Source organism: Capra hircus, unplaced genomic scaffold (genome assembly GCF_001704415.2).
Source record: "Capra hircus breed San Clemente unplaced genomic scaffold, ASM170441v1, whole genome shotgun sequence".
Lineage (NCBI taxonomy): Eukaryota > Metazoa > Chordata > Mammalia > Artiodactyla > Bovidae > Capra > Capra hircus.
In genome coordinates this window covers 69-70,352 of record NW_017189534.1, presented here as the reverse complement: position 1 = coordinate 70,352, position 70,284 = coordinate 69, and the positions used below count along the sequence as shown (strand labels likewise).

Here is a 70,284-nt window from a genome sequence, read left to right as displayed (position 1 = left end):
AGATGCTGATACAGAAGGATGTGAGCTCACTGCCTCCGTGGAAGCACCAAGATCACAGCCACCTGCTGAACAGCCATTGACGAAGATCACTGAACCCGCCAAAAAAGACACCCCACAGCCAAAGACAACACAGCCACCAGCGGCAGGAGGCTCGCAATTAGGACGAAATTCACAAGCTCTGCCCTGGCCACCCCACTGCAAGTACGTCGACTTGTGTGGCTGTCTCAGACAACCCGCATTTGTCACCTTTGGTGTTTTTAATTCTTTGTCTATTTCTGATTTCACCATTTACTTGTATTCTAAATATAATCAATATATTGGCTTTGTTGTTTTCTTCCTTCTACTCAGTTCAAGATAAATGTACTCAATTTTTCCAGCCTCTTCTGGTTGAAATTGCGTCATTGATTCTGATTTTTCTCTTTCGAACATAAGCACGTGGCACAGAAATGTCCCTCTAAAGCTACTTTAACTTCATCCTGTACTTGTTGAAATGGTGCATTTCATTTCTATTCACTTCACTTTGTTTCCTAATTTTCCTGTGATTTCTCCTTTGACCCAGTGGATTATTCAGAAAGTCAGACACCTCACGCAGACGTGACAATGACTGAGATTTTTTTCTTTCTTTTGAAACTGGAAGCGTGGACTGCAGCTGTTCAGACCATGCCACCCACGGGAGACCCACGGGCGGGATCCCGGGGGGGTGAGTGTGGCTGCTGTGGGCCATTAAAGACCCTGGGGGCCTATAATCAGAGTCCAAGGCTGTCAGAGTGCCTACCTCCCAGGACAGCCACCCTGCTTGTCCCACGGCTGAGGTGGGGCACGTGGAGCAGGAGTTAAACTGTCGGCACGACACCTGCCACCACATCCCCTGGCCTCACTTGGGTGCTGCCGCCCCAGGAGGACCTGGAGAGATCGCCTCTGCTGTGACACACACACGTGTACACAGGCAAGGACCTGGAGGGACGGCCTCTGCTGTCACACAGACATGTACACATGGGCAAGGACTGGGAGGGACCACCCGTGTTGTCTCACACACACGTACACAGGCGAGGACCGGGAGGGACCGCCCGTGTTGTCTCACACACATGTACACAGGCGAGGACTGGGACGGACAGCCTCTGCTGTAACACACAGACATGTACAGACATGTACACAGGCTAGGACCAGGAGGGACCACCCCTGTTGTCTCACACACATGTACACAGACGAGAACCGGGAGGGACTGCCCGTGTTGTCTCACACACATGTACACAGACGAGGACCGGGAGGGACCGCCCGTGTTGTCACGCACACACATGTACACATGGGCAAGGACTGGGAGGGACCGCCCGTGTTGTCCCACACACATGTACACACAGTGGTGGGTGTTGCATTGTGTGACATGCAGTGTGTCGTGCGTGATGAAACGCCTCACTCTCACTCGAGACTCGGGAACCGTGATACCGGCTCTCACCCAAGTCATCATTTCCTGGTCTAAACAAGTTGAAAACTTGCGACAAAACTGTTCTCTCGACCGTGCTCTCACTCCCTCGGCCCCTCCGTACACCGTGGAGGGGAAGCCGCCAGCCTCCCGTGGAGGAGGGGTACATGGGGCTTTCTCTGCGCACCTACCCGTCCCTGGGTACACATCCAGGGTCTGAACGGTCTGGGGGCAGGAACACCAGACCCCAGCTGCAGGTGGGAGGAATAAGGCCGAAGGACGCAGGGGGCATGCTCACACCACGTGCACACACACACACGCAGCTCCCGGAGCCCATACCAGCTCCAGTCCATACCACCCCCCCCTCCTCCCAGCCCAGCGAGCCAGCCACGCGGGTGATGCGGGGCCCTGAGGGTCCAGACGAGCTCTCCTCTCCACAGCCTCCCAGGGGCCAGACCAGGTCAGCCCTCGAGGCCTGGCCCCTTGGCAAGCAGCTGCAGCTCTGCACCCCAGCGCCTGGCAGTCCAGGCCGTCAGCCCGTGGAAGCGTCTGTGGGGTGAGGGAAGGACCTAGGTGCACTTTAGAAATTTTCCATTGTTTTCTCCCATTTGGACTTTTGCTCTGAGTCTAATAGTAGCATGAACACAAGTACGCTCATGCACACACACACTCACAGTTCAATCAAGAGCCAGGGGGTCTAATCCATCAAGGCGCCTGCCTCAGCCTTGCTCTGGTGCCCTGAAGGCAGAGCCTGGAGCAGCCACTGGGCTGGGGGCCCCTTGGGCTTCCTGACTGCCTTTACTTCATGGTCTGACACCATGACCTGAGACCAAGGGAGCCCCCCACCTTCTAGACCAGGAATGTGGCCAGGGGACTGAGAGCCCCTCCAGAGAGCGCCCCTCGGCCTCTGTGTCTGGTGTGGGGCTGTTTTTCTCATCCCACTGCAGAGTCTGTAGCTGCCTTGGGGCTGAGGGCCACAGGCTTGGTTCTCATTTCAGGCCCGGAGCCCCTGAAGGAACCAGCTCCTCTCCAGAGAAATATGCATCCAGTCTGGAAATCCAGACACTGCACACGCAGTACTCAGCTTCACTGGAGGAAACAAGCTCACGTCCCCAAGGGGGGCCAAGTGGGAAGTCTGCAGATTCTGGGCGTGGGGGCTGGGCACCGCTCTCACGGGAGGCCCTGGAAGAGTCACCTCTCCTCGGAGACAAGCTGAGAATCTCATTAACCAAAATAGCTTCCAACGTCACAAGAAAATTTACAGCATTCCAGGGACAAGTAACATGTTACTCCTTCAGTTCATGGTGTTCTTTTGAGCAGAAAAGTAATAAAAACCTAAAATAAACAGCATCTTGTTAACGTCTGTGGTGTTCCCTCTCTGCTTGCATGTAACAGTCGTCAGCATAAACTCTGAAAATAGCATGAATGCATTTTTTGAAGTACACATCTGTGGCTTCAGCACTCACTTGGGAATGTTTCCACGAGCCGTGTTTTCCTCCAAACATCCCTCGGTGTAAGTGGCTTTCTGCAGCATGACTTCAAGACGAATTTCTGTGCCTCACTCTGAGCTTCAACCAAAATATTTGCTTCTGCCATTAAACCAAGCACTGGGTGAGAAAAAGCTAGCTAATCACAGCGTCTTACACGGCGGCCAGGGTCCTACCCCATGCCCAGGTACAGACATGGGGCTGACTATCCGCTTGGCAGGGTGGAGGCTGAATGTCCCATCCACCTGCTAGAGTCAGAGGCCGTGGGACATGCCTGCCTCAGACCCACTCTGGAGTCAGCAGCTCCCCAGACTGGGCAGCCTGTGCCCCCTGTCCCCCACCACGGGCAAATGCGGCTGTCCTGAGACACAGAGTGGCCTGTGCATGACTCCAGACGTTCCCAGATGAAGCCAGCTGGCCTGGTCAAGGCATGGCCCTCACGAGGGACCCATTAGAAGAGAGGCTGCCCGGCCCCCAGGCCAAGAGCCTAATGCGGCCACTGCTGCCGGGGGCCGCCGTGCTCCCGAGTAGGATGCCTGCCACCGCCGATGGGCCCCCACCTCCAAAGCCTGGGGTTTTCTGAGAGACCTGCATTCTGGACACCAAAGCCCGGGGACCTGGGGCCTCCCTTGGCTCAGGGTCCAGGGGAGGTGGGGCTAGACAGGCTCTGAGGGCTCCCAGCACACTCACGGGGCCTCCACTGCCACCCCAGCACAGGGCCTCAGTGCGGGCAGCAGATCGGAGCTGAGACTGTGAGGCCAGTGGCAAGAGGTCACTGAACGCCCTCTGTCTGTCCACACGCAGTCACAGCACCCATGGCAGGGTGGCGCGGACAGGCACCGCATGGTGCAAGGTCAGCGTCCTGGGAGCCAGGGCCCGGCCTAGCTGCCCTCCCGGCAGAGGCAGGGTGTGCCCAGTCCACAGCCACCCCGTGGTCTGTGACCAGACGGGGCGCAGGAACAGCTGGGCCCGGCTCCCTGCCCCAAGCCCACAAGAGCGCCATGGTTTCCCCTCCTGCATAACCGGGCTGCAAGCAGGTCCAGGTGCCCAGGAGAGGAGCACACAGCAGCCCACTCCAGTGTTCTTGCCTGAGAATCCCGTGGACAGAGGAGCCTGGCGGGCTGGAGTCCAAAGGGGGTCAGAGTCGGACATGACAGAGCAACTTAACACACACACGCAGGATGCCCGTGGCCTCCAGGCAACCAGGTCTTAGCTCCCACAGTGCTCCCTAGAGGGGTGGGAGGTGAGGGAGGACTCACCTGGGGCACCTGGGCTGCTCCCGCCTGACACTCCGCTCACAGAAGGGGCCCCTTTTCCAGTCCCCTCACCCTCCTTCCGGGGCTCGTCAGCTTCTGCTGGGAGTCAGGACCTGGACAGAAGCTACGTGTGTTCACTTGTGTGTGCATCCATGCCAAGCCACTCAGTCGTGTCCAGCTCTTGGCCACTCCATGGACTGCAGCACGCCAGGCTCCCCTGTCCTTCACCATCTGGAGTTTATCCTGTCCATTGAGTTGGTGATGCCATCCAACCAGCCCTTCTCCCCCTGCCTTCTTCACTTGTACTTTTGCTTAAACACAAACAAACAAAAGCGAAAATATCCCAGCTCACCTCAGCCCCAGGGAAGCCAGTTTGCACATGAGGAGAATCTACATGGCCCCAAACCCAGGTCAGTCCCCTAGAATAATCCAGGGACCAGGTCTGAGATTACCCGACTCTCAGTTGAGAGCTGAGCAAACAGGGGAGGCACTGGGTCTGAATCACAGCCCAGGTGGGCGGGGGGCGGGGGTGCTGCCCTGCTCTCGCCTCACACTCACACGAAATCACACGGTCACAACCGCACACTCAGTCTACAGGAGATAAAATCAATCCACCAAGCCATCAAGGAAGGTTACACGTGAACAAGACACCCCGTCCGTGTTTGTGTCGTCCAAGGCTTCTGCCCATTTTGCCATCCAAGCTGCAGAATCTCCGTTGATCATAACATTTCTTTCCCATCTGTAGTGTCTGTAGTGATGTCTGTCTCTCTGATACTCTTTCCTCTTTCCTCTCTGTCAGTTCAGTTCGGTTCAGTTGCTCAGTCGTGTCCGACTCTTTGCGAACCCATGGACTGCCTCCCTGTCCATCACCAACACCCGGAGCTTGCTCAAACTCATGTCCACTGAGTCGGTGATGCCATCCAACCATTTCATCCTCGGTCGTCCCCTTCTCCTCCCGCCTCCAATCTTTCCCAGCATCAGGGTCTTTCCCAATGCGTCAGCTCTTCGCATCAGTTGGCCAAAGTATTGGAGCTTCAGCTCCAGCATCAGTCCTTACAATGAATATTCAGGACTGATTTCCTTTAGGATTGACTGGTTTCATCTCCTTGCAGTCCAAGGGACTCTCAAGAGTCTTCTCCAACACCACAGTTCAAATGCATCAATTCTTCGGCACTCAGCTTTCTTTATGGACCAACTTTCACATCCCTACATGACCCCTGGGAAAATCATAGCCTTGACTAGATGGACTTTTGTTGACAAAGTATTTATCAACTGCATTGATCTCAAAGAACCTAATTTTCATTAATTTTTCTCCATTCTTTTGTATTTTCTACTTCATTGATTTTCCCCTTTGGTCTTTGTTATTCCTTTTTTCTGCTTACTTTGTATTTAATCTGTTTCTTCTCTTTCTAAGGTGGAAGCCAAGGTCATTGATTTGAGAGTCTCCTTAGATCCAGACTGGTGTTTAGTACTGTAACCCCCTAAGCCCTGCATTAGTGGCGTTCCACAGACTTCGATGTGCTGGTTTTCAGCTTTGCTTAGCTTGAAATACTTCCTAATTTTCTTATGATCTTTCCTTGGACCCACGTGTTGTTATAAACATGTTATTGGTCTCCAAGTAATTTTGGAATTTTTCCAATAAGTTTGTGACATTGATTTCTAATTTAGTTCCATCATAGGCATAGAACATACTTTGTGGATTTGATCCTTTTTCTGCTTATTTTGACTTGTTTTAAGAATCAAGAGAGAATCTGTCTTTGTAAATGTCACGCGTGCACTTGGAAATGAGTTTTCTGCTGTTGATAGGTTAGCATTCAGTGAGTGTCAATGGTCTCTATGGTAGAGTCTGATGTCGACAGAGCAAGTCCAGGTTCCGTTTGGTTAGTGTCAGCCCAGTGTGTCTTTCCCTGTGTTTTGCTTTTCACCCACTCGTGTCTTCATTCATAGTTCCTCATAAGCTGCTGATTCTTTATCCAGTATGATCCTGGCCAGTGACAGTGGGAAACATGTTCAGGCCAGGTGAGTCCCAGGTGGGTGAGTCCCAGGAGGGTGAGTCCCAGGTGGGTGAGTCCCAGGTGGGTGAGTCCCAGGAGGGTGAGTCCCAGGTGGGTGAGTCCCAGGAGGGTGAGTCCCAGGAGGGTGAGTCCCAGGTGGGTGAGTCCCAGGTGGGTGAGTCTCAGGCTAGGAGGGTCTGAAGTGGGTGAGCCTCAGGCCAAGTGAGTCTCAGAGTTGTTTGCACTCATCCTTCTGACACTACTTTCTTCACCTGCACATGTCAATCAACATTCCACTGGAGACTCCAGAGGAACCAGGTGTCTGAGCATCTCAGCCCCCCAGGTGAGCATTAGTGCCCCCTCCTCCAGGGCCTGCAGCCTCTTGGGGGGCAAAGAGAGGTGCTGTGCCAACTGTAGGTCTCACCTCATTTGCTCTCCATCTCCCAGAGGCCCCTGCCCTTCATTACTTGGTGTCCAGTGTATAAAACCAGCTTCATACTTTTCCCTTATTTGTGGTTGTTTTCAGTGTGAGAGTGAACTGGTTGCTTTTACTCCATCTTGGAAGGAACTGCAAGGCCTAAAATGTCCTTCACTCTTTCCCTAAGTCAGGACACAGCCAATGCAGGAGGCAGTCTGGGGGGTCTTCATGCACTTGAAGGGCTCGTGGGACGTGCTGGCCAATTCAGGTGGTCAGGATGGCCGGGCCAGGGGTCAGCTGGTGCTAATGGCTGTGCTTGCCCACGACTGGACACCAGCCGGTCAGCTCCCAGGGCTGCCTGTGTCTCCCCCACAGGAAAAACAATGGCGAGGGTGAACCCCACTTACATGAGAGAGTGGGGGCCGGGCAGGGTCAGCCTCTGACTTTCTCATGTTCCTTTAAAGTAAAACCAGGCTCTGAGGCTCATCAGCCAGTGGCACCCCTGAGCAGGGGCTGACCCCACCCGCCTCCCAGGGGGGCGCAGGGCAGACAGACCCCAGACCCAGCCTCCTGCTGGTCCTCTCCAGCGCCCACGAGGCAGCAGAGGCTCCAAGTCCCCTCAGATCAGAAGATGCTCCAACAGTACAGGACCCACTGGTCTCCCCTGAGGAGCAGGGCCAGCCCTTCTGGTCCAAAGAAAACAACTGTCTTGAGCCTGGCCCCGCGCTTGAATCTGTGCTCCTGTAACTAACCTGTCAGCCCCTCCCCACCACTAAAGGCCGCACCAACCTTAGACAAGTGCACGTTCATGGCCAGCTTGCTGGGCACCCAAGGACAGGCACGAGCTGCCCAGTGATAAAAGAGAGGAGCTGACAGGTGGCAGCCATTCACAGTGGTGGCCAGGCTGTGAAGGACTTAGCGGTGAACAGGCTGTGTGCTCAGAGGAAGCAGAGGGGTCTGGGCCAGGATGGGACCAGGAGGCCGGCCGGGCACTCAGGGCAGGGACATTGTGCCTAGGGATGGCCCCTGCACGGGGCCATGGGCCCCGCCTTACCAGATTGAAAGGGTGACGCCCGACCAAAACAGGACACACTGATTGTTAACTATGAGCCCTGAGTTCAGCATAAGGGCCAATAGCCAGACCCACATGGGTTCAGAACCAAGATCCAGCAGCCTTCCCATCTCCCCTGTCCCTTTAAATGAGGCAGACCATGTAGGTATTTACCACATGGTAACCATCGGGTGGATGGAAGACAGCAACCAACATCTCACAATTTACCCCAAAGTTCCTGATGCTCCCCTCTCAGCTGCTTGGTTTCAGCCTTACTTCCTGCCACGGCTGCACCGAGACCCCGGCTCTCCTTCCCTGGTGGTGTCTGCTGAGGTCTCTCCTGGGGCGTCTGGCCCCAAAACATCCTCATCCCCACAAGACCAAGTCCATCTGAAGGACTCTACCAAAAGCTAAAATAGCCGGGAGGCAAGAGAAGAGCTGGGGACACATCCTTGCAGGCCCATAAAGAGGGGCTGAAGCCTGAAATCACCCAAACAGCCACCAAAGCCACGTGAATTCTGAAGCAGGAGCTCGTCAAACACTGTGTGGGCTGTAGCGTGTCTAAGAGCTTGGAGCAGCTTGGGAGGATGTGCTCTGTCATGTGGGGGCAGAAAGGGGCAAAATGGTAGATTTTTGCTCAGCGAGACAGGATGAAGAAGAGAGACCAGAGCAGAAGGAGGAAACACAGGTCACCTGCCAAGGTCACACTTCACGGCGTCTTCCAAGGCATTTATGGTGCATTCCGAAGTGCCGGATTTTCCAAAGTGCCGGATTCTGCTCTACAATTCCCGCCTCTTAGGCAAGTTTTATCCAGGAAAGTGACACGTATGCCTGTCTAAGCAATTTTGTGACCAAAAATTTACAATGAAAAGGGACTCACCCCTCCTCCATCTCTGAGGTCCACACCCAGAGGTAACTGCCATCCACAGGGTCTGCAGGGTCATCCCGGGCCAGGAAGAACACAGCTGACTGCACGCCAGGGAGAGCACTGCTATCGCCTGGGGGCTCACCCAGTGAAGCCTGTGCCGTGGGAGGCCGCCCCCCACCCCCTACTCCTCCTCCGAGTCAACACTCACGAGTCTCCTTTTCTCTCATCAGGAGGGACATTCTGGAAGGGAGATGCGCGTCTTGTGTGTGTGAGTCCTGGGGGGGGCGGGGGGGCAGCGCAGGCAGAGCTAAACACCCAGAGCCAGATCTCAGGATAACACCCATGATCAGCTGGTTGAAGTTTCAATCTCTTTTTGGGCAAAATCCCGATCCCTTAGAAACGCATGTGACAAGCTCTGGAAGCCCACCTGTTCCAGTCCCCACGTCACAAACCTGATAAAATCAAACCTTAAATTTGCTTCAGCCATCCCAGCAGGGCAGAGGCCTGGGGCTCAGAGGCAAAAGCGCTGCTGGAAATCACAGCAGAAAACCACTCCCACAAGCCAGATCAGTCTGGTCCCAACACAGCTCAGCCTCAAAGGAAACTCAAAGGAGAAGAGGCTGAAAAGGAGCAAATGGGGGTGCTGAGCTGCTTGGGGCGACACGAGCTGCAGGCTCAGGGGTCCAGGTGGAGGAAGGGGGGAAGGAAGTTGGGAGGTGGCCCCGTCTGCAAGCCTGCAGGAAGTGGGGAGTAGCTGACTGATGTGCCTCTAGTGAACACGTGGAGCAGAGCCGTAGTGGCACTCAAGCAGGAGCTTTGCTGTCACTGACAAGTTCATCTGAGTAGACGGGGGCTGGACGTCCACCTGGATGAGTGCCCCACTTCCTGCTCAGCTTCCTGACCTTGGTGATATATCCCCAACCCGGCACCGAACAGCAGCACCCAGCACCTGGGCAGTCCTCCCAGCTGTCACCCCCCTTACTCACTCCAGGACGGCCTGAGAAGGGGCCTCTAGCCTGGAGTAGGCAGCATTCCCCATAAACACACCCAGCTGAGAACTGCTAAGACAGGTGGGTCAGGAAGGAACCGGCGTTATGGGTCTCAGAGCAGTGAACAGGAGAGGAAAGTCTCCTTGGAGAGACGTCTTCACCCTTCAGCCCAGAATCTGGGGTGCGCCACTCAGCTGACTGCCCCACGAGCAGGATGTATCCACTCGTAAAATGAACAAGCTATTAGAAACAGTGAATAGCGCTAATGATAACGAGAGAGACTTGAATGATGATTTGTGTATCTGAAATCATAATATCCAGGCAGACACAATAAGACATAAAGAATCCAGACACACCGGTGATTGAATTCAACATCAGAATTTAGTTTCAGCAGAACATCATCCGTGCCTTTAAATTAGGGCTGTTAGTTTGAAATGGGTTGATTTTGAGGGTCTGACCAGCACTGGTTTCCGTCGTTCAGCAGAAAGGAGGTGGTGGGAGCGCCTGTTCCCATCTAGTCTGTCTGTAGTCAATGTTCAGTCAGTTCATTTGCTCAGTCGTGTCCGACTCTTTGTGACCCCATGGACCGCAGCAGCCCAGGCCTCCCTGTCCATCACCAACTCCCGGAGCTTACTCAAACTCGTGTCCACTGAGTCGATGATGCCATCCAACCACCTCATCCTCCGTTGTCCCCGTCTCCTCCCACCTTCAATCATTCCCAGCATCAGGGTCTTTTCAAATGAGTCAGTTCTTCACATCAGGTGGCCGAAGCATTGGAGCTTCAGCTTCAACATCAGTCCTTCCAGTGAATATTTAGGACTGATTTCCTTTAGGATGGACTGGTTGGATCTCCTTGCAGTCCAAGGGACTCTCAAGAGTCTTCTCCAACATCACAGTTCAAAAGCATCCATTCTTCGGTGCTCAGCTTTCTATATAGTCTAAACCTCACATCCATGAATGACTGCTGGGAAAACCGTAGCCTTGACTAGACGGACCTTTGTTGGCAAAGCAATGTCTCTGCTTTTCAATATGCTGTCTAGGTTGGTCCTCACTTTCCTCCCAAGGAGCAAGCGTCCTGTAATTTCATGGCTGCAGCCACCACCTGCAGTGCTTTTGGAGCCCAGCACTCAGTGCAGCGGCGCAATAATGGGCCTGTCGACCCTCCCCAGTTGCAGAGGCTGCCCATGCGCCGCTCGGGGCCCTGGTCCTTGGGAGCTGCAGTAGTGAAAGCACCACAGACCAAGTCCAAGGTCGAGGTGCCAGCCCACTTCCTGGTTGAGGATCATCAACTCCCATCGGTTCCTCACATGGGGGAGGGAGGGAGTCCCTGGGAGGGGTCTCTGCTATGGGGCACTGATCCCAATATGAGGCTCCTCCAAAGACCCCACCTCCTCCTGGAGGCCCCACCTCCTGACACTGTTGCCCCTGGGGTAAGGATTCCAACACAGGAATGTGGGGGCCACAGACATCTGGACCGTGGACTCAGCTTCAGGCCTGATGACAATCTTGCTGGCAGGACCCTGAGCCTGAAAAGTGGGAGAGCTCCCTTTTCACAGAGGCCATCTGGAGCAGGGGGCTGGATGGTGGCCAACCCCTAACCGCCCAGGCAGGTGGTTCTACCACAGAAGGAAGGGACCTAGACTGACTCCAGCCCCCCAGGATGGGCTGCCCCGCCTGTCCACCTCTGCCCAGGTGAACCCAGAAGCCCATGATTCCTCACAAGAGCCCCTTGCCCATGAGTGCTCTGCCTTTGTGAAAGCCTGTACTGGCGTGGGGGGGTCAGTTACAGTCTCCATCCTCAAACTGTGACCCCAGCAGCAGCACCCCCAGAGCCTCAGAAATGCACACCCTCAGGCCCAAATCAGATCCACATTGTAAGGAGGCTCATGAAAACCTTGATGAGTGAGGGCCCTCTGGTCCTACAAGCCCTTCTAGTCCTGAAAGCCTGTGACGAGGGACCCCCTTCAACTGTACACCTGTGTCTGTGTCTGTTTTCAGGACCACTGAATACAAATCAGGGAGAGAGGGTAGCATTTTGTCACTTAGCTAACACAGCTTCTAAACTGGTGTGGTCACTGTGGAAACAGTATAGAGGTTCCTCAAAAAACTAAAAGTAGAGCTGCCATATGGCCCAGCAATGCCACTCCTGGGCATATACCCGGACAAACCGTAATTCAAAAAGACACACGTGCCCCAGTATTCACTGCAGGACTATTTACAACAGCCAGGACATGGATGTCAAGGCTGTGCATTGCCACCCTGCTTATTTAACTTATATGCAGAGTACATCATGCGAAATGCCAGGCTGCATTAAGCCCAGGCTGGAATCAAGACTGCCGGGAGAAATATATGTAACCTCAGATACGAAGATGACACCACTCTTGTGGCAGAAAGTGAAGAGGAACTAAAAAGCCTCTTGATGAAAGTGAAAGAGGAGAGTGAAAAAACTGGCTTAAAACTCAGCATTCAGAAAACTAAGATCATGGCATCCGGTCCCATCACTTCGTGGCAAACAGATGGTGAAGCAATGGAAACAGTGAGAGACTTTATTTTCTTGGGCTCCAAAATGACTGCAGATGGTGACTGCAGCCATGAAATTAAAAGACGCTTGCTCCTTGGAAGAAAAGCTATGACAAACCTAGACAGTGCATTGAAAAGTAGAGACATTACTTTCCAACAAAGGTCCATATAATCAAATCTATGGTTTTTCCAGTAGTCATGGATGGATGTGAGAGTTGGACCACAAAGAAGGCTGAGCATTGAAGAACTGATGCTTTTGAACTGTGGTGTTGGAGAAGACTCTTGAGAGTCCCTTGAACTGCAAGAAGATCCAACCAGTCCATTCTGAAGATCAGCCCTGAATATTCATTGGAAGGACTGATGCTGAAGCTGAAACTCCAATATTTTGGCTAACTGATGCAAAGGATTGACTCATTGGAAAAGACCCTGATGCTGAGAAAGTTTGAGGACAGGAAGAGAAGGAGATGACAGAGGATGAGATGTTTGGATGCCATCATCAACTCCATGGACATGAGTCTGAGCAGGCTCTGGGAGCTGGTGTTGGACAGGGAGGCCTGGTGTGCTGCAGTCCATGGTGTTACAGAGAGTCGGACACAACTGATCGACTGGACTGAACTGAACTGAACTGTGTGGAATCTAAAATATGACCCAAATGAACTGGTCTGTGAAACAGAATGGAACGTTGGACACAAAGAGCAGACTAGCGGTTGCCTGTGGAGATGGTGGGGAGGGCTGCAGTGGGAGTTCAGAGACAGTAGATGCAACTATGTACATAGTGAATGGACTGGCAACAAGGTCCTACCGTATAGCATGCGGAATGATATTCAACATCCTGTGATTAAACCATAATGGAAAAGAATATGAAAAAGAATGTTCATATAGATCATGAGTCACTGCTGTACAGCAGAAATTAATACAACATTGTAAATCGACTATACTTCAATAAAGTACATTTTTTAAAATGAAATTTCAGCTGAGAAACAAAACCAGTGCAGCTCCGGGTGGCTGGTGATGAACACGGCCATGTGTGCACCCCCAGGGCCCGCCCCCAGGTGTGCACCCGCCCCCAGGTGTGCACCCCAGGCCCCGCCCCCAGGCGTGCATCAGCCCGCCCCAGGTGTGCACCCAGGCCCCGCCCCACCCCACCCCCAGTTAGCCGGCTCCGGGGGAGCCATGCAGCTTCAGCAGCTGGCTCACCTGCTTTAACACATGAAATGCAGATCCACGGTGAAGCGGTTCCCGGCTTCCTTCCTGTTCACTTATGAGCCCTGCGAGCTGGCAGGAAAGCACCTGCCTCCCCAGTTTGCAACCGTAAGTCACCCCAGTGACCCCCAACCATCAGGACGTTTGCTGGACATCACCAGCATCCAGCAAGCTGAGGCACGGGCAGGCCCTCTCCTAGGACCTGGAGCAGTGGTACCCTGTGGTCTGGGCTCTGCCCGCCCTCAAATAGCAACCCAGGTGAGTGGAGACCCGGCTCCCTGGGGGCACTCAGCAGGTAAGCTCTGCCCCCAGCCCCTCTCCCCTCAGCCTATGACCCAGGCCCTCCTTTTGCCTTCAGCTTGTAGACTAGGCTGGGATGCTGAGGTCCCTGCCCCAGGGTCAGACCGTCGGGGTCCTTGCTCCAGCGTGGACAGCAGCTACTCAGGGAGGCTGGCTTGGGACAGGGTGGTTGTAGTCCAGTCATCTCTGGAGAAGCTGAACCCAGGCCCTCAGCACCTGCAGTGGACCCACAAACTCAGAGGGCCCCGCGCCTGCCCACCCTCTCATAAGTGTGGGTTGTGGCCAGCTTAGAAAAAGGACTCCCGTCTGAACACAATCCTGCCTCAAGTTTGATTCAGCCTGGGGAGTTGGGGTTTCCCAGCCTTTTATCACGTAACGCCTTTTAATGAAGTGGAATGGAAAATCACAAAACCAGTAGACTTCGAAAGCGAAATAATAAGAATAAAGACAGTAATCTCATTCAATTTCCAGGGGAACTGGGTTTGGTCATTAGAGTGTGTGAAAGTCCCTGTGTGTGAGCCATCTGTCTGTCTGTCTGTCTGTCTGCCTCTCTCTCTTTCTGTTTCTCTGTCCCTCTCTCTCTTTCCTGTGAACTCAGAAGCCCTCACCTTGTCCATTGATACTGGGCTCAGGTTTCCGTTCATCCACTCACCTCTTGGATCCGCTCCCATGGATGTTTTCTGTTGTTTTCTAACAGGTTTATTGGGATACTGTTGACATAAGTAGCCCACGTTTAAAGTGTGCAGCTTGTTAGCTTTTGACACACATGCACCAGGAAACTTCACAACTAAGACGGTGAGCATCCCATCCCTCTCGACACCCCTGCCCTCCCGCCACCCCCACCACCGCCACCATCGCCAAGGAGGTTTAGGGTGAGCTGCTGGCTCAGGGGTAGGCCGTGGCTGCCAGGACCCAGGAGGAAGCAGAGCCTTAGCGACCGGTACTGAGTCTTGTTAAAAACTCAGGTGAGGATGTGGCCTTAGGACAGACGTGTTTTACGATATGGCCAAGTCCCTGCTCCACCACGAATTCCTTGTCATCCTGGCCAGGAGCAGACAGGTCTTACCAGCATTTGCAGGTTGAAATGATCTCATCTTACAAAGATATATTTGGGGTCTAGCTTGGAATTACAAGAAGAAAAAAAGCAATCACCCAGAGAATTTAAGCAGCAGGTAGGACTTTGTTTTTTGAATTTCACTTTTTTAAGAAGGGATGGGATTTTTCCACTCCAGGTTTTGGGGAAAGATAGACAGAAGGGGACTTGGAACCCTGTCCATCCCCAGGACGGGTTTCCTGCCACATTCCTGCTGTGGGTTCTGCCTCTGGGCCAAGGGTCTGGATGCCAAAGGACCATGCAGAACACTCCGGCTTCCTTTGTGCACGAGTCTGCACTGTACCCCAGTGGATGGCAACCATGACGTCCACAGGTGACGCTGCTGTGGCTCAGCCACAAATGCGTGGGGTCACAGTGACCCTCAGGGACAGGGGGAAGCTGCTCCAAAGTGCTCAGGTCCGCCCTCGCCAGCAAGTCCTGAGTCCAGGGCTCCCTCCCACCCTGGATTAGACGGTTCTTGCTTCAGATTTCCAAAGGCACCATGGGGAATCTGTCAGGAAAACAGGCGATTAGGATCGCATCTCTCTTTGCAACCTTGCTTAACAGAGGAAGCCTCCCCTTCCACGGAGGCTCCTTCCATGGCTAATACTGACTGTCAAACAGCAGGCTCCAGAAACGCAGCGGAGGAGGTCTCTGAAGAGCAGCCTGCGCCCTTCAGAACAGGCAGACCCAGCACCTGTCAGAGGACGGGCCAGTTTCGGGTGGAAAATGAGAAGGAGGAGGAGGAGGAGATGCCTGCTTGCCCAGGATGCAGACACTGTTCTGCGTGTCCGCAACGCTTCCACCAACACCTGGAAAAGCTCACTTTGTTTACATTAATTCAAACCACAGGACATGGCTGATCTCAGCCATTTTCTACCTTCAAACAGGGTCATTTCAAAACAGAAACCATGCACAGGTCTGGGGGGCCCCCTCCTCCTCCGCCGCCGCCCCCAGACCCTGGCTTTGGAGAAGTGTCCATTCAGGTTCTCTGCCCATTTTTTGTGGGTTGTTCGGTATTTGTGATGTTGCACTTGCCTGAGCTACTTGTGTGCCTTGGAGACTAATCCCTTTTCAGTCGCATCATTTGCAAATATTTTCTTCCATCCTGCTATTTTCATTCTGTTTATGGTTTCCTTTGCTGTGCAGAAGCTTTTAAGTATAATTGGTCCCATTTATTTGTTTTTGTTTTTATTTTCATTACTCTGGAAGGTGGATCCAAAGAGAATGAAATAATGCCATTTGCAGCAACATCAGTGGACCTAGAGGTTATCATCTTAAATGAAGGAAGTCAAATAGAGAAAGACAAATTTGGTATCACTTATATGTGGAATCTTTTAAAATGATGCAAATGAATTTATTTACAAAACAGCAACAGACTCACAGACATAGAAAACAAACATGTTTATCAAAGGGGCGAGCTGGGAGGAGGGAGGATAAATTAGAAATTGTGGATTAGCAGATACCCTCTGCTGGTTACAGCCCACCGCAGAGCACAGGGAACCTACGCACTGTTCCGATATGACCTGCACGGGGAAGAGATCTGAGAAAGGACGGGCACATGCGTGTGGGTCATATACGACTGGGCCACTTTGCTCTACAGCAGAAACTACACTATCATAACTATAAATCAGCTACTTTCCAATATGAAGTAAAAGTGTTTAAAAACAGAAAAATGCTACTTACGCCTGGCTGCTTCACTAAGAGCTAATCCTGTACTGTTTGGAGACCTTCGCTCACACATCTTAGGATAACGGAGGTTTGATGACAGCTGTTTCTTTTAAACCTCAGCCTCCAGGGGTCCCAGGAGCAGGCCACCGGAGGAGACAGCGGTGCTAACGGGATCCCAGCAGGAGCCAGCGCGGGCACACTCCCCGCTGCCCTCGGGACCCATCTCGTCTCCAGACGGAAGGCGTCTCACCGGACGGAAGGCAGCTCGTCTTTCCCAGCGCTGAGCGAGCGCCAGGCCCCAGGCGGTATAAAAGGGAGGGGCAGACTCAGCCCGGGCGCTGGGGACACGGGAGGACGTCCGCCCGCAGGAGCAGCCTGAGCAGCCGGGGAGGACCACAGAGTAAGCCCCGGGTGATGCGGGTGAGCCCGCCGTGGGTACACGTGGGAGCCGGGCCACACAAACGCCTTCTGGGGGTCTCTTTACCTTCACCTGCAGCCCTTCCCACTCAGAATTCCGGAGGCCGTCCCCAGCCTCCCCGTCCCTGCTTCCCGCCCCAGGGCCGGCTGCGGTAGCCCTTCCCACTCAGAATTCCGGAGGCCGTCCCCGGCCTTCCCATCCCTGCTTCCCACCCCAGGGCCGGCTGCAGTGGGTCTGTGTCCACCACCCGCTGCTTTCTGGTGGCCTCTTCTGTCTGTCTGTCTGTCTGTCTGTCTGCTTGTGTTCCTGCTCTGTGAGGACCTGGAGGGCTGCCCTGGGCTTCTCTGGGGTGAGAGCTCTGAGACCCTGTGTCTCTGGGAAGCCCCAGAGAGAGGAGCAGCTGAGCTCCCCTTAAAATGCCAGGTTCCCCCCGGGTCTGAATGAGCCCAGCACCCACCCCGGTCCTCCCGGAGGAGAGGCCTTCCATGGAGTGGATGCCCCCCAAGCAGTCAGCATCCCCATGCCCTCCCATGCCGTCAGCCCGTTTTTGCCATTTAATCACCGGCTGCCCTAACTCTAGAGGACTCGGCCCTTGGGGACAAACTGCTCATCTCTAAGCCTCTTTGGTCTACAGGGCACCCCCACAAAGTGGTCACCCTCCCACCCCCTCAGATCCTGCCCCTACGGCCCTCACAGGCTGGCCTTGCCCCTGTCTCCCGAGCTGGAGGTCACAACGGCAGCAATAGCCTCGTGACGTCACAAGGAGCACTTGGAAGATGCTCCTGGTCCCTGTCCTTGGCTGCCTGGGCCTGGTTCCGGAAGCTTCCGGAGCCCCCAGCAGGGTGGTGCATCTTAGAAGAGCTGGGCAAAGGCTCACACCGTAAACTTCCAGGGTGGAGGGCTGTCCCAGGACGAGAGGCGGCCCCCTTGCTTGCCCCCTGAGCCCCACGACAGCCAGTGTTCCCAGGGCAGCACAGAGCTCGGGCAGCGCAGAGCTCGGGCAGCTGCACACCGGACGTGCCTGCGTCCAGAGACCAAGGGCCTTCACAGTGGAAGGCGGCCTCCTCCCGCAGCCTCCTGGAGCCCAGGCCAGCCTCCACGGGGAGCGGTTCCTCCACCAAGCCCACTCCCTCTGAACTCAGGTCAGTAGGCCGGCAAGAGGAAAAGGCCAGGCTGATGAAGTGGCCCTGAGTCCAGGCAGGCTGGGGCTCTGCTTCCCCTGGACATGAACGTGCAGAGTCAGTGCCACAGAGGCCCGGGGCCTCGCTCGTGTGCTCCGGGGACAGAGGCCCAGGGCCACGCTCCTGTGTGCCAGGGACAGAGGCCCGGGGCCACGCTCCGGGCCACGCTCCTGTGTGCCGGGGACAGAGGCCCGGGGGCCACGCTCCTGTGTGCCGGGGACAGAGGCCGCGGGGCCACGCTCGCTGTGTGCCGGGGACAGAGGCCCGGGGCCACGCTCCTGTGTGCCGGGGACAGAGGCCCGGGGCCACGCTCCTGTGTGCCGGGGACAGAGGCCCCGGGGGCCCACGCTCCTGTGTGCCGGGGACAGAGGCCCGGGGCCTCGCTCGTGTGTGCCGGGGACAGAGGCCCGGGGCCTCGCTCCTGTGTGCCGGGGACAGAGGGCCCGGGGGCCCGCTCCGTGTGTGCCGGGGACAGAGGCCCGGGGCCACGCTCCTGTGTGCCGGGGACAGAGGCCCGGGGCCACGCTCCTGTGTGCCGGGGACAGAGGCCCGGGGCCACGCTCCTGTGTGCCGGGGACAGAGGCCCGGGGCCACGCTCCTGTGTGCCGGGGACAGAGGCCCGGGGCCACGCTCCTGTGTGCCGGGGACAGAGGCCGGGGCCGCTCGGGGGGGCAGGGGGGGCCACGCTCCTGTGTGCCGGGGACAGAGGCCCGGGGCCACGCTCCTGTGTGCCGGGGACAGAGGCCCGGGGCCTCGCTCCTGTGTGCCGGGGACAGAGGCCCGGGGCCTCGCTCGTGTGCTCCGGGGACAGAGGCCCGGGGCCTCGCTCGTGTGTGCCAGGGAGAAAGGCCCAGGGCCACGCTCCTGTGTGCCAGGGACAGAGGCCCGGGGCCACGCTCCTGTGTGCCGGGGACAGAGGCCCGGGGCCTTGCTCGTGTGTGCCGGGGACAGAGGCCCGGGGCCACGCTCCTGTGTGCCGGGGACAGAGGCCCGGGGCCTCGCTCGTGTGTGCCAGGGAGAAAGGCCCGGGGCCACGCTCCTGTGTGCCGGGGAGAGAGGCCCGGGGCCACGCTCGTGTGCGCCGGGGACAGAGGCCCGGGGCCTCGCTCGTGTGCGCCGGGGACAGAGGCCCGGGGCCTCGCTCGTGCGCGCCGGGGACAGAGGCCCAGGGCCATGCTCGTGCTCACCGGGGACAGAGGCCCGGGGCCTCGCTTGCGCATGCAGCTGGGCTGTGATCAGGAGAGACTGAGGCCCCAGGGCGGTGGCGGGCAGGCTGGCCGTGGGCTATGCTCTCCTCGGGGTCCTCACCATTCGCAGAGGGGATATCGACCCATTTCTTTTTTGCAGGGTCTTCTTAGTATCAGGGTGAGGCTGACCTCATCATATTACGAATTGAGAAGCGTTCCTGTCTCTTCGGTCTTTTGGACTAAGTTTGAGACATGTAGGTGCCGACCCTTCTTTGATGTTTTGCAGAATCTATCTGTAAAGCATCTGGCCCTGGACTTTCATTTGTCAGCAGGCTTTGCGGTTGGTTGGTCTGTTGTCACTACTGATTCCGTTTCATTACCGGTAATCAGCCTGATCTACTTCTTCCTGAGTCAGTCCTGGGAGACTGTATGTCACTGATCCTGTGAGTTCACCCATTTCTTCTGAGCTGTCCATTTTATTGGTGCATAGCTGTTCACAGTAATCTCCTCTGATCACTTGTATCTCTAGGGTGTCAGTTGTAACTTCTCCTTTCTCATTTTTGATTTTATTTATTTGAGTCCTCCTCTTTTTCTTGATGAATCTGGATAAAGGTTTATCAATTTTGTTTATCATTTCAAAAACCAACTCATCGCTTCACTGATTCTTTTTCTGTCTTCTGGGCGGTCTCTTCTCATTGATTTCCACTCTCTGATTGTTCCGAGTTCTTTCCTTCCAGTAATCCTGGGCTCTCTTCGCTCTTCTTTCTCTAGTCCTGTAAGCATGAGGCTACGCTGGCTGTTCGAGGCTGTTCTTGTTTCCTGAGCCAGACTTGTGTCGCTGTGACCACATCGATTGTGCGCTGCTGCGCTTCCATTTTTATTTGTCTCCAGACATTGCTTTTATTTCCTTCCCATGTCTTCTGTGATACATTGGTTGTTTTGGACCATATTGTTCAGACTTTATATGTTTGTTGATTTTGCAGTATTTTTTAATTGATTTCTAGCCTCATAATGTTGTATTCAGAAAAGATTTTGATATGATTTCAATCTTCTTAAAATTATTGATACTTCTTTTGGAGAATGCTCCATATGCACTTGAAAACAATGTGTATTCTGCTGCTTTTGGATAAAATATATACGTATGCATCTGTAAATGTATGTGTAAGTGATGATTTTCCCAGTAGTCCTGTGTGGATGTGAGAGTTGAACCATAAAGAAGGCTGAGCACCGAAGAATTGATGCTTTTGAACTGTGGTGTTGGAGAAGACTCTTGAGAGTCCCTTGGACTGCAAGGAGATCCAACCAGTCCATTCTGAAGGAGATCAGCCCTGGGTGTTCATTGGAAGGACTGATGCTGAGGCTGAAACTCCAATACTTTGACCACCTGATGTGAAGAGCTGACTCATTAGAAAAGACACTGATGCTGGGAAAGATTGAGGGCAGGAGGAGAAGGGGACGACAGGGGATGAGACAGTTGGAGGGCATCACCGACTCAGCTGGACATGTGTTTGAGCAGGCTCTGAGTGATAGCGAGGGACAGGGAAGCCTGGTGTGCTGCAGTCCATGAGGTCAGACATGACTGAGCGACTGGACAACAACATGCGTGCATGCATCTGTGAAGTCCGTCTGCTTTAACGGGTAGTTTGAGGCCAGTGCCTCCTCACTGATTTTCTGTCTAGACGATCCATCCCTCTGGCATGTTAGGTGTTCAGGTCTTCACTATCACTGTGTCACTGTCGATCAGTTTCTCCCTTCCTGGTTAATATGCACTTTGTGTATTTAGGTGCTTGTATGTTGGGTGCATGGAGAAGGCAGTGGCCCCCAGCTCCAGTTCTCTTGCCTGGAAAATCCCATGGACGGAGGAGCCTGGAGCAGCAGCAGCACCACGCTGGGTGCAAACATACTCACAGTTGTTATGACTTCTTCCTGGACTGGCCCCTTCATCGTGCAATATAGTTTTTTATGCTGCTGCTGCTGCTGCTGCTGCTGCTGCTGCTGTTGCTGCTAAGTCGCTTCAGTCGTGTCCGACTCTGTGCGACCCCATAGACGGCAGCCCACCAGGCTCTGCCGTCCCTGGGATTCTCCAGGTAAGAATATTGGAGTGGGTTGCCATTTCCTTCTCCAATGCATGGAAGTGAAAAGTGAAAGTGAAGTCGCTCCGACTCCTAGCGACCCCGTGGGCCACAGCCCCCCAGGCTCCTCCATCCGTGGGATTCTCCAGGCGAGAGACTGGAGTGGGCGCCACTGCCTTCTCCGTGTCTTGCTGCAGTTTTTGTTCTAAGGTCTATTTTGTCTGATATTAGCAGATTTCCTCTCATTTCTGTCTGCACGGCATACCTTTCCCCATCCCCTCCGCTTCAGTCTGCGTGTGTCTTTACAGTGCAAGCGAGCACCTGGCAGGCAGCACACATGGGTCTTACTCTTCCACCCGTTCAGCTGCTCTATGTCTGGAGCACTTAGTTCATTGACATTTACAGTGATTATTGACAGGTGTGTGCTTGTTGCCGTTTTGTTAGTTGCTTTCCATAGCTTTCACAGTTCTTCTTGCTTCTTCTCCTTTTGCTTCCTTCCCTTGTGACCTCATGACTGTTTAATGTCATGTTTGAATCCCTTTCTCTTCTTTGTGTGTCTGTTACAGGCTTCTGATTTGTGGTTATCATGAGGTTCATAGATAACAACTTGTAGAAATACGTGATTACTTAATTTGATGGCCTCAAGTTCAAACGCATTCTAACAACCCTACGTTATTACCCCACACACGTTCAGTTTGCTGATGTCACATTTTACACCTTAACCACTTATTGTGGACATAGATGATTTTAATGCTTTTGTCTTTAAACCTCCTGCTAGGCTTACAAGCAGCTGCTCTATGACTTTTGCTCGATGTTTGCCTTTACCAGTGAGATTCTTTTTCTTTCATAGTTTTTATGGAGAAGTCCCTCTAACATTTCTTGTAAGGCCAGTTTAGCGGTGCTGAAATCTTTTGGCTTTTGTTCGTCTGTAAAGCTTTTTCTCTCCCCTTCAAATCTGAGCGATGGCCTTGCCGGTTAGAGCAGTCTTGGTTGTAGGCTCCCTTTCATCACTTAGTATATATAGCACCACTTCTTTCTGGCGAAGTTTCTGCTGAAAGGTCAGCTAATGGTCTTATGGGCATTTCCTTGTAAGTGACTAGCTGGTTCCCTCCTGCAGCTTCTAAGATTCCACCTTTATCTCTAGTCTGGCCACTCTAACTGTGGTGCCGGCCTCTGTGAGTCTGGCCGCTCTAACTGTGGTGTGCTGGTGCCTCTGTGAGTTGTCTTTGTTTAGGGCTCTCTGTGCTTCCTGGACCTGGCTGTTCTTTTCCTTTCCCAAGTCAGCGAAGTTTTCAGCAACTGTTTCTTCAAAGGAGTCATCTGCTCTTTTTCCCATCTTTTCTCATTCTGGGACCTTTGTATGTGATGTTGTTATAGAAGTCTCTTAAACTGGCCTCATTTTTCACTCTTTTTTTCCTTTCTCTGTTCAGCTCCGATGATTTCACCGCTCCACCTTCCAGATCAGAGACCCCTTCCTCTGCACAATCTAATCTACTGTTGATTCCTTCTGGTGTTGGTGGTTTTCTTCAGGAACTGTTTTCTTCAGCTCTGTTTGGTTCCTCTTTACATTATCTCTCTGCTGAAAATCTCACTGTGTTTATCCTTCTTCTGCGTCCATGAGCATCTTTTTGAGCGTAGCCGTGAATGCCTTAGTAGGTAGACGGCTGACCCTTACTCTTAGTTCTTTCCCTAAGGGCCTCTGCATCCTGCTTTTGCCCAGCTCTGTGTCGTCTCTATGTGTTGGGCTATTTGGTTACTCTTCCCAGTCTTGGATGAGAGGCCTTAGGTGAGAGATGTCCTTGGGGCCATCGGCATGCCCCTCTCCAGTCCCCAGAGCTCCATGCTGCAGGAGGGCCCCTCTGTGGGCCGCATGGACCCTTCTGTCATGGGGGGGCTGACTGCGGAAGACCCCCTGAAGGGCAGGGCAGGCCTCCTGAGCAGTGAGCCATATGGCCCCAGCAGGGAGTGTGACAGCGGCCGGCCCACTGACAGCCAGGGCCAGCCCCCCACGTGCTGACCTGGGGGCACCCAGGATGGACCAAGAGCAGCCGCATGTGGGGCCGGGGGGAGCCCCCAGGGCTGGCACTGGCCCCTGGTGGCTGGGGCTGGACCCTGGACTTGCTGTGGGCAGAGCTAGGTCCCTAGGCGCGTGGTGCCCAGCCAGTGGTGGGCGGGAGAGGACGGGTGCTGACAGCTCATGCTGGCTAAGCCGCTGGCATCAGAGGCCAGGAGGAGGGCTCCAACGTGGTGCCGGCCAGCGCTGGTGCCCACTTGGCAGCACAAGCCTCCCACGGGGGCTGCTGCCAGCACCTGTGCCCCAGGGCTGTCCGCGGGGCCCCGCCTCCCCAGAGGTGCCCCAGGATCAGCAGGGGGTCTGACCCCAGCTCCTGCAGACTGCCACCCCACCCCAGGTCTCCCCAGCCTGGACAAGCAGAGTCTGTTCCCGCAGCCCCCCGGCTCTCTTGAAAGGAAGCCAGACATTCTGGGAGCTTGTCTTCCTGCTGCAGGAGCCCCAAGCTGAGCAGCTCGACGTGGGGCTCAGACCAACCTGCTCTTTGGGGGAAACTCTGCGACTGTGAAATCCGTCCCACTGGTGAGTCGCCAGCCGCAGGGTGGGGGTCTCCATACACTGTGTCCCCACCGCTGCTGCCTGTCTGGCTGTGGGTCCCTGTTATGTCTTTAGTCCTGGGGCCCCCTTTCTGCTAGTTTTCTGGCCGTTCTCGTCGATGTCGCTCTGAGTGTCTGTAGGAGGACGTGAGCTCAGGGTCCTCCTTCTCCACCATCTGGACCCCCAGCACTGCTGGCTTCGGAGCTGTTACTGCCCCCTCCCACGGAGCTCACACGTGCGCAGCCTCCAGCCTCCTGCTGGGACACGGGGGCCCCAGGGTGCTGCCAGGTGGTCAGGAGGGGTGGGGTCCTCACAGTGCCGACCTGGCGGCAGGGCAGGGCTCACCCCTGGGGGCTCAGAAGGGGGGTGAGTGAGGCCGCATGGAGCCCGTGAGTGAGCAGGGGTCTCCCCTGGGGGCTCGGAAGGGGCCGCCCCCAGGCCCAGGGGGGTGAGTGAGGCCGCACGGTGCCCGTGAGTGAGCAGGGGTCTCCCCTGGGGGCTCGGAAGGGGCCGCCCCCAGGCCCAGGGGGGTGAGTGAGGCCTCATGGAGCCCGTGAGTGAGGCGGGGTCTCCCCTGGGGGCTCGGAAGGGGCTGCCCCCAGGCCCAGGGGGGTGAGTGAGGCCACACGGAGTCTGTGAGTGAGGAGGGGTCTCCCCTGGGGCCCAGGGCATCCTGCAGCTTCATCATCACAGTGGAGCCTGGCCCGGGCTGGGCTGCTCTTGCCCCCCAAATCTAGCCTGTCCCCCACCCTGTCCCCAGCGGGTCGGGACGGCCGCCCTCCCGGCCCTCGACCCTGCCGGCTCCACCCCCTGCCCTTCTCGCTTGCAAATGTCTCCCCGCTCCTCCATCACACCCCAGCAGGTGCAGGCTTGGGCTCGGGGCACTGGGGTTAGTCACACGACCTGGCAAACCCCGATCCAGCAAGCCAGCAGCTCCAGAGACTTAAAGCTGTTTCTAATGGTTCTGCTGCCAGCCCGCAGCTTCTCCTTTAGTTTTCATAAGCCCCCTGTGCCTGAGCACGGAGGGCTGGTCTCCCGAGTGCTCTTGGACCCCAAAGCAGGCAGCGGGCCATTTCCCTCTCTTCTGGTTCCCGCGCCAGCACCCCCTGCCCCTGCCCTGTGCCCTGGTCCCCAAATCACAGGGAGCGCAGCCCCTGCCTGCTTCCACACGAAGGTCTGCTGGCCTTGAGCCAGCCTCCCCTGGCTCCCGCCATGCACCACGCGGACCTGGGCTGGCCTTCCTCCAGGGCTCGTGGCCTTCAGATTCCCAGCTCCAGCTGCAGCGGCTCACAGCTGTGCCCACAGCCAGCCCTGTGTCCTGAGGGTCAGCCAGTGTCCAGGCCCCAGAGGTGGCTCCCCGGCGCTCACACCCACACACACACATGCAGCGTGCAACACACACAGGAGCTCCTTTGGCACCTCAGGCCGCCCGGGCACGGTGCTGAAACCCGACCCTGTACTCTGAGGCCGCTGGGGGCTCAGCGAGGCTCTTCTGCACAGGGGCTCTGCTAGTCTCTACGCCCATGGCCTCAGTCCCACACGTGGCCCGGCCCTTGGCCTCGAGGAGCTGAGAACTTACACAGCTCTGCTGAGCTGACCCCTCGCCCAGACACAGAAGCATGATCTGCCAGCCCGTAGGACCAGATGCACATCCTGTACCCACAGCTTCTAATAAAGGTCCCAGACTGTGCATCTCACCATCTTTTCACCAAACACAGATGCAGACTTTCTCTAAGCAAAGTCGCCTCTCCATCCTTTCAGACAAGAGCATCTGGCATGTGGGTCTGAGCCTGGGGTGAGGGTTTCCTTCTGGCCCCTCGAGAAACCCCATGACAAACAGCAGCAGGTTCAGCGGGGTCAGGGTCCTACTCGGGGGTGGATTCTCCCAGCCACGCCAACCACAGGAACCATACAACCCACACCACAAATGCCCGCTCAGGAAAAACACCTGTGCTTGAGACTGAATTCTTAGAGTCAAGTCTAACCAGCTTAGGGGGTTTGAAAGCCCAAACGTGCCCTAAGAGTTGAGCTGTAGAGGCAGGCCACACTGGGCCCCTTCTTCGTGCCATGGTCAGAAGCCGTGTGGATGGAGGAGCAGAGAGCCATCGCTGGGTGGGTGGGCTTCATCCACTGCTGCCCCCGACCTGCTCCTCCTCTACTGGGAGGAAGCCTGGTTGGTCCTGCAGTTCCCACGGCCGGAGGTTTAAACAACAGCCAGTTCCAGATGAAAAGCCTCGCTTTCTGTCCCCCGAATCTTACCTTGATCTCAGTTCCTAATTATGCCAGGGATGCCTTTGGAATGACCTTACCTGGTCTCAGGGGTCCATGGGGGGGTCTGGAATCTCCCATGAGGCTTCTTTGGACCAGTGTCCACCTTGCATCCTGAAATGAGGGGCCTTGATAGGAAACACGTGATGCAGCAAGGCCAGCAGATGAGGCTGTGACTACATTGGACAGTCTGCCCCTCACAGTCCCCAGAGGAGGGTGGCAGGGCAGGGGGAGCGTGGTTTCTGTGGGAAGGCCCGGGGGAGGCAGGCAGAGGGTGGGCAGGCCTGTGGGATTCCAGGGGTCCCAGGGTGCAGGGCCGTCCCTGGCTGTCTGGCACCCCATCCTGGGTGAGGAGGGCAGGTGGATCGTGGCTCAGAGCGTGGGTTCTCCCGAGGAGAGGGTGAGGGTCCTGGATTGCTCAGTGCGTACTGCAAAAGTGCACCAGGAGGCCCAGACCCAGCACCGGGGCGTCAGAACAAGGCGTGTAGGGGTGGGTGTGCAGGGAGGACATCAGGACGCTGCAGACACGGTGAGCACAGTGACGAGGTAGGAGGCACCACAGACTCTCAACAGAAGGTGATGTGTGCCGTCCTGGAGGTGAAACTCAAGACCCAGATGGGGGCAGGGTGGCTTTCCTTGAGGCCTCACCCATTGGCGGGTCCCAGGTCCTCGCAGGGCGTCCCTCTGCAGTCTGTGTCCCGACCTCCTCCCTGTAAGGACACTGGTCCTCCGGGTCAGGGCCCCTGGTGACCTCACCTAGCCTTAGTCACTTCCATCGCGCTCTGCTGTCCTGGGGTCAGACACACAGCTCAGCCCAGAGCAGCCACTCGGGGCTCAGCCAGGGCAGCCGCTGTGTGGGTACCACACACCCCCGGCCATCTCTGCCTCAGATCACCCACATGAGAAGCAGAGAAGATTCGCTGTCACTTAAGTTTCCAAATGCCCAAAGGCCCCAAATGAGATTTACCATCAGCTGCTACTTCCCCTAATCCAGGAAACTGGTCCAGAAGGCGGCAAGGCCGCTGGTCTGAATGTGCTGTGAGCCGCGGACAGGCCGAGCCCCAGGAAGGCGCAAGGGGGCGAGGGAAACGTCTGGGGCGGAGCCGCCTTCTTATCGGAAAGGGGCCGGTTTCGTGAGCTCTCAGACCAGCACCGCACAGCATGGCGGGTCTGCGCATTCTCCTTTATCCAGATCATGAGCAGAAGCTACAGCATGAAGCACCACGGAAGGGTGACCTACGACGCCGATGTGCTAAAGATGTTTTGGGAGAAAAAAATCGAGCTTCACATGGAACAGCTGCAAAAGGAGGACATGAGGATCCGCAGAAGCGCCCTGGACAGGTGAGCTCGGTGCCAGCAACCTGAGGGCACAGAGACACACCTGTGCCGGGGCTGCCAGCCTTCAGGATGCAGGTCCACAGACCCCACCACCACCCGCTTCCCACCCCAGACCAGTGTCACCTGAGGGGCGGGTACGAACCACTGGGCACCAACCATGCCAACTCAGCTGCAGAATCACATCACTGTTCAGCAGTGGTAGAGAACACCCCATCCCTCCCTCACCCATCCCTCCACCACCCCTTCCCTCCATCACCCCTTCCCTCCATCACCCCACCCCTCCATCACCTTATCCCTCCATCACCTTATCCCTCCATCACCCCATCCTTCCATCACCCCACCCCTCCATCACCTTATCCCTCCATCACCTTATCCCTCCATCACCCCATCCTTCCATCACCCCATCCCTCCATCACCTTATCCCTCCATCACCTTATCCCTCCATCACCTTATCCCTCCATCACCCAATCCCTCCCTCACCCCTTCCCTCCATCACCCCATCCCTCCATCACCTTATCCCTCCATCACCCCATCCCTCCATCACCCCTTCCTTCCATCACCCCATCCCTCCATCACCCTTCCCTCCATCACCCCATCCCTTCATTCCCAATCTCCTGAGAGCCCTGTAGGAAGTTGCCCTGCAGAGTTCATCTGATTTTATCTGTTTTCTGACATTTGCTCCCACTGGATGCAATCAATCAGCAAGTCCATCCTGCTCCTTGTCACACATGTGCTTGACTTACAGACTCAAAGCCAACTCCACTTTCTTTCTGAATGGACTCAGGGGCCTGTGGGTGCTGAGGGGTGTGTCCTAGGTGACCCCGAGCAGTGGACAGTTAAGAGGGAATGTTAGCACATAATTTGCACCAAGACAAAGTCTCAGATGGCTAGAAACTTCCAAAGTGAGCCCAACCTTAGTCCCCAAATAGCACCAGCAGCTGCTGCCCTGTGAGCTAGGCTGGAAAGGCGGATTCTTGGCTACTGTGGAGGGCTCAGCCTTGGTACTGACCCAGCCAGTGGCCAGAGGTCTGGTTGCCATGCTGCCCCCCCCATCCAGTGCTTCTGGCCACTCGGCACAGGTGTGCGGCTGCGGCGCCTCCTGTCCACACCGTGTGGCCCCCAGAGCTGGTCACTGTCCTCACCTGGCCTCCTGGGCCGGAGGTCCTGGCACAGAACCCTCATCTGCAGGGCTCCTGGCCCAGGATCCCTGCTGGGTCTCTGTGGCCTCCTCCCTGTCCTTCATGTGCCATCAGGCCCAGGACATTCTGGGTCTCAGCCCATGAGGGAAGGTCCCAGAAGCAGGCTGCGCGTCAGCACTGCCTCGCTGGTCACTGAGGCCCTGGGCAGGGCTGACAGCCTCACCTGTCAGGGGAGACATGGTGATGTGGCCTCAGCCCGCCCCCAGCCCCATCCCTGCGCGGCAGCAGCTCCACCCTCCTCCCCAGGCGGTCAGGGCTGTCCCAGGCTCCCCGCTGGCTCGGGGAAGGCGCCCTCCTCCCTGTGTGGGCACTTCCCACCAGTTTGCCCAGCAGCCCCGGAGGTGGGTCCAGGCCAGGCTGCCATCCCAGCCCGCTCCCTGCAACCCAAGCCCCGTGCTCACATGGGGCCCAAGGGCATGTTCAGTCTACGGGGCCTGAGCTCTCGGCGGGCCTGTCTCCCCCGGATCACCACTGGGTGTCGTGCTGTGGTCCCCACCGCAGGCCCCTGTCCTGGGAAGCGGGCACCCGAGGGCCCGCCTGGGGCAGTGGCTGGGGCAGGCCGACCAGGGCACTGCGTCCCGGCCTCTGGTCCTGCAGGGACAGGCCTGCCCCCGGCTGCACGTTCCCCTCTGGGAGGAGCCCACAGGGCCCTTCCTGGCGGGCAGGCGGGGCCCTCGGAGATGGGGCGGGCACTGGGCCTTGGGCCTCGGGCAGCCCGGTGTGCCAGGTCCTCACTGAACCCAAACGGCTGCCCCCAGGCTCCGTGACGAGTGGGCTCGGCAGCTGGAGAGGAGGAACCAGATGCTGCAGAGCTCCCGGGAGGCGCCCCCGCAGCCAGCCCCGCCGGGCACCCCCGCCCTGCGCGCCGGGGACCAGCCAGCGGCCTGAGCGCGCTCCCCGTGGCCCGCGAGCGCCGCCCTTGCGGCAGCCCAGCCCCCCGCCCCGTGGTTTTGCGTCGCTAGCATGATGTACGCGCCCAATAAAACCTCAGATGAGTGGATGGTTCGCGCCCATTTCTCTTCATATCTGTAAAACGCACGCACACTAAAAGCGAACATGTAACCTCCAACAAGTCAGAAGGAAATCGCCGGACTGCGGGGACTTGGGCAGATGTGAACACAAGTTAGTTCACCTCTGATCAAAATGTCTGCAAAAGCTCAGCCTAAGGACAGTCCCCAACGTGAAGCTGTGTAAAGCCGTGTGCTCCCCAAGTCCCTTCAAAGTCCTCACTCACCACCGCGTCATCTCAGGAAGCGACGCAGCCTCTTCCTCACTTGAGTTTGGAGGCACAGTCTCTGGAGGCCGCAGAGGCCGATAGGGCTGGGACTCAATGTTTCAGTGTCGCCCCTGCCTGTCCCCCCAGTGGGGGCTGTGACCTCCCCAGGCCCCCGGATGAGCAGGGGGCTTGAGCCAGCAGCAGAGGCTGGGCTGAGACAGGAGGACCGGGAGCCAACCGGAGGCCCGCCAGGGCTGCGTCCCCTCCACACGACCCTCAGTGGGAGCCTCCACGGCCCCTCGCTGGCAGGACGGGACTCCTGGAAGGGGGCTGGGGCCCGGCTGTGCGTCTCTGCAGATCGCATGACGGGGAGGACAGATCTGACTCCACCTCAGGTCTTTAACCTTTGTGTTGGGGCGCCTTTGCTATGAGTTAGCAATGTTGGCTACGGCTTGAAATACACAGGTCAGCCCAGTCTCAAGGCTCCGACCTTTTCAGGCATAATACTTTCTCATTCATACAGAGATAAAAAGTGGCAGAACAGAGGATGACATTTTCCCCTTGGAGGTTTACAGGAACATCGTGACCTGACCTACATGGGCAGCTGCAAGAACAAAGGAGTCCCATAGCAAGAAGTTCACCACAAGCAGCCAAACCCCCTCCGCTTTCAGTATAAAAGGATCCTGAAGTCTAAGTCGGCCGAGACACTCTTCGGGACTCTGGCCCGCCCTTGTCTCCGTCTGCTGGCTCTCTGAGTAAAGTTGCTGCTCTGTGCCACAGCTCATCTCCCCATTTACTGGGCTGCTGTGTAGTGAACAGTACAGCTTTGGACTCCATAACAGCTGGGTTTGGGTTCTGTTTTGTTCTGACCCCCGATCCAGTTGACAAGGAGGGAGGGGTTGTGGGAGCTTCTCCAGAGACTTAACCAAAGGAAAAAAAGCCAACACAAATGGCCACGTGGCATCCACGGTATTTCCAGAGCTGTCCATAGTAGACTGGACCACAAGCGAATATCCAGCAGAAAAGGTCCGGAACCTGACACAAACACGGGTGCTTGCCTCGCCAAATGGCCCAGTGGAGGGGGCCCAGAGAAGGCCCGCACAACACCAACCTGCAAACACACCTTTCTGGGCCACCCTGCAAGCTGTCCATCAGAGCTCGTGACTCAGGACATTCCACTGATGAGCACGCGGGGAATGTGGTGACTAACAGCCCTAAAACTAGCTGGAGAATAGAAGTCCGTCACTAAGACTCGAAAAGCCCCAAGCTGCTCCAGGGTAATTTCATCTGATGATGTGCTTAGAGCTCCGCGCTGTCAACACGGATAAAGAGAGACGTCTGCTTGGACCGTCTGGGGGACGGGCGTGTTGGTCCTGAACCCCATCCTCAGGGCCCGCCACGCTGCAGTGACCCGCTGACCTTCCTCCTCGTGGCAGAAGCCAGGGTGGCATAGAGACAAGGCTCTTTACCAGCCGCAGCTTCTCCGTCACTGATCTTTGTCTGGGCAAAGCTGAGCTACCCCAGAGACCGGAGGGTGCTTCATGCTGGGCGGGGACCGAGGGAGGGCGGGGACCGAGGGAGGGGCGGGCCCGAGGGAGGGGCGGGGCCCGAGGGAGGGGCGGGGCCCGAGGGAGGGGCGGGGCCCGAGGGAGGGGCGGGGCCCGGGGAGGGGCGGGGCCCGGGGAGGGGCGGGGCCCGGGGAGGGGCGGGGCCCGGGGAGGGGCGGGGCCCGGGGAGGGGCGGGGCCCGGGGAGGGGCGGGGCCCCACCTGGGCGCTCTGGACCGAGCCCTGCTCTCGCCCTGTCGTTCTGCAATTTTCCAAGGGTGCAGAGCATATTTAGGGGCTGGATTTCAAACACCTACTCTTTTTTTTCTGGAGGAGATTTTGAGACACACAGAAATGGGGGCAGAGCTTGGAGGAGACACACAGAGTCTCTTCCGTCCACAAGCCCTCGCCCTCCCCCAGGACCTGGAGCGGCTGAGGAAGGCCATGCGGCCCAAGGGCTGGGGGTCCCCCGAATGCCTGGACTCCGGGGGCGGCCCGGAGTCGGGGCTCGTCTGCCGTCGTCGTGTGGGGGCCGACGCCCGCTGCAGGGGGGTCTGTGTGGCTCCTGCCGCCCTCAGAGAGCTGGGCCCCTGCACCGGGCGGTCAGCTCTCTCCAAAGCAGCATGGCTGCTCGGCTCTGACTTATCCGAACACAGCGGGACGAGGCCCGCTAGCTAACTGAGCTTCGGTCTGCTAAACCATGGAAGGGTTTGCCGGATTCAACGATGTTGAGCAGAACCGCACACTGAATAGTCACTGTGGCCCGGCGTCCATGGCTGCTCGTCCTGCAGAGCTGAGTCGGGTCGGGAGCTGAGGGACTGCCAGGCACAGCTCCGGGGCCGGGGCCTCCCTCCGCCGGGCTGGTCCTTGTCCCTGGGCTCCTTGCCCGGCCTGGGGGGTACTCAGAGCATACCCCATTCTGGCAAAACCACAACCCTCAGCCCAGAAACCCCCTGATAACATGGTCATCTTCCTACCGCTTCCTCTCAGTAGAACACGACAGGGTCTTGCTGCCACGTGAGTTACAAAGAAAACTTGTGCTTTTCAGAGCTGTTTGGACCCGGAAATGCAGGTGAGGGTTTGAGGGGCTGTCAACTTGGGAAGAGAAGCGCTCACACGGGGCCCTTTGCCTTTTAGATCCCTGAGTGGCACCCTGGGGGCTTCCTGGAGGAGGGTCTCCCGGATGGGGTGTTGATGCTGGGACCTGGCAAACCAAGAGCAGGGCCAGTTATAGGACGAAGGCCTCCTAGAGGTGGCCGGTGCGTGCCGTGTCTCTCCTCAGCATTCATCTTTAAAAATAAGAGCATTTCCCAGGCTAGCCAAAATTAAGTTACTGTACTTAACAGAAAAGTATAAATACTCTTGAACACCAGCTAATGCCAAGTCCCTTTTCAACTGTCCCCGGTTCCTACGAGAGCAGGTTTGTGTGATCACGACTCACATCATATAGGTCCCCTCCCGCAGCTCTTGAGAAAATCAGTGCCTTGGGGACTGTCCCCTGGCCGACCGCCCTCACTGCTCTGCTCACCCGTCGTGTCTCATTCCCCAAAGACGGAAACTCTCTCTAAGGGCACAGGGGGCTTGAGCTAAACACGGAGGCTGGATGGCCTGCCACAAAAACCAGCACCTGGGCGCCCTCTGAGTGAAACTGAGTCTACACCCGCCAGCGTCCAGGAGACACACCCCCCTCAATGCCTGAAGCCCAGGTCCCCAGCAGTCACCCCTCTGAGGGTCTGATCACAAACCCCACCCTGTCCCGGGGTCACTTCCAGCAGCTGACGCTGGGGACACGCTAATCAGTCACCCCTTCCATGCGCATTAGACGGCGCCCCTTTCCAAGTGGGTCTTCCTCACGACTGGACTGATCCACTTAGACCGACTCTAGTGGGAGCAGAAAGCAGGGGTGTGTCACATTGTCCCTTTGACACCAGTAGTCAAAAGAAAGAGTCGCCTTAATTTCTGCACTATATCCCTATATCCCCTCATGATTTCTCTCGTTTGAGCATCACCACGGATTCGTAGATTTATGTAAACTGGATGCAGTCAATCAACCCTGAGCATCACTTTTCCCGATCTGACCAGTGAGATCCTTTTCAAACCAGCTTCTTTTTGATGGAACTCCATTAATCTTTGAAATGTCCCTGGCTTTCTGGAACAACAAAAGGTCCTAAACTGGTATTCACCAGAGCTGCCCCAGAACAAAAAATGAATAAGCAAATCATGGTACATCCAATAGTAAAATAGTAGGAATAAAAAGGAGCAGAACGTTCATATGCGTATCAGTGTGGGTGAGCCTCGAAGACAGCAGGTGTGGTGGAAGGAGGCAGGGGTGTGACAAAGACGCGCCCATCCTGCAGGTGACATTGGTGACACCCCAGAAAGGGCACAGCCATTCCTGGCGGAAGTGGGACCTTGGTCCGCTCTGGGCAGGGAACCAGCGCCAAGAAGCCTGGGGGCCGCGTGGGGTGGGGACACCCCGGGCCTTGTTTGGGTGGAGTTTACACAACACAGTCCTCAGCTGGGCCCTGGGGGTGCACGCTTTCTGAGCATGAATTTCATCCCAATAGAAAAGGCTTCGGGCAGGGAGACTGCCCGTCTGAAGGGACACGCTGCCCCCGGGAGGTGAGCGCCTGGTCCCAGTGGGGGCAACGGATTTCTCCCACCCAGGGCTCTGGCGTCCCCGGTCTCGAGTGTTGTCCACTGGGCTCTACCGTCCCTCTCCTCCCTGGGGGACCCTGACCCACGCCTGGGACAGCTGAGCGGTCCGTGGGGCCCTCCGCCCAGGCCGGAGGAGGGAGGTCGGCCTCTGACTGATGGGCTCCATCCAGCCACCCCGAACCCACAGCAGCCGCCAACCCACGTGGCCCTCCCCCGCCAGCACTCCCTCTGGGACCCCAGCCCAGGGCGAGCCCTTGTGGGGCCCCCGTTCCTGGGAGGGAATGGGTCCCAGGGCCTTGGCAGCAGGCCCCAGGGGCAGACAGGGGGCCATCAGAGTGGGGTCCAGGGTGCTTGCCAGGGGGCCCTGGAAGGCAAGAGGTTGGCAGGACTGGGCAGGGGAGACAGGGGGCCTCGGCCAGACCCCGAGGGGCATCTGTGGACACGTCCGGGTGAGGAGAAGGGGCAGGCCTCACCCTTGTGCAGAGGACGGGAGTCTGTGGGGTCGGGGCGGGGCGGGGGGCAGCCCCGCCCTGGCCCCACCCAGGGAGCAGTGAGCGACAGGGCTGGGCTGCAGCCGAGTGGTCCCCATGGAGAGAAGGCTGTGGTCCAGGACGCAACCAGGCACAGTGAGCAGGCTTTTCTCTCCTGGGGAGACAGAGACTCTGTGCAGAACGCTCAGGCCCCCTGATCCATGCCGTGGTCAGTGGAACGGTGCCCACCTCGGTGTCCACGTCCTAATCCCAAAGCCTATGAGCATGTGACCTGCACACCCAGTGACCTCTCAGAAGGAGTTAAGTCAGGGGTCTTGAGAAGGGCCTCATTCCAGAAGGACCAGCGTCAGCACCTGGCTCCTTGTAGGAGGGGGCCGCTGACTGGCTCAGAGGGACGCCTGCACCTGTGCGTACCGCAGCACCATTCACAGAACAGCGAAGGGTCTGTAGGCAGATGGATGGGCAGCGAAGACGGGTATATATACATGCAAATTCTCCAGCCACGAGAAGGAAATCCTGCCATTTGTGATGACAAGGCTGGACCTTCACAACATTAAACTGAAATAAGCCAGACAGAGGAGGAGATGGTTGGATGACACCACCGACTCAATGGACATGAGTTTGAGCAAACTCCAGGAGAGGGTGAAGGACAGGGAAGCCTGCAGTGCTGCCGTCCACGGGGTCACAAAGAGTTGGACACGACTGAGAGGCTGCACAACTACAGCAAAGCCAGCTAGAGAAAGACGGACGCCCTAGGGCCTCACTCAAGTGCGGATCGGGTGGGAAAGGGCACAGAGAGTCGACGGTGTTGCCCGCTGCTGGGGGTGGGGGAGCAGGGACATGTTGGCCAAGGACATAAATTCTGGCTCTAAGTTCAGAACCTCTGGGACTGACGCCCAGCCTGGGGACTTACTTACAGGATCGCACCGTGTGCTTGGAAGCTGTGGAGAGAGTGGGTCTTAAATGCTATCCCCACAAAAAAAAAAAAAAAGTACCTATGTGAGATGATGGGGATGGTAGCTAACCTTACTGTGGAATCATTTCATGACATGTGCATGCATCAAATCACCACCACAAGCTTACACAACCTGCTATATTAATTATATCTCAATAAAGCGGGGAAAAAGTGGGAGGTGAAAGGTTTCGGCCATGAGCCATGAGCTGAGCCAGGACTGGTGACCTCCAGAGGAGACGGTTTGGATCTGGGGCCAGAGACGAGGCTTAATAACTCGGAGCTTTTGTGTAGCAAAGTTTTGTTGAAGTATAAAAGAGATAGAGAAAGCTCCTGAGATAGTCATCAGAAGGGGACAGAAAGAGTGTCCCCTTGCTAGTTTTTAGCAAGGCCTGGCAACCCACTCCAGTATTCTTGTCTGGAGAATCCCAGGGACGGGGAAGCCTGGTGGGCTGCTGTCTATGGGGTTGCACAGAGTCGGCCACGACTGAAGCGACTTAGCTGCAGCAGCAGCAGCAAGCTGCTAGTTAGATAAATGAAACACCTCAAGACTGAAACAGTTGCCCTGGGTCCCTCTCCCACAACATGCATTTTGAGCTATAGAATGGCACAAGGGGAGTCATCTTCAGCCATAAAACAATTGACATGTATCTTGAAGAAAGGCAGATTTCCAAGCAAATACTTAGTTTCATTAAAATAGTTTAACAGTTCCATGAGTAACACCCACTGGTTTGCTGAGCCACTATCAACTCAAGGTTTGAGAAAAAGGTTAGTCTTAGGCAGAACCCATTTGAAGAAAGGCAGATTCTAAAGCAAATACATAGTTTCACTAACATAGCTTAGGCTCAGAAGGTAAAGCATTTGCTTGCAACGCAGGAGAGCCGGGTTCAATTCCTGGGTCAGGAAGATCCCCTGGAGAAGGAAATGGCAATCCACTCCACTATTCTTGCCGTGGGGCCGCCCGCATATCTGCATGCCTGCTGAGGACACAGGGGAGGCAGCGCCGGTCCGATTCAGTTCCTGGACACCCCTCCCCGGAGGCCGCAGGGCTGCGGGCGCATCAGTGGTGGCAAGGCCTGCGTCACACACACTTCACCCTTCACGGGCAGTCGATTAGGAGCACGTCTCAGAAAACCCCCGGGCTTCCCTGGTGGCTCAGCTGGTAAAGAATCCGCGTGCAATGAAGGAGACCTGGGTTCCATCCCTGGGTCGGGAAGATTCCCTGGAGAAGGATAATTCCATGGACTTGATAATTCCATGGACTAGTCCCTGGGGTTGCAGAGTCAGACACGACTGAGCAACTTTCACTTCACTTCATAAATCCATAAACAACAGTGATTATTCCTACATGCAAACGGGAGAGGATACAATGGGCCAGAGACCCTCAGGCGGGCAAGCCCTCCCCTCGGGTTCAGCCCAGCCCTCTCCCGCAGCACGAGCACAAGGGCCCCCTCTCCACCTGCACAGACCCCTCCTCCCCTGTCCCGAGGGCCTACCTGCCCCCCACCCACCAAGAGATGCAACAGAGCCCTTCATGGCGGCACCGAGGACAGGAGACAGGGAAAAGCAGTGAAGCTGGGACTTGATCAAACAGGGCTGAGGCTCCGAACACCAGGTAGGGGGTGTCTGTGTAAAGACACAGCCCCCCTCCCTGCACGGACCCAGAACAAAGCCCTGCCCTCCCCCCAGGACTCTCGCTGGTTAGTTCCAACCAGGGTCGGGGAACCAGGGTGCCACGTGGGGGGGACTCGGGGACCTCTAGCAAAGCAGCCCCACTCGGGGCAGCACCATCTGTGGACAAGAAGGCAGAGAACAGAGCGGCCAGGACGAGGGACAGGAGCCTGGGTCAGGACCCACGGCCAGCATGGGAGGAACAGCCTTCACAGACCCCATGGGAGGGGCTGACTCTGCTTCTCAGCCCACGTGGGTTCATCACCCTCAGAGGGTCTAGTCGGCCAACGCCAGTGCGTGTGGGTCCAGCAGTGCAACTTGCCCCAGGCCCAGCCCTGTGAGGCCCCCCCTGCGCTGAGGCCCCCCCACACTAAGGCCATCCCTGCACTGAGGCCCTGGCCCTGCACTAAGGCCCCCTTCACTGCACTAGGGCCCCCCTCACTTCACTAAGGCCCCCCTCACTGCACTAAGGCCCCAGCCCTACACTGAGGGCCCCCCTGCACTGAGGCCCCCCTGCACTAAGGCCGCAGCCTACCCCCCGCCCCCCCGAGTCCCCCACCTGCAGCCATGTCTTCTCCAACCCCTCCCAGCCAATGTGTGCGGGCTGGGCTTCTCACGGCTGCAGGTTTGAAAGACACTGGCAGAATGATACCTAAAAAGGCAGGGCATTGCTGGAGAGGCCCCCGGAGCCAGCCCAGATCATCCTGAGACCGCAGGTACTGTCGCAGGGTGCCCACCAAGGGTGTCTCATGCCTCCCCGGGTTCTGTTAGCAGAGCCTCATCCTGACGGGAGGGGCCTTACCCCTCTACGCCCCCGGGAAGACGGTGGACAGAGGCAGCCTCGGAAGGCCCCAGCAGAGACAAACACAAGCGAAAGTCGCCACGGAAACAGCACAACGTCTGAGATAAAACTGCACTGATGGGCTTAACTCCAGATAAAGGCAAGAGAGCCCGGAGGGAGAGGGACTGGAATCATCCCACCACGCAACAGAAGGCAAAATAAAGGAGGGTCAATGCCCAACCCCCGGGTACCACTCAGAAAAAATACTGAGGGGCTTGTCCAACAAGGCGCCTTGAGCCGAAGGGGAGTGAGCACACGGGCAGAGACGAGCCCGTGGCTCTGGAGCGAGGGGGTGCCTTTCCGAGGCAGCCGCAGGGGGCCCCCATCCTGCCCAACTCTGCTGTCTCCAGCCCTCTCCCGGTGTGTCTCCAGCAAATCCTGAGCCTCCCCTCCCCCGAGCCCCCCAAACTCCTCCCAGCATCCGCTTCCGGGAACCTGGCCTGGGAGCTGCCTTGCGTTGCCGAGTTTATAGGCGTGACACACACTTGGAGTCACACTGCCGTGAGGCTCTGAACTGTGTGAAACGGCAACAGACAGAGGCTTAAGGCTCGTCGTGAATGACTGCCGACAGAGTCGCCCGCGAGGCACAGCAGGAAGGCCAACAGAGATAAATGAGAAGGCGAGGGGTCCAGTACCCCCGGGCCGCGCAATAAAAGCGATGAAACGGCTTCCGGTGGTTAAGCGGCGCCCTGTTTTGGTTGCACGAGACTCCTTTCAAAAACTAAAGAAAAATTAGCAGAAATAAAGAGCCTGGCACTGCCCAAACCCGGGAAGTTGTGGCGGCCGCTGTGAGTGATTCCTGCTGGCTGGGGGCGGGAGCCCGGGTCCAAAGCAAGGAGCTGGAAGCGGGTGGCGAGTGTGGTCGTGGGGGAGGCGAGGCCTGCGGCCCCCAGTCGCTGCCCAGCCTCTCCGCCGACCCCCGAGCCCCGTCAGGTGCGCCCGCGGCGGCCGAGGGCCCGGCAGCCAGAGACCGCAGCCTCTCGGGAGTGGGCCCGGCCCGCGCGCCGAGCGGGAGCAGCCCCGGTGGGCGGCACACGCGCGCCACCCCCGCGGGCCAGGGACACGCTGAGGGCAGGGGCCGGTGCCAAGCCCCGCCCCGGCGGCTCCACGCAGGCCGAGGCCGCCCCCTGGGGGCCCCGCGACGCGGGACCCTTGGCCCGGCCCGCGCTCCCGGGCGCAGGGCCCTCCCCGAGTCCACCCCACGGGGGCAGCAGCTGCGTCTGCTCCTGACCCGCAGGGGCTCGGCCGGGGCTCTCCCCGCCCTCCTACCCGAGCAGGGCGCGGCAGACCAGGGGTGGGGGGGGGGGGGGGGGGGGGGGGGGGGGGGGGGGGGGGGGGGGGGTCCCGCAGGCGACGCCCTGGGAGTGGGGGGGCCAGGGCGCCTCTGGGGACTGCGGCCAGAGCGCAGAGATCGCAGGGTCTCCCCGCCTGCTACCTGCCCCCCTCTCCAGCTCCAGCTCCTGCCCCGGGCCCCCAAAACCCCTCCAAGGCAGAAGGGCTCAGCCGTGGCCTCAGGCTGGGTTGGCAGTCTGCCCACCTGGACCCCAGGGAGCCGGCAGCGCCAGTGGACCCTCCACTGAGGTCAGGGGACGTAGCTGCCGCAGCCAGATGTGCGGTGTGTGGGCCCCAAACCCCCCACCAACCCCCACAGGGGGGCCTGAGGGCAAGCAGAGCCCCAGGAAAGTCAGGCCCCCACGTCCTGTGTGGAGGGAGCGCCCACCTTTCCTTGCCACACACTTGGCAAGGAGAGGGACCTGGCCCAGCAGAGCTGCCCCAGGTCCCACCCCAGGTCCCTGGGGTGCACAGTCCCCCCAGGGCTCACACGTCCCTGAGTCCCGGGGACCCTCGGGAGGGTGGTCTGCTCCCTGGAGTGTCGCCCAGGGTGGGCACGGGAGGAGAAAGGGAGGAGGCGGCGCCAGGGGTCCCGGCTCCCGCTTCCCTCTGTGTGCTCCGCTCCCCTCCTCTCCTAGAGTAAGCGTCTCAGGGGTCTCGCTCGTGGCTTACTTGGGCTTGAAGGACGCACATGCCCTCCTCCTCTATGTCCCCTGCAGCTAGCCGGGGCTCCAGGCGGGGCTCGTGCTGGGATGGGAGTGAGAAGCCCCAGGAAACAGGCAGGCAGACTCAGCTACTTGGTGAGCAGACGTGTCCTCTCGAGAGTGGCTGGCAGAGGCCGTCTTCTGTGCTTCACAGGTGCTGCACGTTCACAGAGTGAGGGCTTGTGGGCACCCTGAACCAGCACCTCTGTCGGGGCCGCTGGCCAGCAGCATCTGCCCACTGTGTGTGTCGCGTTTCCATCATGCTTGCGAGCGTGCCTGCTTCATCCTTGTTACACTGGTCACGGTGCTCTGGGACCGTGATCTTTGCTGTCTCTATTTTAATTGTTTATAATAGTAACATAATTCAGTTACAAACTGCATCCGAACAGAGGCAACCTCAGTCCACAAACTGCGTATGCTCTGACTCCCCCCCGGCCATTCCCTCCTCTGTCCCCCTCCCTGGGCTTCCCTTTCCCCTGAGACTAAACAATATTGAAACCGGGCCAATCAGCCAGCCCGAAAAACCTCCACGTGCTTGAGTGAAGGGGAGTCACAGCTCTCCACTTCACGTCGGAACTTGGACACGGAGAGGCTCAGTGGGGAAGGCACGTGGGAACCTGAGACGTGGTGAGAATGAGGCGTCCTGCCCCAGAGGGGTAGCCGGGCTGCGAGCACAGAGGCAACTGACGGCGCTGCGCGTCTGGAAGAGGGCGCGGCGGGCTGGACAGGTCGGACCAGCCACAACGTTCCCTCTGTTGCTGTTCCATCGCCAAGCCTTTGCACCCTCATGGACGGCAGCACCTTTGACCAAAGCCTAATCTCAAGAAGGCCCCAGCTCTCCTCGAGTCTGCGAGAGCTGAGAGAAGCGAGGAAGCTGCAGGAGGGAAGTGTGAAGCAGCAGAAGCTGGTTCACGAGGTGGAAGGAAAGAAGCGTCTCCCTGACAGAGAAGGGCAAGGCAAGCAGCGAGCGCAGCCACAGGGACCGCAGCGGGTTCTCCAGAAGCTCCAGCTGAGACCTCGGGAGGGCGGCACGTGAACGACAGGTTTTAATGTGGCGTAAACAGCCTTCCACTGGAGGCAGACGCCATCTAGGACTCTCACAGTGAGGAGAAGACAAGGCCTGGCTTCAGCCTTCAAAGGACAGGCGGACTCTCGTTAGGGGTCAATACGGCCCGTGGCGTGGAGCTGAAGCCAGCGCTCATTTGCCGCCTGGAAGCCCTAGGGGCTCCAGGGTCACGGAAAGCCCCCTGCGCCTGCGCTCGGCAGGCAGAGCAGCAGAGGCTGGAGAGGTCGGGCTCCAGCCGCGGGGGAAGCCCTCCTGCGGGTCAACGGCTACCGCGGTTCCCCTTGCTGCAGAGAAAGCGCTGGTGAAAGAAGTCCGTCAGGGAGGCGATGCTGACTGTCGTCCAGCTCTAAAACCCCAGTCTTCGGCAAGAACCACCCTGATCCGTAGGCAGCCAGCAACATCAAGGCCAGACCCTCCACCCGCAGAGCAGGCTCAGACGCCGGTTAGCATTTTTAGCAAAAAAAGTGCTTTTTAATTAAGGTGGGTACATTTTTTTTAGACACAATGTTATTGCACACTTACTAGACAACACTATGGTGTACACACACTTTTTATTTGCACTAGGAAACCACAAAACTCATGTGATTCAGTTTATCGCAGTCTGGAACTGAACCCCCAATATCTCCAAGACTACACCCCAAATCCCATTTTGTTTTATGTAGAGGTAAGCATACCGCATGATAACCCAGAGAAGAGACTTCAGCAGATGCCCCAGCGGCGTCCGGGAGCAGACGGCGGAAGCAGTTCTGAGCCCTTGTTCCCGGGAGTCAGGGTTATTCGTGTGCCTTTCATAGTGAAAAGGGACGGAGCGGTTCAGATTGCACACACCGAACGCATGGTTCTTGTGAGGGCCCTCAGAGACTGGAAAATCTGGATGATAATTCCTGGAAAAGCCATCTGTCCCGCCCAGTCCACTCAAGGCCACGTGGCAGGGGGACCCCATACTCACCAGCCCGGTTCTGACCAGAGCTGTTAGACTTTCTAGAAACCAATGCCAGACTGCCTGGCTGATGAGAACATGTGGACTATGAAACAGACGTGTTCCTAATTGTCGATGAAAATTAATCCATAGTTAACCAAGAAAGAAAGAGAAAACGTCATTCTAGCCAAGCTCAGGATTATAACCCCAGAGACAGACCTTCGGGAAGCTCTGAGGACGGTTCCGATGTTAGAAGGGAAAGCTCACGTACATCCGCTTTTGAGACAGAGCTGCGCATCCTATCACCCGTTAGTGAGTTTACACATCCAGGTCCACACACATGAAGTGAGTCAGGGTCCTCATGGCCCACCGGCCCAGGAAGGAAGGCTCTTCTGAGGAGGGCGAGCTGCTGCAGCTGCTCTGCACACACTAAGAGGGCGGGCCCAGACAGAAAGCCTGTCCTCTAATCTTCCAGCGGCCGGTGGGGCCCAGCCGCCCACCAGCTCCCTGCAGGGCAGGTCCTGAGACAGGAGATCCCCCAGATCACCCTCCCCAGCCCTCATCTATGGGAGGATCACCCACACTCTCCACCACACCCGCCCTCAGGAGGGGCACAGACACTCCTGGTCACCAGCTAGCCAAGCCCCCTGCCTGCGTGTGGCCCTCCGAACCTGCCCACACAGCCTGAGGAGAGGGGGCTTTGTGTGCCCCTTGCTGTGTCCTGTGGCCTCTCCCTAGAGGGCAAGAAACCAAGGAACTGTTCACACCTTGAATCCCCCAACTTCGGATGAATTAACAGTAATTACGTTTAAAACGTGTCTGCGTTTAGGCCTCTCTGAGGCTTTCTAGACAAAAGCAGCTGTTGATTGCTCCGCGATATTTGACTGGGCTCAACCTGGTGGCTTTCTGCACAGGGGCGGGTGCAGGCTGTCCTGGGAGTGAGTCCCCGACTCCCTGGGGTTCTAACTGGGGTCTGCGGCCTGAGGCTGCCCTGGCCTCGCACTAGAGAGCCCTCATGCCTCCGTCCCGGTGGGCGAAGTGCACCGGCTCTCCTCCTGTTCCTGAAGCAGTTCTGAATGAATTATTAAGTAATTAGCTGAAATTTAATTATCATGAGGGCTTACCTCTTTGTTGAGTGGTAAAAAAATGCCCCTGCCAGGCAGGTTTGATCCCTGGGTCGGGAAGATCCCCTAGAGGAGGAAACGGCGACTCACTCCAGTATTCTTGCTGAGAGAATCCCATGAACAGAGGAGCCTGCAGGTTTCAATCCATAGGGTCGCAAGAGTCAGATGCAACTAAAAACAATATTATTCATGAAAATTAATGCTGGTGATGCTGACAATGGGTGGAGTTTGTTGGGTTTTAAGGAACCTGCTGACTGAACAGTGAACAGTTAAGTAACAGCAGTGCCTTCTGGAATTCCAGCTGAGTTATTTCAAATCCTAAAAGTTGATGCTGTTAAAATGCTGCATTCAACATGCCAGCAAATTTGGAAAACTCAGCAGTGGCCACAGGACTGGAAAAGGTCAGTTTTCATCACATTCCCAAAGAAGAGCAATGCCAAAGAATGTTCAAACTACCGCACAATTGCACTCATTTCACACGCTAGCAAAGCAATGCTCAAAATCCTTCAATCTAGGCTTGAGCAGTATGTGAACCAAGAACTTCAAGATGTACAAGCTGGGTTTAGAAAAGGCAGAGGAACCAGAGAGCCTATTGCCAATATCCACTGGATCAGAGAGAAAGCAAGGGAATTCCAGAAAAACATCTATTTCTGCGTCATTGACTACACTAAAGCCTTTCACTGTGTGGGTCACAGCAAACTGTGAAAAAATTCTTAAAGAGATGGGAATACCAGACCTCCTTACCTGCCTCCTGAGAAACCTGTATGTGGGTCACAAAGCAATAGTTAGAATCAGATATAGAACAACACACTGGTTCAAAATAGGAAAAGGAGTGCATGAAGGCTGTATGCCATCACTCTGCTTATTTAACGTATATGCAGGGTACATCATGCAAAATTCCAAGCTGGACGAAGCACAAGCTGGAATCAAGATTGCCTGGAGAAATAGCAATAACCTCAGTTATGCAGATGACACCACCCTTATGGCAGAAAGTGAGGAGGAATAGTGGAACTCACCTTGATGAGGTTGAAAGAAGAGAATGAAAAAGCTGGCTTAAAACTCAACATTCAAAAAACTAAGATGATGGCATCCAGTCCCATTATTCATGGGAGATAGAAGGGGGGCGGGGGAGGGAAACAGTGGCAGACTATTTTTCTGGGCTCCAGAATCACTGCAGATGGTGACTGCAGCCATGAAATTAAAAGACGCTTGCTCCTTGGAAAAAAGCTATGACCAACCTAGACAGCATACTAAAAAGCAGAGACATTACTTTGCCAACAAAGGTCCATCTTAAGGCTATGATTTTTCCAGTTGTCATGTATGGAAGTGAGAGTTGGACTATAAAGAAAGTTGAGTGCCAAAGAATGGATGCTTTTGAACTGTGGTGTTGGAGAGGACTCTTGAGAGTTCCTTGGACTGTAAGGAGATCTAACCAGTCCATCCTATAGGAAATAAACCCTGAATATTCATTGGAAGGACTGATACTGAAGCTGAAGCTGCAATACTTTGGCCACCTGTTGCAAAGAACTGACTCATTGGAAAAAGACCCTGATCCTGGGAAAGATTGAGGACAGGAGGAGAAGGGGACGACAGAGGATGAGATGGTTGGAGGGCATCACCGACTTAAGGGACATGGGTTTGGGTGGACTCCGGGAGTTGGCGGTGGACAGGGAGGCCTGGTGTGCTGCAGTCCATGGGATCGCAGAGTCAGACACGACTGAACAAGGACCTTCCCGGCATCACAGAGTTGCGCTTTCCGCTGGCGGCCACACGAGGGCGCGCAGGACCGCGCGGCGGCCGGGCTCGGGGGGCGGCCGAGCTGGGGGAGGGGCCTGCGCTGGGGGAGGGGCTGGCGCCGGGGGCAGGAGGCGGGGGTGGGGCCGCCGGGCTTGGGGAGGGGCCGTAGTGCAGCCGAGAGCCCGCGGATGCGGAGGAGCTGGGCGCGGATGGATCCCTGCCCTCCGTGATGCTGCGTCCCCCCAACCCCGCTGGAGGGCCCTGGGGTCCCCGCGCTCTCGGCTACGGTCCTCCTGTGCGGTCACACCCGAGGGGACACTCCTCTTGGCCGGTTCCCAGGGCGAGGGGCTCTGAAGGCCCAGGGTATGTAAGGGAACCACAGCCCCTTCTCTGCATTCCCCGGGCGGCGGCCACGGGAAGGGCAGAGCAGAGGTCCCGGTGCGGCCGCAGGGCGGGGGGCACACGCGTCTCTGTGGGTCCAGCATGCCCAGGACTGTGGCGACAGCGCGGGCCAGTAGTGTCGGGGTGGGCAAGGTCACTGCGGGCCTGGAGGCCGGGATGACTATCGGGAGACCCCAGAAGCCGGGCGCCAATGTGAGCCCCTTGCCCTGGAGGGGGTGGTCCAGAGGCAGCGGCCGCAGACCCTCGGGACCAAGGGTGACTGGGCCTCGAGCCCCTAAGTCAGGTGCCCAGAGGGAAGCTCGTTGAATTCGCAGGGACGGTGGCCAGCCCTGAAGTTCTCTGCTGCGGCCCTGTCCGGTCTGAGCCATCCAGGGACAGATTTGCATCTCAGAAACAATTTCAGTTTATCTAGAAGCTGGAAATGGTGCGGTGACCAGCACTTCAGTGGGGGCTGCCCCAGGGGAGGCCACAGGTCTGAAGACAGAGGGGACCGCTATGGGCACCACAGCCCCTCAACAGCTGCTTCCTGGGGAGGGGGGCGGTGCGTCCTGCGCTAGGAGAGGGGTCTCCCCAGTGTAGACAGAACTCTGAGAGTGGGAGGGTGGGTCCTGCCCTTGGAGTGAAGTCTCCCCAGTGTAGACAGAACTGGGAGTGTGGGAGGGCGGGTCCTGCCCTAGGAGAGGGGTCTCCCCAGTGTAGACAGAACTCTGAGGGTGGAAGGGCGGGTCCTGCCCTAGGAGTGAGGTCTCCCCAGTGTAGACAGAACCCTGGAGTTGTGTCCTGTTCCAGTGGTTGGTGTATCAGAGATGGCGGGGGCCTGGCCGCGGTGCTCTGGCCGGCTCTGCTCAGCTGTGTGAGTGTCAAGCCTCGGGTCCGGTGCCGTGTGGCCATGCACGTGGCCTGGAGCCTTCCGCGCTCTGGTGTCATATAGGGCCCCTTTGGGCAGGATGCTGACGGCGAAGCCCACCCCTGTCCCTCCGTCCAGGCAGCCCCTCGGTGGGGACCCCTCCCCATCCTTCCCCCTCACCTGGAGTCAGCCTGAGATCTAATCTCCCAGATCCACCCTGGCCCTGTGGACAGAGGGCCCTGCAGAGAGTCTGGCCACCTACCCTTCCTTATGAGGCAAGCCTTCCCAAACTTCCCATCCAACCGGGGAGCCAAGTCTCGGACCCCAGGGCCCTGGGGCCAGTCTGTGTGAGGGGAGGGACAGGGTGACCCCGCCCAGCTGTCCACGGTCATCCCTTGATGCCTGGGACCCACATGGCCCAACACCCCTGCCCCTTAGAACTGGATCCTGGGCCATGAAGATGGGAATCCAGGGTGTAGACACAGGGAACCTCGAGCGGATGGCGCTTCTTAAAAAGTGCTATGGATGAAGATGTCCCGGGAACCATGAACAAAATCTGGTAAAATGCTGGGTGGTCCGCTGCCCCTCACTTGGGGAAGGTGGCCTCCTCAGCTCCTGGGGTGGGGGGGCTCTCCAACCACACCCAGGGGGGCTTTCATCTTCCCTGGGTGGGAGGCTCTCCAGCCACACCCGGAGGGGCTTTCATCTTCCTGAGGAGGTGGTGCTGGTCTCCCCACCCTCCGCAGCTTGTGCTGAACCGGCCTGAGCGTCATGTCCAGAGATCTAATGGCACCGCAGGAAAGGGCCACTGGGGGACCAGGACCCCGGGGGTTGGCTGGCCGCTGTGCCCCACCACCCTCCCCTGCACACCCCAGCTCAGCGGGAGACCATGTGTCTGCTGCCTCTTAACTTTTTTTATTAGAGTGTGACACGTACAGAGCGCCTGGGACACACACGGTCAGCTCGGGGGATGGTCATGGCGTGAGCTCCCCCGACACCAGGACTCACCGTGGAGACGGAACACGCAAGCAGGGCAGCCGGGGTGGGGGTCGCTGCTCGCCGGGCGCCCGGGCAGCCCCCATGGAGGGGGGCCCCAGGGGAGCGACAGGAGGCACCGCCCTTCATACCCACGGGGAGCGGTCGGGGCTGAGCGTGCACAGGTGCCTTATCCAGAGGATGCAGACGGCCAGCGAGACCCAGACTCAGGCCTCTTCGGAGGGTCGAAGCAGAAGCCCTCGGGCCAGCAGATGCCCCGGCCCTGGGCAGCGAGACCCAGACCCAGGCCTCTTCGGAGGCTCAAAGCAGAAGCCTTCATCCCCGGGTGGCGGGGGCGCAGCACCTGGATGCCCAGGGCCCTGGCTGCTTCCGCTTCTTGGACGAGCCCCAGGGCGCCGGGCCGTTGCCTCAAGGGCCCCTGGCCTTGCGCCTGGAACTCTTGCTTTGGATGATGCTAAAGACAGAGAAGGGGAGTGTGATGGAGCCCTTGCCCCGGGGTGCCCAGCCGCCCGCGTCGGCCCCCGGGGAGGTGCTCACGGCCCGTGGCAGGGGGCCCACCGCCGCCAGCCACCTGCCCTTTGTCTTCAGGGCCACTGGCAGAGGAGGCAACCACTCTGCCCTCATAGGCGAACATGAACGGGAAGGTGAGGGAGCCATACACCAGGTCGAACGCATCGGCGTCTTCCAGGAGCACGTCAGCCAAGGAGGAGGGAAAGGTGACCAAGCCCTCCCCGCTGTCCATGAGGCCGACGATGTAGGTCATGGGCCGTGGGCTGCCTCTGACCGGGACGAGCCTGGTGCTGCCGGACAGGGCGCCCCAGTCGGCATTCTCAACCTCGCCCTTCGTCCCCGTCCTCGTCAGGTTCAGAGACGCAGCCGAGCCCTTTGTAGATGAAGCCTGTGGTTGCCTTCGCGCCGCTGAGGAGGAGCCCCTTGCCGTGGAAGACGGGGGTTTTGATGTTCACCGGGAAGCGTCTGCCCTTGGACGTGGCCTTGGACCTAGCGGGCAGGTGGAGGGAGCCCCTGCCGGTGACGTGCTGGCCGCCTGCGGGCTCAGCTGCCAGCCCCCGGGCCCTGCGCCCGAGGGAGAAGGGAATGGTGATGACCTCCTCGGCCCGGCCACAGAAGTCCCTGCCCTCGGCGATGGGGCTCCTGATGAAGTCGGCCACGTACAGGGGAACGGCGATGGCGTCGGGAGTGCAGCCCGCGGACGGTCGACCAGCAGCCCGCAGCCCAGCGTGCGCAGCTGCCTGCCGGCGGGGGTCGGGCTCCTCTTCGCGGCTGGAGCACAGAGCGAACCTGCCCTTGACGCTGCCGGTGCTCCTGACCTCGGGCCCTCAGGCGGGGTCAGGCGGCTGCTGGAAGAAGCAGAGCCCCGGAGCGCAGGCCTCACCGCGCTCGCCGAAGTAGACCTCGGGGCCCTGGTCGGAGCCGGGACCCTCCGCGTAGCACTTGTGCGCGATGAACCGAACCAGCTTGCCCAGGAAGAGCCGCACGTTCAGCAAGCTGACGCGGCACTCGGCCCCGCCGGGCGGGCACAGCCGGCACTGCTGGCCCCAGACCCGCATCTTGACCAGCCCGTGCCGGCCGGCCTCGTCCCACCACAGGTGGAAGAGCACGTGCACGTGGGCCGAGGCCCAGCCCCACTGGCAGCGGCCACACTGGAGCCTGCGGAGGAGAGAGGCTGGTGGGCGAGGGCTCGGCCCGAGCCTGCCCTACGCGCCCCCGAGGCCTCACAGCCCGTGCACACCCCCGAAGCCCCACAGCCTGCGCGCACCACCCCCACCGCGTGTGCGCGCCCCCGAGGCCCCACAGCCTGCGGAGCCCAAGCAGACGCCTTCCATCCTTTGGCCCCAGCACGGCCCGGGTGGCCAAGCGCGCTGCCTGGGCCCCTCCAGGCTCAGGGCTACGTCTGCTGCTGCTCCGTCCCAGCGATGCGGGTCTCAGCGCCCCTAGGAGACACCACCAGGACCCCACGGGAGGGAGGGCCATCTGTGGTGCCCAGGGGGTAGGGCAGGGGGCTGCAGAAAGGGCCTGGGGAGCCCGTCCCCCAGGAGAGGGGCCATGGGGGGTGCAGGGAGAACTGGACGTGAGGGGTGGCTGGGAGGCTGGGTGGCCCTGTGGCCCTGGGCCAGCGAACCGGGACTGCGTGTCCAGCCTTCATGTGCAGCGGTGCTGTTCCAGGGGCTAAGCTCTGTGTCCCCATCTCTCCAACAGAGTGATTCTCGAGCCGATCCATCGGACTTTCCCCTGATGGTGGGCTTTCCACCCCCCACGCCCCTGCGTGCAGCCTCTAGCCACGCATGGCTGGGGAGCACCTGGACACGAATGGTGTCCTTGGGACAGAACTTCCTCCTGTATGTGTTAATTAAGTGGCGCATCATGGCTGGATGTGGAGACGTGGGTCTGTACTAGTGGCTGTCCCTCCAGCTGGCGTGTCTGTGTCTGTGGAAACCAAACACCAGCCAGTGCTTAGGGTGCTCGTCCAGCCAGTGCTCAGGGTGCTCGTCCAGCCCGTGTGCAGCGGCTCCCCCAGGGGACAGTTATGGGTGGGAAGGAGCCTCCGATGCTGTCACTTGCTGACACCTGGGAAAGCCAGCCTCTCACCGCACTCCTGACCCCCGGCGCTTCAGACGCTGGGGAGCGGGGGCATCCGTGTCAAAGGACAGCTGCCCACGGGGTCCACACGGACCCGTCTCCCACCGGCGGCCTCCCAGCTGGCCCCTGGAAGACCCCGCAGCCGGTCTGGCCCGTGGCTGCTTGTCTGACGCTGGCTGTCCTCATGAGGGAGGGCACGGCTCGCGTGGGGACCCACAGTCCCCGGGGCTCCCGACGTGGCCCCCGCTCAGCCACAGCCCGCGCCAGGACCACCTCCTCCTTCTTGGTCCGTGCGCTCAGGCCCTCTGCAGGGCAAGGCAGAGACCCACCCTGCTCCAGCTGCCAGTGCTGCCATGGAAATGAGGAGCTGCTGTGGTGAACAAAGTCTGCCACAGGCTGGCGGCCATCCCTGCTCCCAGCAGCCTTTCCTGGGCCGGGCCGCCGACTGGCCTGGAGGTGCCCAGCAGGCAGGGACTCAGCTCGCCTGCGCGCAGGTAACGGACATACTGCTCCCCCAACACCCCCGCTGCCCAGAAGGGACAGGGAGCTCCCGGCCCGCCCACCCACCTGTTGGGTGCCAAGGCCAGGCAGACACACGCCAGGTCCTGCCTCCCTCAAGGCCAAGGCCACACCCAGCACTGGTTGGTGGCGAGACAACTTCGCCCCCTCACTCCGCCTCCCGGAACCCCACAGGAGGCCCCCCAGCTGCACCTCGAGAGCCCCCGAAGCCGGTACTGGAAACCACTGCTGTCCAGGTGCCCTGAGGCCAGGTTCTCCTGGGGGACCAGCTCCCAGCTGTCCTGGGGCTTTGCCTGGGCCATCAGCTGGGCCAAAGTCTTGGCCCACACGTCCGCCCCGTCCATGCTGTTTGGGTCTGCAGTGTGGTCTGAGGGCTGTGCCGGCTTGGGCTCCGGGCGAGCACCCACCTGCCTCCAGCATTGGCCAATCGCCACCTTGACAACCACCGAGTCTCCATGGCAACTGGATTTGTCTCAGAGAAATGAGAAATGGGCCTCTTCTTCCGATCCCTTCGAGTATTTTTTATTACACAAGCAGTGGATTTTCGTTTTAGGAAAAATTGGAAACAGGTAAATAAAAAGGACAACATTCACGATGATAAAAGTTGCCCATTGTCCCCGCTGTGGGGCTAACGTCCACACGTCTCCGGTGCCTGCAGGGAATCACACGGAGCACCTCGCCAGCAGGCTTGCTCCTCTCCCCCGGCACGCCGCGGGCCCCGTGCTTCTGCACGTCTGGTGTTGCCCGGTCCGCAGCTGGGGTGCAGTCTGCCTACCCGGCCTTGATCCTTGAACTCGATGCCAAGTTTGCCATCACGAGCAAAGCTGTGAGGAACTTTGCTGAACATGTATCGTGAATTTTCCCATTACTTTTCTCCAAACTTTTTATTTGCTAGAATGTCACCTTCATGTTAAAATACCTTAAACACAGTCAATGCACAGCTTCACGAATGCCTCTAAGCTCTTAGCTCAGCACCTGAAGGAGCCAGGCCCCCATACATGTCCGAATGCCCCCAGCCCCCGGAGCCCATCCTTTCCCGCCGGGGCAGCCCATCGGGGACACCAGGGAGCCTCCTGGAAGAGGAGCCCGCGGCCCATGAGCTTGGCCTGTCCTGTGTGCAGACCTCACCACAGCAGGTCAGGGCCTGGTGACGGTGCGGCAGGTGGCCGGGCTCAAGGACAGAACCACCGCTGGTCAGGCAGGGTGGGGAGGGGCCTGCACCCAGAAAGCCAAGGCAGCAGCCTCCTCCGCGGGCCCAGGCCCTGACACGGGGGCGCGTGTTGACAGGATGGAAAGGCTCCAGCCAAGTGAGGGAGACAGAGACGTCGGCTGGGAGGGCCTGTGCTCAGCGGCCAGTGAGCCCCCAGCGCCCACAGGCAACGGGAAGAGGCACTCCCCCAGGCTGTGGCAGCTCCTGGCACAGAGCTGGCCTCCTCCACAGGCCCCTCCCGGAATGAGGTCCTGGGCTCCGCGCCTGGGCCGCTGGCCCCCCTCCCCACCCTGGGCCTGTCCACACAGACAGGCCGCCTGCTCTGTGCCCCCCTCCCCGAGGGCCACATCACCTGCCAGACAGCTGTCTCCAGGCTCCGGAGTCGCTGCTGGGAGCGGGCCTCACAGGCTGGGCGTTCCTGCAGCCTGTCCACTCCCCAAGCCACCCAGAAATTCCAACATGCAAACCTGATGTGCCCTTTGACCAGGGAGTGCTCTCTGCATGAGGCCTGCTCAGCTCCACAGGGGGCTCCCACCCACAACTCTGCCTCCACCCCGCATGCCGAACAGTTTCTTCCCATTTTTCTCCCTCGTCTGTGTCCAGCCCACAGCTGACCCTGTCAAGTGGCTTGTTTCTCAACAAAGTCTCTTTCAACTGAGTGACCTCTGTCTGCCTTGCAGCTAAGTGTGACAGTGAGATAGAGCAGGAAAGTATTGGGAGGTGCCTCAGGGCAGGTTCCATAATATTGGACCAGGCAACCAGGGAGAGTCCTAATTTTCCCACTCCACTTTCACCTTCTCTGCTCACCAGTGCAGAGATGATGACATGATGGCTGGTACTCCTGCAGCCGCCTTAGATGACAAGGTGACCTTGCAGATGGAAGCCACTGCTGAGGAAGGAGCAAGGAGAGACCTGGGTCCTTGAGGGCCGTCGGAGCCCTGACAGCACTTCAGGTCACGCACCCCTGGGCTTCTTCTTTAGGGAGAAAGGAACTTCTGGCAGTCACTGTTACCTTTGATGTTGTTCAGTCGCTCAGTCGTGTCCAACTCTCGGTGACCCCATGGACGGCAGCACGCCAGGCTTCCCTGTCCTTCACCATCTCCCAGAGCTTGCTCAAACTCACGTCCATCAAGTCGGTGATGCCATCCAACCATCTGATCCTCTGCCGTCCCCTTCTCCTGCCTTCAATCTTTCCCAGCTTCAGGGGTTTTTCTAATGAGTTGATTCTTTGCGTCAAGTGACCAAAGTATTGGGGCTTCAGCTTGAGCATCAGCCCTTCCAATGAACACTCAGGACTGATCTCCTTTAGGATGGACTGTTTGGGTCTCCTTGCTGTCCAAGGGACTCTCGAGTGTCTTCTCCAACACCATAGTTAAAAAGCATCAATTCTTCAGTGCTCAGCTTTCTTTGTAGTCCAACTCTCACATCTATACAAGACTACTGGAAAAACCACAGCTTTAATTATATGAACGTTTGTCTGCAAAGTGATATGTCTGCTTTTTAATACGGGGTATAGGTTTGTCATAGCTTTTCTTCCAAGGAGAAAGCATCTTTTAATTCCGTGGCTGCAGTCACCATCCACAGTGATTTTGAAGCCCAAGAAAATAAAATCTGTCACTGTTTCCACTTTTTCCCCATCTGTTTGCCATGAAGTGATGGGAGTGGATGCCATGATCTTAGTTTTTTTGAATATTGTGTTTTAAGCCAGCTTCTTCACTCTCTTCTTTCACCCTCATCAAGAGGCTCTTTAGTTCCTCTTCGCTCTCTGCCCTTAGGGTGGTGTCATCTGTATATGTTACCTTAGGGCAGCTTTTCCTGGGAAATTTTTGGTCATCACCCAGCCAATCATTGCAATTCTAAGATCCTGAGTTTTGCTGATCAGTCTGGGCTGTGCTGTGTACAAGCTCTCCCCCTCCCGATGGCCCCTCCAGGCACAGTGGCCCCCGCTGTGCATGCCCTGTGCTGGGCGTGGGCCCCTCACGCTGCCAAGACCAGACCACCACAGGCAAGCCACAGGCCCCTCCTCTCCAGAGACCACCAGCTGCCCCTTACTCTGGGGGAGAGTCCAGCAATCGTGACTCACCACCCTGTCCCAGAAAATAACCTTTGGGTGGTGATGCGAGGAGCCAGTCACCTCTGACCTTTCACTCAGGACCCCCTCAGCCTATCCCAGAGGTGCAGAAGCCGGGGAGGTCAGCCTTCACACACCTTTATCTGGCTGCCCGTTTATCTGCCCCCCAAACCCATGAGCCCAGCCCCCCACGAATGCTGCTTACAGGGTCCGCTAACAGATCCATCAGCCATAAACATCTCCTCTTCTTGGCAGAGAAACGAGGGGCGAGGCAGAAGGCAGCACCACCCCGCACGGGAGGCGTGTTCTGGAGCCGGGGTCTGTGTGAGTCCAGCCTGGAGGAGGGGCCGGAGAGGCCCTTCCGCTGAGGGACAGGCTCCCACAGCAGGGTCAGCGGCCACTCCCTCTGCCCTCCGCCCTCTGCCCTCCACCCTCTGCCCTAGGACCAGCCTCCCCAAGGCACTGACGACTCCAGACCAGCTCAGATCGGGGGTGGAGAGAAGCACCAGGAAACCAGGTACCCTTTCCACACGATCACCCCCCAAGGGAAGCAGCAAGGGTCGCTCTCACAGTGGACACGCTCTGGCCTCCTCCTCAGCTATACTCGCCCCCCAGCCAGGGCGCAGGGGGAGCACCCACACAGGGTCCTCCTGTGGAGCGTGAGAAAGCAGACCTCCCGCAGTCCAGGTGAGCCCCCATCTGCCCCCACCTGGACCTGGCTGGCTCCCGGAAGCCCCCACCCCGAGCCTGGGCCAGACAACAGCCCGCTTTGGGCAGGGGTGGGAGTGAAGGAGGCAAGACAACCCAGCAGGGATGCGACAGACCTGGCCGCCAACTCAGGGTCGGAGGCCACAGGGTCCGCCCGAGGCCCCCCAGCTGATGCTTTACTCCACCAACCATGGGCGTGGGCAGCACCGAGTTAGGACAGACAGACAGACAACCAGGAAGACAGCCGGGGGCAGAGTCTGTCTCAGTGCGTGCCGGGCCGCCCTGCCCCCAGGCCTCTGCAGAGGGGAGCACTCCCTGAATCCTGGGCCCTACAGCCCACCCGAGGGCCCGAGCCCCAGCACACGGTCAAGGTGCATACATGGGGGCGCAGCCGCCACAGCCCCGTCCAGCTGTTCCATCCCTACGGTGTTTCCCAACGTCCAAGTCTCAGCACCCAGCCCAGCTGCTGCCAAGCGAGGGGCTGGCACCTCCCCCAGACCCCACAGGAGCCAGGACACCGAGCAACAGCGGAAAAGGACAAGGGACCCGGGCGGCGGGCGGGGCGCCTCTGACTGAGAGCACCCCAGCCCTGGAGGCAAGGCCGGCCCGTCCAGGGGCTGGCGCCTCCGCATCCGCGCCGGCTGGCCTGCCTCCGGAACTTGGGGGCTGCCCCTCAGCCGCCTGGGCGACTGGCCAGCAAGAGAGGCCGGGGTGCACAGAGGCACACACACGCCTGTGACACACAACACACACGCCTGTGACACACAACACACACGCCTGTGACACAACACACACGCCTGTGACACACAACACACACGCCTGTGACACAACACACACGCCTGTGACACACAACACACACGCCTGTGACACAACACACACGCCTGTAACACACAACACACGCCTGTAACACAACACACACGCCTGTAACACAACACACACGCCTGTAACACACACACACACGCCTGTAACACAACACACACGCCTGTAACACACAACACACGCGCCTGTAACACACAACACACACCTGTAACACACAACACACGCGCCTGTAACACACAACACACACGCCTGTGACACACAACACACACAGAGCTGCACTCTGCACACGCACACGCAGACCGCCACACACACCTACACGGCCCGACCCACACATGAGCACAAGCCTACATGCAAACACACCACACACAAAACACATTCATGCGGGCGCCTGCACACACGCAAACACACACACCACACACGTGCCTGCCCTTGAACACATGCATGCCCACACACATACAAAACGTGGGCACACACACACAGACACACATTCTGGGAATTTTAAAATATAAATCTGCACTTAAACTCCTAACAGCATTCTAGCAGTTTCAGAAATGACGGGGACCCACCACATGAGCAAATACCCCAGCTGTCTTTACTCTTGTGCATAATAAATGATGAAAATATTTCATCTTCATTTTTCAGTTTGATTCTTACATTGGGCAGATAAATTCGGTATTCTTTTTTAACTTCTGGGAAATGCTTCAAAAACAGGATAGAGCAGAAAGTTTTTATTTGCAAACACTATTAACCATTTCCTGTTCCAACCTCAGACTGGCTGTGAACTCACCACCCTCCTGGTTTGGGGCATCATTTCCCCTTCCAAGTGTGGGTCAGGGGTCGCTGACATCACCATCCTCTGGCCCCCCAGAAGCAGTTTCAGGAGACCCCCCTGCTTCCTGTGTTTCGCCCCTGATGGAAACATCCCTCCAACGCCAGCGGCCTCTCAGGATCTTGGGGATCCCCTCTTCCCCACTTTCCCTCCACCCCTGTCCTCCTCCAGCATCACCTCAGCCAGGCCAGGTGCACCTGGGAAGCCGCAGGCCCCCTCTCGTCAGGGCCGAAAGATGGGAGCCCAGCGCCCGCCTCGCTGAGAACCCTGTGGGCCCTTTCGCTTCCTTCACTGCTGGCCCCTGGGCTCCTGCGGTCGGTCTCGCAGGAAGCAGCCGGCAACCAGACAGACCTGCCAACGCAGCACACACCCCACGGCACCAGGGGCTGCGCGGACCAGGGCAGCCTACCAGGCCCTGCCCGCCGGCTCCTCCCTGCCGGACGCCCAGCTGGACCCGCCCAGGCGGGCCTCCGCAGAGAAGAGCCGAGCGAGCCCACCCGCCACGGGGCGCAGCGGGGAGCTCAGGGGGGCACATGGCGTGCGGGCCACTGTCCGTGGGGTCTGCCGCAGGGCCCCCCACTGTGCACTTTGTGGAGACAGTGCAGACGCTGGAGGATGGGCGCTGGGTGAGAGGGCAGAGCGCTGGGAGTGGCTCTCAGGCGCGGGGGTCCCGTGATGAGAGCCGGCGCCACCTCAGGGGCAGCAGGCAGGCCGGCGCGGGAGCAAGCAGGGCCGCCGCACCCCTCGGTGGGCGCAGCCGCGGCAGCCCTGGCGCCCCAGCGGGCGGCTGAGCGAGATGCTGTCCCTGAGAAGCTCTGGCCCTCGTGCGGCCCGGCCCTGCCACCGTCACGCCTGGAGCCCCTGCAGGGACCGCCTCCCCTCCCCGGAGGCCCCACGGCACGGGGGGCCCGGGGGCCTTACATCCCAGCGCCCCCGGGCTTGTGAGAGGGGCACGTGTGGGGTCAGGGACGGTCAGCCCGCGGCGAGCCCGCCGGAACTGGCCCACACCTGAGGGGGTGAGGCCAGGACACAGAGCCCCGAGGCAGGCCAGCCAGCGGGCTGCAGGGAGGGGCAGACGGGGCCTAACAGCCCTCCCTCCACCCAGGGAGCCTGAGCTGTCCCGAGAAGGGTGGGGATGGAGTGGGGGGACGGTGTATGGTGGCAGTGTGTAGGGACGGTGTGTGGGGACGGTGTGTGGGGACGGTGTGTGTGGGGACAGTGTGTGTGGGGACAGTGTGTGGGGATGCTGTGTAGGGATGGTGTGTGTGGGGATGGTGTGTGGGGATGGTGTGTGGGGATGGTATGTGCAGACGATGTGTGGGGGGATGGTGTGTGGGGATGGTGTGTGGGGATGGTGTGTGCAGATGGTGTGTGGGGGGATGGTGTGGGGGGATGGTGTATGCGGGGTGGTATGTGTGGGGACCATGTGTGGGGGGACGGTGTGTGTGTGGGGACAATGTCTGTGGGGACAGTGTCTGTGGGGACGGTGTGTGGGGACGGTGTGTGGGGGGACAGTGTGTTGGGTTACAGTGTGTGGGGACAGTGTGTGTGGGGACGGTGTGTGGGGACGATGTGTGGGCAGACAGTGTGTGGCAGGGGACAGTGTGTGTGGGGGGATGGTGTGGGGGGGACGGTGTGTGTAGGGATGGTGTGTGGCGGGGGACGGTGTGTGTGTGTGGGGACGGTGTCTGGGGGACGGTGTGGGGCGGGACAGTGTATGGGGATGGTGTGTGTGGGGCGGTGTGTGTGGGGACAGTGTGTGTGGGGACGGCGTGTAAGGGGACGGTGTGTGGGGACAGTGTGTGTGCAGGTACGATGTGTGGGGACGATGTATGGGGATGGTGTAAGGGGACAGTGTGTGTGGGGATGGTGTGTGTGGGGAACAGTGTGTCGGGACGGTGTGTGTGGAGACGGTGTGTGTAGGGATGGTGTGTGGCGGGGGACGGTGTGTGTGTGTGGGGACGGTGTCTGTGGGGACGGTGTGGGGCGGGACAGTGTATGGGGATGGTGTGGGGGGGTGGTGTGTGTGGGGACAGTGTGTGTGGGGACGGTATGTGGGGATGGTGTGTGGGGACGGTGTGTGTTGGGGTATGGTGTGTGGGGATGGTGTATGTGGGGACGGTGTGTGGGGAACAGTGTGTGGGGACGGTGTGAGGGGACGGTGTGTGTGGGGACAGTGTGTGGGGGGCGGTGTGTGAGGGGACGGTGTGTGTGGGGGTACGGTGTGTGTGGAGACGGTGTGTGGGGACAATGTGTGGGTGGACAGTGTGTGGCGGGGGACAGTGTGTGTGTGGGGACAGTGTCTGTGGGGACGGTGTGGGGCGGGACAGTGTATGGGGATGGTGTGTAGGGGGCAGTGTGTGTGGGGACGGTGTGTGGGGATGGTGTGTGGGGACAGTGTGTATTGGGGTATGGTGTGTGGGGAAGGTGTGTGTGGGGATGGGGTATGTAGGGACGGTGTGTGGGGATGGTGTGTGTTCAGGGACAGTGTGTATGGGGATGGTGTGTGGGGACGGTGAGTGTGGGGATGGTGTGTGGGGACGGTGAGTGTGGGGATGGTGTGTGGGGACGGTGAGTGTGGGGACGGTGTGTGTGGGGGTACGGTATGTGGGGACGGTGGGTGTGGGGACGGTGTGTGGGGACGGTTAGTGTGGGGACAGTGTGTGGGGACGGTCTGTGGCAGATGGTCTGTGGGCGCACTGTGTGGGGATGGGACAGTGTGGGGAGCCGTACGGGTGGACAATGGGGGAAACGGTGGGGGACGGAGTGTTTGGACGGGGTGTGTGTGGGGACAGCTTGTTGATACACAGAGGGAGCTGGCCTGTGGGGACGGCACACAGAGGCCCTGGGATTCCCGCCCCTGCCCTCACTTGCCGGGGCCCCTCCCCAGGCTCTGGCCCAGTTGTCCTGCTGGTCTTGCCCTCCCCAGGCTCCGGGCACCCACTCGGTGCCTCCAGTGGCTGTGCCCCTTCATCCCTCGGTCCCCTTCCACCCCACCCCTCCTGCAGTCAAGGGCCCCTTTCAGCCTGCCGAGTCTGGGCCATCCCCCCAGCCCACCGCCCTGGGGCATCAGTGAGAGTAGGGGTCAAGAGGCTGGGAGGGAGGGACCACCAGGAGGAGGGGAGGAAGGGAAGTGGGGCAAGAGGGAAGGAAGCACCATCTGGGCTCTCACAGGTGGAGCGGAAGGGACAGTGGGGAGGAGGCCCAAGGGTCTGACAGCACCCCACTCCTTGCACAGCCCACTGCAGCCTCATCCTCAGGGGACAGAGTGCTCCCCACACACCCCGCTGCAGCCTGGTCCTCAGGAGACACAGCGCGCCCCACACAGAGCCTCGGGCCACTGTGAGCGCCCACGTGCCCCCAGGGCCAGGGTCAGCAGGGACCCCTCCCACCCTCCACGCTGCCCCCGCAGCCTCCTCCGGGGCTGGCGCCTGGGAGTGGCCCTCTGTTCCCCGCGGAGCCTCCTCCACCCAGCGCCCTGCCTTCGCCAGAGATAGTGTCTTTGATGCTCTTTTTCCACCGTCTCAGTTTTCTTTAATGTTTTCCCTTCACAGCAAACCCCGGTGTCAGAGCCGGGGCTGAGCGCCAGCTGTCAGGCAGTTTCTGTCTCTGTCATCTTAGCTGACGAGACCTACGCACCGCACCGCTAATATCAGCAGTTTCGTTTTTCCTGTTTTCCATTCATTAGAACAAAATGCTTAGCGCAAAATGTGGTGAATGACCCAGTGACTTAACAAACATCGGGGCTAGGTGGCCAGGCGAGGCTCCTGGAAACCCCAGGACCACCCCCAGCACCGACAGGCTCAGGAAGCTTCTGCAGGAGGAAAGAGGTGGAAGTGAGGCCCCCCCCCACTGCCTGGGGCCTCCTGAGAGCCAGCCCGAAAGCCCCCCATCCACGCAAGCCCAGCAGGACCACCGAGGGTGTGGGGAGGGGCCCAGCGCCCTGGGTAGGACGGGAGACGCTGGTCGCAGGTGCGCCTGGAGGAAAGAGCCCGGAGCCTCGCCACCCACCGCCATCAGGGAGGTTGCCCACCACCATCAGGGAGGTCTGGCAAGGCAGGGGCCTGCCCCGCACTCGCTGCCCCCAGCAGAGCGGCTCCAACAGGCAGTGGTTCAAGCATGCTGACACTGGGATCTGGGCCCAGAGAGGGCAGGGCTGGCCAGGGGAGGGGGCACAGAAGACCCTCCCCCTGCCCAGGGGGCTCCCGGCTTCAGGAAGGGGCAGGAACACAGCAAGAGCCGAGAGCCTCCCCGGGCCAGGGGGGCAGGCCCGCCTCCTCCTCCCCCTGCCTGTGTCTCCGCTCCTCTCCCCTGTCTGTCTCTGTGCAGAGTGTGTCTCTCCCACCAGGAAGAGGGGGTGGGCTGAGGGCGGGGCCCTCCGCCCGCCCGGGACAGCTTCCTCTCCTCTCCTGCGGCAGTGGAGGCTGTGAGCGGCATGCCGGCGGGCAGGCGCCCTGGGCATGGGGACCCCGCGGGCGCCGTGGCCACTCGTCTGGGCCTTGCTGCAGCTGGGCTGCTGGCCAGGATGGCTCCTAGGTAGGTGGGCCAGGGCTGGGCAGTGCGGGGTCAGGGCCAGGCCCCCCCTCGCAATCTCCGGCGGGTGGGACCGGGCCCCCGAGGCCCAGCACGGCCCCCAGCAGGGTGCTGGGTGGCCTTGGACTGGTGAATGGCCCTCTCTGGGCTCCGACTGCTCACCTGCCGTCCTCGCCCGGGGTGGGCCCTGTCCTCGCTGAGGGGTGGGCCCCGTCCCCCTGGGGAGCAGGCAGGAGGGCCCTGCTCTTGCTGGGAGCCCTGAGGGACGGGCGGGCTCGCGTCCTCCCTGTAGAATGACAGCGCTGGTCTGCCAGAGCCCCAGACCCCGGGCCCACCTGTGTTTTCCTGCGGGAAAACAGACTGGCCATTTCCGTGAGGGCACAGGCTGGACGGTCTGACGGTGTTTCTGTCAGCGGGGCCCCGGCTCCAGTAACGCCCATTCAGCCCCCATCCCCTCGTGGGCCTGGGCCGTGCCCCACTAGGTCTGTGACAAGGCGCCGTGGGGCACAGGGCCAGGAGCATCTGCAGGGCTTCCATAAGGGGCCTGGCCCCAGCGCCCTGTACAGGGTGTTCCCCGGGAGGCCCTGCAGGCCCATGGCCAGAGCCTTGTGGTCAGGGAGACGCCCCTCCTGGCTCCCCTTGCCCTCAGCTGCCGTGCCAGGTCCTACCAGAGGGGAACACCAGGGAAGGGGGCTCCCAGTCAGCCCTAGAGCCATTCCTCTGGACCTCACTGGACTCTGGGGGCCTGGGCCTTGGAAGGGCCACGGTGAGGGGGGGCGGCCCTGACCTCTTGGCCACCTGTCCTCGACTCCAGTGCCCAGAGCCCCTCAGGCGTCTGTGCCCGGCGCGGGCCTGGCCAGCAGAGTGGGGCAGCCGGACCTACTTGCTCTCCTTCCTCCCCTGGACTTGCTCAACGTGGACAGAGCAAAACTCAAGGCTGTGGGCAGCGGTCCAGGAGCCTGTAGTCACAAGGCGCCCCGTGGGGAGGCCTGGGGGTCCAGGCACGGCGAGGGGTGGGGACAGGCTGTGTGTCATCCGGGGAGAAGGGCTGAGGCTGGGGTGGGGGTGACTTGCCTCTGGTGACCTGCTCCCCTCCAGGGTCCCCTCCCAAATAAAGGACGGATCAGAACGTTAAAGGGGTCAGCGCTGGGGGGCTTGGGACAGCTCCCTTAACTGCTCTTAGCAGAAATTTTCCCACCTGCAGCTTGGGGATGAAATGCCTACTGTATAGTGTCATGAGAATTCCACCTTGTAAGAACTGTCTGGCTCTGCCTATGACATACTTTTTCTAAGTCAGATTCTTTATTTTTTTCAACTTACAATCTTGAAAAGTATTTGAAAGATACAGAAAAAGTACAAAAACACAGCGGTGAACACCCTGCACCCAGAGTGGCCAACTGGCGACCCTGGGTCAGTGTGCTGGGGCTGCCGTGGCGACTCCGCCGCAGGCTGGCCACGTGGACCTCAGAAGCCTGTGGGCCGGCGGCTCTGGAGGCGGGAAGTCGGAGGGTCCTCGGGGTCGCAGGGTCCTCTCCGCCTGAGGCCCCTCCCAGCCCCGGGCAGTGGTAGGGATGCTGGGTGTCCCTCGGCCTGTGGACGCATCACCCCAGCTCTGCTCCATGTCACACGATGTGCTCCGTGTGCAGGCCTGTCCATGTCTTTTCCCCAGGAAGGACACAGGCACAGCACGTTAGGGGCCACAGACCAACCCCTCATCTCGACCGATCCTGCCAGCAAAGACCCCATTTCCTGTAGGGCCGCATTCTGGGGGGCTGCTGAACGCCTGGGTCTGGGGCCGGCACAGCCCACAGCCCTCTCGGTCCACACACAGCAGTCACAGACACCCCTAAGGCCCAGGGCGGTGGCCCTGCTGCAGGCCCACTGTTCAGACGCCCCTGCATCCCGGGCCTGCCCTCTGCCTGGCCCCTTCCCAGATGAGCTGAGTCAAGGACCCCGCCTCCTCGGACCTCGGCAGGCCTCCCTGTCTCTGGCTTTGTCGGGCCTGGCATTCTTCTCTTCTTTTTGTAATCAAATCTCTATTTCATTTCCGATATGGAAATCCTCAGAATTATGATGTTTTGAGGTATAACTGGCCTGCCTCATCATATTCATTTCGGGCATACCATGTAATGATTTCACCCTTGTATATATTCCAAAAAGGTCATCAGAGTGGGTCTGGCTAACATCATCATCATATACAGGCACCAGTGTTTTCTTGTAAGGAGGACTTTCAAGATCTACTCTCCTAGCTACTCTCAAATATGCAGCACAGTATTATTGACCCTAGCCCCCATGCTGCAGACCACAGGCCAAGGACCTATTATACCTGGAAGCTTGTACATTTTGACTGTCTGCACCCATCCCCCCACCTCAGCCTCTGGCAAAGGCCAACCCCGGTGGCTCAGTGGTAAAGGACCCCTACCAAAGCAGGAGACACAGGAGACGCTGGTTCCGTCCCTGGGTCGGGAAATCCTCTGGAGGAGGAAATGGCAGCCCACTCCAGTATTCCTGCCTGGGAAATCCCATGGACAGAGGAGCCTGGCGGGCTACAGTCCGTGGGGCGCACGGAGTCAGACATGCCTGAAGCGACTGAACACGCGCCGCTGGCAAATATCTGTCTGTTCTTCATACCCACGAGCTCGGTTTTTCTCTTGCTTTATTTGGGGGTTTTTGTTTGTTTCTTTGCTTTTTAGATTCCACATATAAGTAAAATCAAGTAGCATTTGTCTTTCTCTGTGCAACTTACTTCACTAAGTATAATATTCTCCAGGCCCATCCATGTTGTCGCAAGTGACAATATTTCGTTCCTTTCTGTGGCTGAGTAGTATTCCGTTGTTTAAATGGACCGTATCTTCTCTATCCATTCCTCTGTGCACGGGCACTTAGTTTGTGTCCACATCTTGGCTGCTGAAAACGATGCGGCTATGAACATGGAGGTGTGTCTTCTAAGTGAGTGTTTCCTTCACATAAAAACCAAGTGAAATTGGTGGATCGCGTGGTAGTTCTGTTTAGTTTTTAAGGAGCCTTCATACCTCGCACTGGTTTCCAGTTCTCTCCGCATCCTCTCCGCCGCTTGCCATCTCTAGCCTTTTCAATGATGGCCGCTCCGGCAGGTGCGAGGTGCCAGCTCCCTGTGGGCTCTGTGCATTCCCGATTCCTGCTGATCAGTGACGCTGAGCACCTCCCCATGTCCCTGTGGCCCACCTGCACGTCTTCTTGGGGAAGATGTCTCCTCAGGTCCTCTGCCCAGTTTTTAATCAGATTGTTTGTTTTTTTGCTATTGTTTTAAGAATTTTTTATATGCTCTGGATATTAACCCCTTATCAGATGTATGATCTGCAAGCATGTTCTCCCGTTCGCTAGGCTGCCTCTTCAGCTTTCGATGGTGCCCTTTGCTGCGCAGGCGCTGTCTGGTCTGATGCAGCCCCGAGCTCCTGTTTTGGGCTGTCCTGCAGGTGTGGGCATTTCTGAAGCACCCAGGAAGGGCGTGACTGTCCTTCACTTGTAGGAGGTCACAGACATGCTGACCCTTCTTGGGGCACCTGTTGGGGACCCCACTATGGGGCCACTCCCTCCGGGCCCACTGCAAAGGAGAGAAAGGCACACCCTTCCCTTTGGGATGAACTGGAGACCCAAGGCAAGGACCCCACAACCCATGAGCAGTGCTTTCAGCAGGTGGGTGCTGCCCACATCAAGCATCAGACGGCAGCTGTGAGACGCAGTCTCTGAGGGCACTCAGAGCCCTCCTCGAGGCTCACACCCCACCCCGCACCCAGTCTTCCCCCAGGGTCTCTCCCCACTGACCCTGCTGGGGGCTCAGCTTGCTCCTCAACCCTCTTCTCAAAGAGGAAAAAAAAGGCCTGGGGCCTCTCGTTGACATTCTATTGCTACAGAAATAGCCAACATTTAAATGTTCAATTCATAAACGATAAGAGCTGACTTCACAGGCATTCCTACCGCAGAGATAAAGTGAGGCCCCCCGCCCCGGACTCGGGAGGAAGCTCGGTACCGCCTCGCAGGCCAAGGCTGAACAGGGCCTCGTGCATCGCAGGACCCAGGCCCCTCAGCGGTCCGCCGCCCCAGGCTCCCGCCCTGTCCTCCATCTGCTCTGCGCCTTTTCTGGACTCTTGCTCGGAGGAGCCCATCTTTCTCCCTCTGGGGGCCACGGGGTACCCCATGAGGGTCCGCTCTGTGACCCCACATCCCGGCCCGGCCCCCGGGGCCCCTGACAGCCAAGGCCGTGGGAGGCGAGCGCCCCGTCAGAGCTCGGTCCTGAGCACCCAGAGGGGATGGGCTGCCCACGATCACTGCCTTGCAGGCACCACCCTTGGCCAGGCCTCAGGCCCGGCGGCCTCCAGCCCCGGCCTCCAGCCACAGCGTGAGGCCCAGTACGAGCAGGGTGGGCATCTGGGAGGAGGTAGCATTGCGCTGGAGGAGGGGCTGAGAGGCGGTGGGGGTTCGCAGGGTCCAGACGGAGCAGGGCTTTGTCGGCCACCAGCAGGGACCTGCCGTCCCAGGGCCTGAGCAGGCCGAGGGCAGCTGTGTAGAGACAAGGCTGGCAGCCCAGGGTCCAGCTCATCCAGTTCCGACTCCATGAGGCCCCACAAAAGGTCACAGATGGTGACCGATTCAGGCCGGGGGTGCTGCTGAGGGCCTGACCTGAAGGCGGGCAGGCCCCTCCTCCCTAGACACAAGGCCCGCCAACAAATGTCCACATAGGGGCTCAGAGCAGGGGGCCTGCTGGGGGTGCCACGCAGGAGCGGGCTCACTCAAGGCCTCGGCAGGTGGGACCAGAAGTGGTGTGGGTGCGGCGGGTGGGGGCACAGTCTGGGAGGGCCAGTCTGGGGTGTCCATGAAGCCCCAGACTCAGGCTCGCCACGGGTGGGAGTCAGGGAGCACTGACCAGGGGCCACGTGCAGAGCAGGGATGGGCTGGGCCAGCAGAACCAGCACCAGCGTTCTCGGCTCCGTACACCACCACCACCACCCCACGGCTTTGACCGAATCTGTGCTCAGCTTGTACATAAAGCAGTGGGGCTGTGTGTGGGGGGGGTCCTCCAAAGAAGCGAGGAACCGTCTGGAGGGGCACTGGCGGGGAGGGGCGCTGGGGCGGCTGTCCGCAGACCGAGAGCTGGGTCCAGACCGGGCAGCCGCGAGCCTGCCGCTCCCTCCTGTGGCTCTCAGGGCCCCATGTGCAGCTCAGGGGCCACCCTGCACCCTCCAGCCACACGGCCCCTCCTTGCAGAAGGGGCACCACGGCCGCCTCGACTCTGAGGGGGGTGCAACGGATATCTCCCACGAGGGGTGTCATCCCCCCGCCCAGCCAGCGGGTGGGTGTGAGCCTGTGAGGGCACACCTGTACGCGTGTGTCAGCAAGCAGGCCCCTGAACGTGGTGTGGCGTCCCCGGGTGGGCCCTGGCAGGCTGTGGCGGGCCTGGATGGGGGCGTGCAGGCAGAGCTCAGACCCATCCTCCGATGAGTGGCGGCCCGGCTGGCCTCTGAGCACAGTCCCCGAGTTGTGGCAGAGCATACAGAGGGTCTCTTGCTCACCGCCTGGTCAGCAGTGCCCACCGTGGGGTGGGAGATTCCAACAATGAGCCTGTCCTGAGATGGAGCTTGTCCCCCTCCACGGGACGCCCCCAGCGGTCACCCACCCCCATCCCCCGCTCAGAGCAGGCAGGACCCAGGTGCCGGAGGTGGGACCGTGCAGCTCAGACTTGCAGGGACTGGCGACTGGGGTTCAGCGAGGGAGAGGGTGGGGCCTTACCACCTCGGGAGGGGGCAGAGATGAGGGCCTGGCCGCCAGAGGCCCCAGGTCAGCACAGTCAGAGGACAGAGTCCCACCACGGAGCTGTTGGTGAGAGGCGAGCGTCCTGTCCCCCGGGGCGAGCGTCCTGTCCCCGGGGGCGAGCGTCCTGTCCCCCGGGGCGAGCGTCCTGTCCCGGGGCCGAGCGTCCTGTCCCCGGGGCGAGCGTCCTGTCCCGGGGGCGAGCGTCCTGTCCCCGGGGCGAGCATCCTGTCCCCCGGGGCGAGCGTCCTGTCCCCGGGGACTAGCACGCTGTCCCAGGGGGCGAGCGCCCTGTCCCCCGGGGCCCAGCGTCCTGTCCCCGGGGCGAGCGTCCTGTCCCCCGGGGCCCAGCGTCCTGTCCCCGGGGACTAGCACACTGTCCCGGGGGGGGCACGCTGTCCCAGGGGGCGAGCGCCCTGTCCCCCGGGGCCAAGCGCCCTGTCCCCCGGGGCCCAGTGTCCTGTCCCCGGGGCGAGCGTCCTGTCCCGGGGCCGAGCGTCCTGTCCCCGGGGCAAGCATCCTGTCCCCAGGGACTAGCACGCTGTCCCGGGTGGGGGGGAGCACGCTGTCCCGGGGCCAAGTGCCCTGTCCCCCGGGGCCAAGCGTCCTGTCCCCCGGGGCGAGCGTCCTGTCCCCTGGGGCGACCACCTTGTCTGAGCGGTCGACCACCCTGTCCCCGGGGGCCAGCGCGCTGTCCCCCAGGGCGAGTGCCCTGTCCCCGGGGCGAGCGTCCTGTCCCTGGGGGGGAGCACGCTGTCCCAGGGGGCGAGCGCCCTGTCCCCCGGGGCCGAGCGTCCTGTCCCCCGGGGCCGAGCATCCTGTCCCCTGGGGCGACCACCTTGTCCCGGGGGGGGACCACCCTGTCCCCAGGGGCCAGCACGCTGTCCCGGGGGGCGAGCGCCCTGTCCCGGGGGGGGGGGAGCACGCTGTCCCAGGGGCCGAGCGTCCTGTCCCCCGGGGCGAGCACCCTGTCCCCCGGGGCGAGTGCCTTGTCCCGAGGGCGAGCGTCCTGTCCCCCGGGGCAAGCACCCTGTCCGCGGGGGCGAGCAGGCCATGGGGGCAAAAGCACGTGGCGGAGCCTCCTCGTTGGTGGGCTGAGGAAGGTGAGGGGCCGGGGCCGGGGCTGTCCCTGCCCACCTCACGCCCGCTCTCCCCACAGAGGCCTCCAGCAAGGCCCTGGAGTGCCCTCACCTTCTCTCCCGCCCGGCTGGTCGTGTCTGAGGGGGCGAACGCCACCTTCACCTGCAGCTTCTCCAGTAAGCCAGAGGAACACTTCGTCCTCAACTGGTACCGCATGAGCCCCAGCAACCAGACAGACAAACTGGCTGCCTTCCCCGAGGACCGCAGCCAGCCCGGACGAGGCCGGCGCTTCCGCGTCACGCCGCTGCCCGGCGGGCGACAGTTCCACATGAGGCATCGTGGCCGCCCAGCGCGATGACAGCGGCGCCTACTTCTGCGGGGCCATCTACCTGCCACCCCGGACACAGATCAACGAGAGCCGCCCCGCGGAGCTCAGGGTGACAGGTGTGGGCGCCGGAGGCCCTTGCACGGGGCTGGGGTGGGAGCCACAGGGGCAGGGTGGTCTCGGGTCGCCAGGCTCTGTGCTGGGCCTGCATCCCACTCCCAGGACCGCGGTGACCCCCGTCCTCGCCCTCCACGGCTGGAAGCACCCCCAGACCCACTGTCCTTAAGGAAGGGGGCTGGCAGTGGGGCCTCTGGGGGTGACCTTGTGCTTGGAAGCCCTGCCCAGGGGCAGGCTTGGAGACCACGTGTGAGGGCCTAGGACTTGGAGGAGCAGACTGCTGGGTCCCCGGCTCTGACCCCTGTCCTCTGGCCCTGCAGAGGAGGTCCTGGAGCCGCCCACGGAGCACCCCAGCCCCCAGCCCAGGCCTGAGGGCCAGATGCAAAGCCTGGTCATCGGCGTCACAAGCTTCATTCTGGGGGTCCTGCTGCTGCTGCTGCTGATCTGGGTCCTGGCCGCAGCCTTCCTCGGGGCCACTCGAGGTGATGGGTCCCCGAAGGCACTGCCCCTTGCTCCCTCCCTCGCCTCCTGCCCCAATCCTATCCCCTCTGTGTCCCCCATCAGGGAGGGTCTGGACTGGGCCTCCAGGGCCGGGGGTCCCCTCGGAAACCCCTCCGCTGGGCCTGCTGGGTGCTCGCCCCTCCCCTGGGCCTGCTCTCGGGAAGCAGGGGAGGGAAGATAGCCCCCACCATGGCCGTCACCCAGGCTGGACCTCAGCCAGGGCACTGAGCTCTTCTAACCACCAGGCACCCGAGGTGACAGCCGCAGTGACGCGCCCGCGTGGGCGTCGTCTCGCCAGGGGACCGCGCCTCCCTCCCTCAGATGTGTGGGGGAACGTGCGGGGACCACTGACGGGCGTGCCCACTGTGCTCCCGGCGGTGGCCGGAGGAGGGCCGCTGGGCTGAGCCGCACAGGATGCCCAGGAGCCTGCCGGGCGCTGGGGCTCCAGACAGCTCAGGTCCCAAGGGGGCTCTGGGGATTGATGGGGAGGCCGGAGGACCCAGCGCCTTTCCCGGGGCCCAGGGACCCCCGAAGCCCCAGCTCACGACTGCAGGGCCCTGGGCCTCCCTGACTCGAGTACTTCTCTGCAGGGGGCTGCGCCTGCAGGAGCCGAGACCAGCTTCCGGTGAGTGTCCTTCCCTTTGCACCCCGGTCAACTGGTCAACCGGGCGGAGCCGCACTCGGGCCGGGCAGCCTCAGAACAGCCACGCCCCTCACCCAACATCAGTGCCTGTTCCAGGAGGGGGTGTGTGTCCACCCTCGGAGACCGATGACCATCCCTCCCTCTCTCCCCTAGAAGGAGGGCTCCCCCTCTGTGCCGGCTGTCACGGTGGACTACGGGGAGCTGGACTTCCAGTGGCGGGAGAAGAACCCCAGAGCCCGCGGCTCCCTGCGTCCCGAGCAGACAGAGTATGCCACCATTGTCTTCCCAGGCCGCAGGGCGTCCGCCGACAGCCCGCAGGGGCCCTGGCCACTGAGGACCGAGGATGGACACTGCTCCTGGGCCCCTCCTGACCGGCTTCACCAGCTGGGCAGAGTCCTTCAGACCCTCCGCCCAGAGCCAGGGCTGGCCCGCGTTCCCTGGAGAGGCGTGTGGTGGAGAGGAGAAGGGTGGGCCACCGAAGGGCTTGAGCCCGGCCCACAGGGACCTCCCGGCACCTGCCAGCACCCACCAGCCCTGCCTGGGCTCCCCTTTCAAGGCTTGCAGCAATCCAGGGGCAGGAAGCGTCACTGTCCCTAAGGGCAAGGGAGAGAGCCTCGCCCAGGACCCCAGGGCCCAGCCCTGGACTGTGATGCCTGGAGCCACCCTTATACACGCCCACTGCCTCCCAGGGGATCCTAGGGCCTGGAGACTGCTGTGGCGCAAGCCGGTAGACCCAGCATGGGGTCCCTCGAGGGGCGCATGGGGACGTGCATGAGGTCAGGGCTCCCCAGGGCTCTGGCTCCCCCAGGCCCGGAGAGAGCCAGGGCAGCGGTGGGCCCTCCGCCTGCAAACACGCCAGGCCCTCGTCGCGGTGGGGTAGCCCAGCAAAACAAGCAAAGGAGGGAGGCTGGCCGCAGAGCTGCAACGCGTGCCACGCCGAAACCCTCCTGGGGGGGCAGGGTCTCGCATGCATGCCGCCGCACGTCTCCATGACTCCCATTTACGGTGATACTCAAGGGGTCTCAGCCAGGCTCCACCCCAGGGTGCCTGGGCAGGTCCCTCCTGAGGCCTGCACACAGCACTCGGCCGTGTGGCCAAGGGTCAGCTGGGAGCCTGGGTGGGGGCATGCGTCCCATGCAGGGGTCCACAGATCGCCGCGCCCTACTCTGTTACACTGTAATTAAAGAGTGAGAACACTCACAGGAAAGGCCACGAGTTGTTCCTGCTCGCTGTTGGGCGGAAGGAGTGGGGAGGGGCTGGCAGGGCTGTAGATTGCACCGAAGGTTGGAGGAACACAGCGTCTCCCTCCCCACGCAGCTCAGCTACCAGGAGGACACTGGCCTTCCCAGGCCCGACCCCCACACTCACATTCGCGGAAGCTGAAAGCCCTCCCCCAGGAACCCTCACACCTCCAGGGCCTGCCCTGACGCCCATGCCCATCCAAAGCCTGCCGCACCCGAAGCCCCAACCAAACCGCTGGGCCTGATGTCTGGCTGCAAGC

General features: G+C 59.5%; 1 pseudogene; it reads left to right on the top strand.

Annotated features, from left to right (window-relative positions):
* The first annotated feature begins 60,196 nt into the window (after positions 1 to 60,196).
* On the top strand, positions 60,197 to 69,143 carry LOC108634513 (annotated as a pseudogene).
* The last annotated feature ends 1,141 nt before the right edge of the window (positions 69,144 to 70,284 follow it).